The 72,089-nt window shown below is 49.5% G+C and overlaps 1 long non-coding RNA gene across 1 annotated transcript; it reads right to left on the bottom strand.

Annotated features, from left to right (window-relative positions):
• Positions 1-32,007: 32,007 nt before the first annotated feature.
• Positions 32,008-60,434, bottom strand: LOC100657403 (uncharacterized). The gene is made up of 7 exons (XR_010321161.1): positions 60,154-60,434; positions 52,037-52,132; positions 51,028-51,153; positions 49,580-49,759; positions 45,823-49,245; positions 39,594-39,844; positions 32,008-39,289 (listed from the first exon to the last, which is right to left on the bottom strand). It is a non-coding gene; the product is annotated as an uncharacterized LOC100657403 (long non-coding RNA).
• Positions 60,435-72,089: the final 11,655 nt, after the last annotated feature.

The following is a 72,089-nucleotide window of genomic DNA, read 5'->3' as shown; positions in this document are numbered from 1 at the left end:
ACGGGGAGGGAACAACCAGAGCTGGAAGGAGATTATGGCGGGGGCGGAGAGTGGGTCTCCCTAGGGCCCACACTGCGCCCCTTGCCTCCCCTCTGCTTTCCAGTGCACCCGAGCTCCACCCCCAGCTCTGTGGGACTGCTTTGCTCCTACAGGTGATGCCACTGAACTCATTCCTCCATAGGGATCAAGATGTGTGGGACCCAGGGCATGCCCAGCCCCACTCCTGACACAGGCCTGCTAAAACCCCCAGTCTTCCCTGGAGACACAAGACCCTCTTTCTCCATGCAATGTCCACTTACTCTTTCTGCTAGTCCTGGGGTGCACCATCCCTGGCTGAATGGGGGCAATTGTATCCACACCTAGAGGAGGCACGAGGGCATCACATCTAATGCACTGTGAATACTACCTGCCTCCCTTGTCGAGTGTTCCTCTCTGCCTCCTGACTAGGACGGAGGCCCAGGAGGGCACGGCTCCCTGTCTGCTTTGTTCACTGAATGATGCTGAGTGTCTAGAACAGTGTCTGCAACAGTAGGGCTTCATAGATAATTGTCGAGTGAATAAACCTAAGCAGCACCTTCCCCAATATCTGATTGTCCTGGAGCCCCTCTGTCAGCCACCAGGGTTTCTTGTTCAGGCTACACCAAAAACAAAGCACCACTAGTTGGAACCTCAATTCCCCCTTTTCAAATGGGGAACAGGTTTGCTGAAGGGCCTGCACTCAGTGAGGGGTGAGGCAGACAGCTTCTTCTTGAAGGAGACGAAAACAATAAATGTGAACATCCCAGCCCCTCTAGCAGCCTTTTCCCTAGAGCTGGTCTCCTGGTGTTGGGCTGTAGTGGCACACTTATTAAAGAGCACGGCTGCTAACCAAAAGCTCAACAGTTCGAATCCAGCTGCTCCTTGGAAACTCTATGGGGCAGATATACTTTGTTTTCTAAGGTCGGTATGAGTCAGAATTGACTCCATGGCAATAAGGTTGGTTTTGGTGGGGCTCTGGGTACATAGTTGCCATGGCTTGTCCCATGTGGTTCTGACAGTAAGATCAAGCAGGCTGATCCTCTACCAGCCCACTTTTCAGAGGAGCACTCTGAGGCACAGAGATGTTAGTGACTTTCCCCAGACTCATAGCTAATAGGGGTTGAGTTCCTGTGGGGCTGTGGAGGGTGGGGTGCTAACCTTTGGAACAACAGATCCAGGACCTGCTGGGTGGTGGCGAAGGTTCTACAATTTCCCAGAAAGAAGTCAATGTAGGACAAGTCACCCTCCATGAAGGCGGCTACCAGGTGCTCCCCCAGCTTCTCCAGCAAGCCAGCCTTGACGATTCTCACCACGAGGGTCTCAATCAGGTCCTGCTCCGACCAAAAGGTACGCTAGGGTGAGACAGACGAGGGGTATAATGTCAGAGGAACCCCGTGAACCACCAGTTGGTTTGGAGTTCCAGACGTCTGTGGCCTGTGGCAGGAGGTGGGACACGAGTGTCCCCAACAGGAAACAGGAGGTAGGGATTATTACACATATTAGAAACCTCAAGTCATTTTCTTCATAACATTACCTCCCTCTGGTAAGACTGGAGCCCTGGTGGCACATTGGCTCTTAATAGCTTGGCTGCTAACCAAACGATTAGCACTTTGACTCCACCAGCCACTCCTTGGAACCGCATGGGGCCGTTTTAGTATGTCCTATAGGGTCTCTGTGAGTCAGCATGGACTCGATGGCAACAAGTTTGGTTTGGTTTGGTGTCAAGAGCAGTATGCTTGTGAGTCCTCACTAAACACCCTGTTGTAGAGGTGAGAAAACACAGCTTAGCCATGTCCAGTATCTGTTCAAAGTTACGGATAAGAGCCCAGAACCTTCCGACACTAAGGCTCCGTGATGTTCCCCGTGTGCAGCATGGGGCCAGCTTTGCTTCTGACTCAGAGGGGAAGGTCTAGTGCAAGCTCACTCCCTCCCCAGCTAGAGACAGTGCCCAGACCAGGCACATCCATGAGACCCCCACTGAATGCAAAGCAAGACAGGGATTTTCCTTTCTGTACATTAAAGGGGGTTTTGAGGAGCTAAAGCTATGGTGGTCCCAGATCCAGCCAAAGGTGAATGCCTGGATATCTCTGGGGTGGGATTAAGGCCCCCACAGGACCAAGGATCTGAACAGATGCCTCAAGGAGGGCAAATGAGAATGACCAGGAAAGGGCAGCAGAGGGCATCAGTCCAGGGCCACCAGCCGTGAGAGGCTCAGTCACTGTGGGGACCAGCCTCCCTTCTGGAACATTCTGCAACTGAGTCAGGACACAGCTCCTGACCTGGCATGGTGATATATTCCCTGAGGTTGCAGGTTGCACAAAAATGTGCATCACAGCCTGAGCCCCATGCTTTTGGGTAAAAGAAGCCTGCTAACCATGAGGATGTGTGAGTTTGAGCGAAGGTGTGGAAGGACAATCCAGCTGACTACTGCCCGGCCCTGGGGCTGAGAGTGAAACCCTGAAACAGGAAAAACATGCAAAAAGATGCCTGGGCTGATGTGCAGTGAAAACAGTAGAAAAGCCTCGTTTCTGACATTCCTACAAATAGGAAAAGAGTGACTGTACCTGGCCAGACAGTGCAGGGCAGTTGGGGGCGGGGGGGTTGGATAAGGGGAGGATTTTGGCAGATTCCTTTGGGAGGGAACGGTGGCCCTTGAGAGAGACAGCCCTGAGAGGGAGCTAGGGATCTCGAAGTAGTATCTGGTCCCTGAGTCCTCTCTGGCCATCTTAGGCCACTGGGTGGGGACCCCGCCCCCACACACACTCATCCAGAGCCTGCGCCAGCCCTCCCTGCTCCCTTTCTTTAGGTAGACAGAGTAGACTAGGCCGTTCTCCTCGTCCTCCTGGATCTCCTGTGGGGGCTTCTGCAGAGACAGTGCCCAGCAGCGGTCCAGTATGAATTCATGGCTGCTCCAAGCCTCTTCCTTCTCTCTCTGTTCCTTCAGGCCCTTCTATCCCCGGGCCTTCAAAGAGCCCCTAGTTCCCTGTCCACACCACATACAAGAAGATCCAGCCGGAGGTTACACCATGCAGCCCCAGCCACTTCCACTGACCAGGGCCGCCCCTTGCTCTGCAGCTCATCTCTAACTCCCACCTTCCAGGGAGGAGGAGAGATTGCAGGGGCAGGAGGGGGCTCAGAGCAGGGGTACAGATAGGGACCTCTGAGTAGTTCACCAGGATCTGGGAAGAGATGAGCCAGCATAAGGTCAGCAATGGGCTGTCAGTGCCTGCAGGTAGCGCTGTGAGGTGACTGCCCCACACTGGGTGAGCTGGAGCTCAAAAAAGGCCCAGGCCTTGTCCACTCTGTGTTTCCTTGAGGATGGGTGGCCCTGGCAGACCCCTGGGAACCTTGGGGTCCCTCTCCCTTTATCCGGCAACTGCCCCCGCCCATCTTCTGGGCCTTGGGCATGTGGCTAGGAGACTGGAGGACCCTGTCCCAAGGCAGAGCTGCCTCCACCCTCTCTCTTCCTTCCAGTGTGTCACTTACTTTGTGTCCTCTTCTCTTCTGTCCCTACCCAGATGGCCCCTCACATGAAGTCAGTGTGTGCCGCTGTGTGTGTGTGTGTGTATGCTCGTGCCTATGTGCACAATGGGAGGGTGTATGCAGAGTTCCCCACATCTTGGCAGCTCTCATTCTCAAATCCAACCCCATGAGAGGGGCTGAGCCCTGCCTAGGGGGACGGAATCTTCCTCATCCCTTGGACTGTGCCCACTTGTGCATCCTGGGCTATCACTGGCTTTGTCTTCGACTCAGTTTCCCAATTGTGCACTGAGGTTTTGGATGGGGAAGTGCTTCAGTGCTCACTCAGGAAGGACGCTGGCAAGGACCCCACATTGGGGTGGATGTGGGCGGCAGCTTGGGGTGAGCACAGCACGCAGCCTCCTTAGTGTGAAGGATGCAGGTGGACACTGCCCAGGGCAGCCACGCTGATGTGCAAAGGCCCAGTGCTAATGGGGCCTGTGAGTCCAGGGATCCTTCTACCCAGAAGGGACCACAGGACACTGGGCCAGGTGAACATGGAGAGCCCGTGGACTTGGGAGACTCCGAGGATCCTCACCACCCAGATCTGCTCTCTGGAGCAGCATCAGGAGCCCTGCCCCAGATATTCCCCACCTCCTGCCCAGGCCTCACCTCTCAGTCCCCCTGAGCCTCTCCCTGGACCAGATCTAGGCCCCAAAGTGCTCCTGGGGCCACACTCTCATTGTCACAGTCTGACTGGAGCCACTGAAACTCAGGATCATGTCTAGTCCTGGGCCACAGGGAGGGAAGGGTGCTGAGAGCCAGAGTGGGGTGCTGGGTGAGTCAGGGTCCAGGAGTTGGGTCTGGGCTCCTGTGGGGAGCCCTCACCCCCACTCCCTTGTAGGCTCTGCCTGTCCTCAGAGCTGGGGGCAAACAGTCCCTCCTCAAGGATCGTCTCCTGGATTCCGGTCTCATCACTCCCTCCAGTGTGGCAGTTCTCCCCCTCTCTGTGCATCAACCTTCCCCAGGGATCCAAGAGGAAGGGTCCTTCCCTGGGAGGGGGTCCCTTTCCCTCCCACTCCCTCAAACAGCACCAAAGCTGGACTTCTTTATTCCCTCCTGGAAGTTGATCATTCTTTCTGGGGAGCCCATACCATGTTCCTCAGAGAAGGTCCCCTGGGCCACAACAGCCCCCGCCACTCTCATGCTGCACTACCCTGGGGTCACACCAGGGGGCAGAGCACATGTGGAAACCTGGACTAGAACAGAGGTGGGGGTCTGGGTACTAGGACAGGGGGACCTGCTTCTTCACACGCTGCCGACAGCTCTGAATTTAATAACATCCTATGGGATTGGACACAAAATCGCTGTCCTCCTCCAAATTGTAGGCAGCCTCCCAGGACCAGCTCCAGCTCCTCCTTCTGCAGTGCCTCTCTTTGTTAAAGTCCTGAGTCACTGGTCTTTGGGGAAGACTAATTTCACCTCTCATCCTGACACTAGTTTCTTTCTTTCTTTCTTTTAAATTACAAGGGTAGGAAATCTGGACCCAAGAATCTCTAAGGATGCTTCCAGCTATAAAGTCCCGTATCGCAGTAAATAGGCATCTTTCAGACTGTCCTGCCCTGATTTCTGTAGAATTAGCATAGCGGCTCTGAGGAGCCCTGGTGGTGCAGTGGTTAAAGCTCTCAGCTGCTAACCAAAAGGTCAGAGGTTCAAACCCACCAGCCACTCCATGGGAGAAAGATGTGGCAGCCTGCTTCTTGGAAACCCACTGAGGCAGTTCTAATCTATCCTATAGGGTCACGTTGAGTCAGAATTGACACAGCAGCAATGGGCTATGGGTAGCATAGGTAACGGCTTCACTTGCAAAGGAAATGTTGAGCTTGTGGCCTCTCACTGCTTTTGGACGAGAACTCCCTCACCCTACACTGCCCCTGGTCCTTGGGTGGCACAATCTGCACTGATTACTAACCCAAAGGTTCGCAGTTTGAACCCATCCAGCAGCATCTCAGAGGAAGGCCTGGTGATCTACTTCCGTCCAGATGACAACCAAGAGAACCCTGTGGAGCACAGTTCTTCTCTGTACACATGCACTTGCCATGAGTCAGAATCGACTCCATGGCAACAGGTTTGGGTTTTTTGTTTTTATTTCTATGCACCAGTGCCTGAGCCTTGTGAAGTAACACCCAATATGGGGTTGTTGTTGTTTGCTGTTCGCTGCTGCTGAATCAGCCCCTGGCTCATGATGACCCCACGCACACTGGAACGAAACGCTGCCTGATTCTGGGCCACTCCCATGAACAGTTTCAGATTGGATTCTTTGATCCATAGGTTTTCATTGGCCGATTTTCAGAAGTAGGTCGCCAGGCCTTTCTTCCTGGTCTGGCTTAGTCCGGAAGCTCTGCTGAAAGCTGTACAGCATCACAGCAACGTGAGTCGTGGCTCCATGTGAGGTGGATTGGCTGAAAATTGAACCCGAGTCTCCTCATGGAAGACGAGAAGTCTACCACTGAACAACCTCAACCCCCAAGATGGGGTAGTTAAAATAAAATGCAAATACAGAGCCTTAATTAAAAACAAAAAAATGCTCAAAGCTTCCCAAAGCCAAATGGTGCCTACTTTTTATCTTGAAATTCAGGAAACTCTGAGAAAGCAACCAAGATTGCTGGTCACCATATGACCCAGAAATTCCACCCCTGGCTATAGACCCAGAGGACATGAAATCAGGGACTCAAACAGATATCTGTACATGAATGTTCACTACAATATTATTCACAAGAGTCAAATGGTGGCAACAACCTGCCTTTGGAAACCAACAAATGAATGGATAGACAAAATATAGTCTATCTAGACAATGGAATATTACTTATCTATAAAGAGAAATGAATTCCTGATACATCCCACAATATGATGAACCTTGAAAACATGCTAAGTGAAATAAGTCAGATTCAAAAGGACAAATACTATATCATCCCACTTATATGGCATGTCTGAACGAGGGAAATGCATTGTTGTTGTCACTAGATGCCTTCAGGTTGATTCCAATTCATTCTGACCCCATGTGACACAGTAGACCTGCCCCCAGGTTTTCCAGGGAGTAATCTTTATGGGAACACATCCCCAGGCCATTTCTCCAGCAGAACATCTGGTGGGTTTGAAATGACAACCCTTCGGTGATCAGCCGAGCACTTAACCACTGTGCCACCAGGGCTTCTTAGGCAAATTCAAAGAGATCAGAATGTATGAGTAGTGGCCAGGGGCTGAGGGGAGGGAGAAATGAGGAGTGGTGCCTGAAGGGGCACTGGGTTCCATTTGCGGTGATAAAAATTTTCTGGAGATGGAGAGTGGTCATGGTCACACAGCATAGTGAATGTCATTAATGTCTCTGGATTGTACTAAAAATGTTAAATAAAGATAAGAACTAAAGAGGCAGGGCCAAGTGGGCAAGCTAGTCACAATGTTCCGCTGAACCCTCTTGCAACAGAGACCCAGAAAAACGAGTGAACGAATTATACACGTGACAATCTACAAACTCTGAGCATCAAACGCAGATTAAGGAATGGGTATGAGCAATGTTTACCATTGCAGAATGTAAAAGTAATAAGAACCAAATCATATGATCTTAATATACTCCTTAGCTTAAAAAAAAAAAAAAAAAGTGGAGGTGACCTGAGCTTAGGGTTGGGGAAGTTAGAAAAGCAACCTCTGGCATTTGGATGTCCAGTCCATGGCTCTGAAAAGGGGGCCTTGGCTCACTGGGTTGGGAAGCCCACCTTGGTTGGGCTCCCATTCAGACACCCCCTGGGGGTTATCCAGCCTCCACAAAGTCCCCTGGGGCTTCAGGAAAGGCTTCTTGGTTCATTGGCAGACTGTTTTGGGTTCTCTATTTTCCTTCATTTTCCTCTGAGTGTTTTAAGTCATTTTAAGATTTGGACCATATATTGATGGAATTGTCACAGGTTGAGTTAGCTGGTTCTGACTTTAAATGTTCACCATGTTAGGTGAAGTATTTGCTGGGTGTATTTTTACAGCCAGACCTTGGGATGTAGTATTTGGAAATGACCATGCTGAAGTTGGTCTGATTGGCTCCCGGCCTGGTATCCCAGAGCTCACCAGCCCCTGTGCACTTGGAGAGCGTGAGTGTGTCTCAGCCAGCACTGCTTCCCTCCGAGTCCTAGCCCAGTGCTGAGAGATAGGAGGGACTGGATAGGCATCGGTGTCATTAACGTGCAGTGGTTCCATGTTAGAAGAGTCCCTGCTGGTGCAAATGGTTAAACCAAGACTACTAACAGAGAGATTGGTGGTTCAAACCCACCCAGAGGCACCTCAGAAGACAGGCCTGGCGATCTGCTTCTGAAAGATCACAGCCTTGAAAACCCTAAGGATCGCGGTTCTGCTCTGCACCTGGGGACCCCAGGACATGGAATTGACTTGATGGCAACTGGTAAGTAGATCCACCTGAAAATCATTGCAGAAGAATCCTCAGCCTAATTAACCCTACTTCTATCTGCACTTTCCCAAGACACCGGTTATGCAGAGAAATCACGAGCTCATGTTCTACTTATGGGGCAGAGTTCTAAGTCGATGCCAAAACCTAGTCTCACCATTGCGTTTTATCTTTGTCTTCTCCCCCAGTAAATGAACATGGTGACCACCTAAGCACATAGTGTGGGAGAGAAGTGTCTCCACTCCAGAAACCCCGCAGGAACTTGGCCCAGCGCACCACCCACAGGGTCCTACTCCGCTGGAGTGACAAGTCTGTGAGACGTCAGGGGATCCATGGCCCAGGGAACGGTCAGCAGATGGGACATGTAAAGACCACACAGCTTGCTGTTGCCTGCTGACTGTGCATGGACCGTACCTAAACTGCTTTCTATACCATTGCCAAGTACGTGTTTTTTGACTTGGGAGTAGTGTTTTCTTATTGATTCTTACACGATGTCATTTTGCACATAGCCGGTGATTGTACATAAGCACAATAGGTAATCCGCTTATTTTTGGAAAAAATCCATCCACGCAAAATGGTGAATAAGGTGTAGATTCTGTGCATTTTCTACAGATTACAGTCATCACCCATGCCATGGCAAGTTTACATTGGTTTCCTATGAAGATCAGTGTCATAGCTCTGCATATATTTTGTAGGAAGCTAGCTTCTATAAAGATATTTTCAGTGTTTTCTAGTGAAATGAGCAAAGCAAGCTTGTTTACAAAGGCCTTATGTAGTCTACATATATTGTCTTTAAAATATTTGTGATTTAGTTTATTGCCTGGAAAAGAGAAATTCTATAATTTACTCAGTAAATACTACTGTAAACGATAGTTTTACTGAGAAACATAAAATATTTTGTTCTCAATTGTGGTATCAGATTGATTCCAACAGTTTCTGGCCTTTTTTTTTAAGTTTTTTTTGGGGGGGAGGTTTTGGTGAAAGTCCAGCCTCACTTGAGACCACAGCCCCAGGCTCCTGAGAGAACTCGAGGCAGAGTCACCAGCTAAGCCGTGCCACCTTCCTGCCCCACAGACACTGTGAGCTTATGTGTCCGTCCTGTTGTGAGTTGTCAGTTTTGGGGCGATGTTGTCACAGAGGAGGAGACAGCTCCTCCAGCCCACCAGGTCCTGAGACCTGGACGTGCCCCCCTCCTCTCTCCCTCCTCTCCTTCCCAGCTCCCTCCAGCCACACTGGTAGCTTTCCGACCTCTCTCTGGGCAAACTCACACCTGCCTCCCAGTCTCTGCACCAGCTGTGCCTTCTCCCTCGGACACTGCACCCAGACTCGTGCAGGGCTGGCCTCACCTGTCATTTTGGCCACGAATAAATGTCTCCTCCTTGAGGCTTCTGGACCCCCACCCAGTGGCCCCAGGCCTCTCTCACTGGCTGCACCCTACTTTAGTTTCTCTATGGAATATGCTCTTTTCTTTCCCATGTATTTGTCTTCAAGCCCTTGTCCCTCTCCTCTCTACTGTGAGATCCTGGGGCAGGGGCCACATGGGTCATTTTCAGCTCCCACCCAGGACCTAACACAGACCAGGCCCAGGATGAGAGCTTGAGGCACCATTGCTGAATGAATAAATGAGAGGATCTGATTCACTTCCTGCCTCTGATCAGCTCTGATTGTGGGCATGGATGGTAATATTAGGAGGTGCAACTCCTAGACAGGGTGACACCCTGTGTGGACAGTGGTGGTCCCTGGGCTTTGCTGGAGCAGCTGGACTAGGAGACAGCCACCCCCTAGACAGGGTGACACCCTGAATGACCTGGGGGTGGCTGTCTCCTAGTCCAGCTGCTCCAGCAAAGCCCAGGGACCACCACTGACGGGGGAGTCTGCTGCCCTCTGGTGGCCAGCGCTAGCACTGCACCTGCAGGCAAGAAACCTCATATCCCACACCTGTGTTCAGGTGTCCTCACGTCAGCAGCTCCCCTGGGCCCCGGTGTCGAAGGAGCAGAACCTGCAGGTCGGCGCGCGGTGTTGGGGACCTCAGGAGGCTCCCGTGCCCCCTCTTTGCCTCCGCAGGCCCTGGGTGCCCAGCTCACTGACCAGGCATCCTCCCCACATTCGGCAAAGCCCTCACTTCTTCAGGGGGACCCCCAGACTCCACCAACTACTGGTCCTGACCCTGGACCGGGCCTCATGAGCCATGGCTCTGACTTGCCCTTCCCGACCCCAAGTTCCCAGTCCCCACACTCCAATGCTCTTCCTGTTGGAATATTATATTCCAAGAAGGAGAAATCATTTTTCCAGGACCTCAGAGCACAGTGGGTCATCGACACAGAACCAAGGCCAGCGATGCTTCTCTGAGACTTGGAACACTGGAGGTCACCCGCTCCAAACACGCCAATGTGCACAAGAGGAAACTGAGGCTGGGTGGGGCAGGGCCAAGAGCTGGGTCTGGGCTCCTGCGGGACGCCTTCCCCCCACTCCCATAGGCTCTTGCCTGCTCTCCGAGCTTGGGGCCAACAGCCCCTCCTCCAGGGAGTGGTCTTGGATTCCACTCCCATCCCCACCTCCAGTGAGTCATGTCGCTCCTTCTCTGGGCATCAACTTTCCCTAGGATTCTAAGAGGAGGGGTCCTGCCCAGGGGAGGTTCCGATTCCTCTCCACCCCGTCGAACAGCACCAAAGCTGGGCACCTTCCTTCTCTCGTAGACGTTGATCATTCTCCTTGGGGTTCTGAACCCATGTCCTTCAAAGAAGGTCGCCAGGGCCATGACCAGGCCCCACCCTCCCATGCTGCACTACTGCGGGGTCCCACCAGGTGGCAGAGCACATGTGCACAACTGGACTTGAATAGAGGTCGGGATCTGGGTGCCAGGGCAGGGGGATCTGGGGCAGAGACTCAGGAAGCTTGTAGACCAACCCTCCCTGCCGTCCCAGGGAGGGACTGAGGCCTCAGGAAGGAAGGTCCTGAAGGCCACTCACGTGGTCCCTGACATTTACTCCTCACTAGACAAACATTAAAAAAACAAAAAATTTTTTTTTCTTTTTTAGACAAACATGTCCAATCAGTACACATGGTGTTCTCCCTCTCTCTGTTTCTCTGTCTCCCTGTCTCATTCTCTCTCTGTCCCTCTGCTTCTCTGTTTCTCTCCTTCTCTTTCATCTGACTAAACACAAATGCAAACACACACACTTTTCTCCATCCATCCTCCACCTTCCAAGCCCAAACCACAGCATCACCCTTAACGTCTCCTTTTCCCTCATCCCTAACGCTCACAGCACTACCCTTCTTGGCTTTGCCTCTACAGTGGATCCCAGACCGATCCCTTCTCCCCATCTCCACTCTCCACACTTCTCCTGGTCACCAACTACCGCCTGGACCACGGAGCACAGCAGTCTCTGGGCTGTTCCTCGTAATTGTTCTCTACCAAAAAAAAAAAAAAAAAACCTATTGCTGTGGAGTCGATTCCGACCCATAGCGACCGTATAGGAACGAGGAGAACTGCCCCATAGAGTTTCCAATGAATGCCTAGCGGGCTCGAACTGCCGAACTTTTGGTTAGCACCCGTAGCTCTTAATCACTACTAGGGCTCTGTTGCTGGGCTCTGGACTATTCCACCTTTAACCCTCTGTAATCCATTCTTCAAACAGTAGCTAGAATCAGCTTTTTAAACTGAAATCAAATCAACACACGCTTCCATCTAAAAGAGTCCAGGGGCTTCAGTTGCCCTCTGACTACAGTCAGCAGAGAGAAGTTCCTCTCTAACCTACAGCTGGGTCTCTGTGTGTCCCAGGAAAGTCCTTCTGTTCTCTGGGTCTTGTTTTACCTTCTGTGAAATGAACCAGGCTGCAGGGCGGTTGTGTGGGGGTGGGATGAGGTCAAGTATCTTCCACCCACGTCACCTGCTTTTCCTGGATGCATAGATCGAAGCCACATCCAAGAATCTGAGACTTGTGTTGCCGTGTCTTGCCTGTGAAGAAGGCAGTGAATACATTTCTGGACATGGTTCCCTCTGCAGCTTCACCCTGGAATCATTTTTCTTTTATGACTCCAGCCCAAGGGGCCACTCCATCGGTGGTGATTAGTTAGTGTCCTGAAACCAGCTGTGTGTGTGTGTGTGTGCGCAAGAACCATTGAATCCTTAAGAGAGGCTTCTAAAATCATATTTAAAGGTAGAAAAACTGTTAAAATCCTGGATGCAGAGACCGTGAACATAAACACGTCTTTGAAAACAGAGAGATTTGTGAACACGTTCTGGTCACTAACGGTGATGGTTCCGTCTCCCTGGCTAACATCCAAGGTGAAACAACTCTTTCCACAATGTGGATGAAGAATAACACTGGATACAAATCCATATTTCAAAAGTCTTCTGTTTAACAGGCTTCTCGTACATTTCAGCCAGGATTCCTCAGGGGTGTGCTCTTTTACTTTGTCACCTGTGGGACAAAAGCCCATAGAAGGACCAGGAGCAGCCTAGCGCTGCCATTTTCTTTGTGTTCACTGGAGCCGGGATGGTCTGGAGTGTCTGCCCTGTGTGGTTTCCTGCAAGAATGTTTCACCCTTCTTTCTAGGTGAACTAGAGAGAGGGATCTGTCTGTCTGCAGAGCTAGGCCCCCAGGAACCACCCAGCAAGCAGTGCCCACGGCGGACTCCACAGGCTTGGGGAGGAGTCCCTGCTGACCCTTTTGAGAGCAGGGACCCCCTTGCTCTCTGGGCTCCTCAGTAGCACCACACGAGACACGTGATCATCAAATATGACTGAGGGAGGAATCACATTGACACATTTTACAGATGTTCTAATACTTTCTTCCTTCACCTCAGTGGACTGTCTTGACGTCCAGGCACAGACCCCACTATGGAGACCCCTCATCCACCTCCAACCAGGGTATGGCTGCTTTTCCTTCCTCCTGCCCATGGGAAGCTCCTCTCCTAAGTTTGCCTCCCTCCCTGCCCAAGCCACACAGGGCCTCTCCTTGCCCTTCTCCAGGGAACTATCATCTACCTCCCTGAGTGGGAGATGGGATGGACTGACTAGGAAAAGACACATCCCTTAGTCTGCAGAGGGCCTTAAGGTATGTGTGTTAATGGTCTTGTCCCTCTCACCCAAGGCCCCCTATCTTGGTTGGATTACCAGTTTCCAAGCCAGTCAGTCGACAACCTCTTACTGTGGACACTATGGTCCACTCATTCTCCAGGCCCCACAAAGACCTAGAATAGCTTTTCCCCTTTCACATGGGAGAGCAGAATGGGCTTTAAAGAAAAAGACCACATAAAGTCACCTGGGGCCTCATCATACCCATGTGCCTGGTAGCAACACTCTCCTGGTTCTACCTAGGAGCCCTACAAGCCCAAGTCCCAGAACCAGCTCCTCACCCATCAGCTGTCTGACCTGGGCACCTCACTGAAGCTCCCCTTCTCAGCCTCTTTATCTGCAAAATGGGAATGAAAACCTATACTGGGGTTGTCTGGACTGTTGTGAAGGGTTTTTCAGAAGCACCTGGTAAAGGGTTACTTGTCAAATTGAAGAGGGTCCCACATTTTTATTCACAAGGCTGTTCAGGTAAAATGAGAGAGGTGTTGTTAAATGGCATCCAGTGGGTCCGACTCACACAGAACCCACATAGAGCAGAACAGAACTCTACTCCATCCTCAGTGTCCTCACAAGCCCTGTTATGCTTCAGCCCATTGTTGCACCCACTGTGACAATCCATCTCACTGAGAGTTTTCTTCTTTTTTGCTGACCCTCTATCAAGCATGATGTTCTTCTCCAGGGACTGGTCCCTCTAAATAACATGTCCAAAGTATGTTAGACAAAGTTTTGACACCCTCAACTTCTTTACCAGATCATCTACAGTGAAAACAAATTTTTTTTTTTTTTTTTACCGTATCGAAGACTCAGCTTCTAGGTATGGCTCACATCTGTCTATCAACTCCACAGCACCGTCCTACAGAATCAAAGCCTCTTTTCAAATATACAATCCCTGAAAGAAGAAGATGACCTTGTAATTAGCTAAGAACAGGCTCACTTGTGCTTACTTACTAATCTATAATGAACAGTCCCACAAGGGAACTTGTTCACTACAGATGACCTGGTAAGCAAGGTAAGCATCTTGGTTACCTAGCCTACAGGATAATCCACCCCTCGTTAAAGCTCTTGGCCTCGTATTACAGCTCTTTTAGGAGGTTCCCCCCCTCCCCAGGATCCCAAGGTCCAAACTGCTGCAGTGCAGGCTCTTCTTGGTCCTAAGGTTCCCTCCTCCCCTCCTAAGCTTCTGTGAGGTTGTCCACTGATATAAGCAATCTCTGTCATTTTCAAGACATGGCCCTCCGAGCAGTAAAGTCAATCACCCAGTTTTGTCGGTGAGCTGCAAGTGGGTCCATCATGTTGGATGGTTTACTCGCCACCTTTCCAATTACTGAGCTGACCAAAACCCAAAAGGTAAGTAAAGTGCACTCATCCTACAGAAGGCTTCAGCCCAACCCATCCCTTCTGGGCAGAATTACAAACCCAGGGTCAGAAAGGCCATATATAAGAGGAAACCCACTGGGCTGCCCCAGTCATTAGTAGATGAGCGTTTGGGTGTTTGCACTACTTGGCTGTCATGAGTAATGCTACCCTGAACAAGACAAGCCCACGTTTTGGCATGAAAGACGTCACGTATTTTATCGTGTTACTCCAATGTGTATCTAGGGAAATTGAGCATGAAATCAATATTTATGAGCCTTAAACCCCCCCCCAAAATTAAAATCAGTTTAAAATAAGCTTACAGACTAAATTTATTAATGCATTCAACATGTGCTCATTGACACTGACCCTGTGGTCATTGTCCTGGGGACTACATGGACAAGACACAAACAGGCTCTGCCCTCTCCAGGCTGCATGGGGAGGGAGGGAGAGTGAGCAGCTGTGCCCACAGTGGCCCCAGTCACAGGGCACCTGAGCTCCCAAAAAGGGCAGGCCTGAGCCAGAGACCTGATACCCCAGTCCAGTTCCTGGGCCACCAAGGACCCTCCACATGACACCTGCCCAAAGGAACGATTCTGCGGAAGCCCTGATTAATCCCAGAGCTCTTGTTCACAAAGCAGCTGACTCCAAAGCTCCTGACCTCACACCTAGCTGTCAAAGGGTCAGCCTACCTGCAGCCCTGCCATCTACATGGACTGAGAGGAGAGCCAGACAGGCTGTCTAGAACCCAGGCAGTCTCCCCAACGTGCACCGGTGAGGACAGGGCCCCCAGTGCTGTGTAAGGGAGACCCTAACGCTGTCAGGTCCCTGCACCCACTAGCCCTCACTCCTTGCTCCTATTTCCCTCCTGTCCCCTCAGGCCTCCAGCCTGCTATAGATGAATGCTGGGCTTTGATCCCTGCCCCTGCTCATTCTGTGCTTTCTGTGCCTCTTTTTTCTACTTTCTGAAGCCCAGTTCCTGGACCTCAGTCTTCCTTTTCTGTAGGATATGGATGCCCCCCACCCTGCCCAACTCAGAAAATGGTGCAGGAAGATGAGACAGGGTTTACAGACCAGCTTCTGGGGCCCTGGGGCCATTCCTGACTGTCTGGGCTAGTGGCTGGGAGGGTGGTCAGCTCACCAAGGAGAAACAAAAGTGGTGATGATGTTTGTAGTTCGTCTTTATGGCACACACAGCGCGCGCACCTAGATGAGTGTGTGCCTGCCCAGTGTGCGTGTGTGTGTGTGTACCAAGTCACTGATATTTTCTCTTCACTGTGGGGCTCAGGACACAGGCTCAGGGGCCTTGAGGAACGTGGCCCTGAATCTGTGCTTGTTCTTGATTCATTCCCTCTCCCGGTGTCCAGAGTACATCAGGGCTGGCTCCCACTGCCACCAAGGGATCCAGGACATGTTCTGGTTCTGGAATTCTGAGCTCACAGGCCCCAACGAGTGTGATGTCTCAGGCTCGGCAGTCCTGCCTTCTCGAGAGACGTGACTTCTGTCTTAGCATGAGACCCCTCACCCCCTCATTACATTGCCCCAGAGAAAAGCTCACCCTCTTGACCCTTCGGTGATGCTTCCTCTAAGCCTGGTGCCCACTCCAAGTCCATCTCGGAGAGGGCACAGGTGGGTGGGCAGCGGCCACTGTGGGGCAGTGGGGAAATGTGGTCTCCAGGGGTGCCAGGCAGGTCGGCGAACAAAGGGCCTCCCGCATCCTCGGGCACGTGTTCAGGGCCTGAGGACCTCAGGCCAGGGCTGGGGTGTGCTGCAGGGGTTCATCCCCCACCATGGCCCCCTGACTCCTCCCATGGCCCTCGGTCACCTCCAGACTCTAAGGTCACCTCCTCCACCCTGTCCCTGTCTTGGCCTTGCAGAGCCCTAGTCTCAACGGTCACCTGGGTGAGTGGTGGAGGGCAGGGACCAGGGGTCCCACCTACCTCCTCACTCACCACACCTGGCCATCTCCTGGTTGCTTCCACCTTTTACTCCACCCCTGAGCTTCCTTGGGTTCCAGCATCTCCTGCCAGGCTGACTCTTGACCAGGTCTTCAGATCCCTTTATTCCACTTAAACCCCTGCTGAGAAGTTTCAGTTCCACCCCAGATATACTGAATCAGAATCTACCAATAAACAAGACCCCCAGGTGATTCTCATATAGAATAAATTTTGAGACCCACTGCCCTACTACTGCTTTTCAGAATTGGTCCCTAACCAGCAACATTAGGTTCTCCTGGGAACTTGTTAGCAATGCAAATTCTCAGAGGGGGTTCCAACCAGAAAAAACCAGGCAGAAGCTCTGCTCCTAACCCCTCTAATGTCCTAATCACTTATATCTGGGGGTTCTTCTGCTGGTCCCCCTCCTCTCTTCCCACAAAGGGCTGTTTCCACCGTTTTACCTGCCGTGTACCCACATCTGGGCTGCTTCCTGACGCCTTGGACCTCCTCATTCTCCATACCTGGGCTACCTCCTGGGCCTTCCCATGTGTTCTTGGCCTCACCTGGGCCTTCTCCTGAGCCCTCCTACGTCATTCACAGAGGCTCTGCCTTCACCTGACCCATCTCACCTCCTCTCTCTAACACAGGTGAGGACCCTCATGACCCTGCCACACTCCTCAGCACCCACACCTGGGCTCTCCTGGCCACTACCTTCTCACCCCGCCCACCTCCTCATTCCTGAGCCCTGGGCATCCTCCAGGCCACTCCCATGTCCTCCCCATAAACCTGGGCTGAAACCTGGCCGCTCCCACATGCTCAGTTCCCCTTCTTGAGCAGCATCTGGACCCTTCAGACTTTCTCTCTTCACGTGCTTGGGCTTCTGACCCCACACACATCCTCACTGACCCAAACTGGGCTGCTCCCTAAGCCTTCCCACCCCTCATTACCCACACTTTGTGATATCCTGGCCCCGCCCTCAGGCTTACTCTTCTCTACTGTGCCTTCTCCTCACCCAGCCCAACTCCTTTCCTGACCCTCCTTCTTCCTCAGTTCCTAACATTGGCCCCTGAATGCTCAAAATTGCCCAATTCTAGGCCTTCTCCAACACTCCCCACCATCTCACAGCCCGCACAGGAAAAACCTTCCCACGTCCTCACTTCCCAAGTGCCATCGCCTTCTCATGCCTCCCACCTTCTCACTCCCAACACCTTGACCACCTCTTGACCCCTCCAACCTCTTCATTACCCTTACCTGGGCAAACACATGCACCCTCCCACCTCATTAGGCCCTGCACCTGTGCCTCTTGAGCCCGTCTTCCTACACACTACCCACACCTGAGCCTCCTCCTGGGCTCTCCCACTTAACTCACACATCCTCCTCACTTCCCAGGACTGAGTACCTCCTGACCCACCCACCTTACTACTCAAAGCTGGGTGTGTTTCTCCTCCATCTCACTCTTCACAACTGTGCGTCCACTTAACACCTGTGCCTCCCTCCTCCTCATTTCTCACCCCTGAGGTTTATCATGGCATCTCCCTATTTCCATACCTGGGCTGCCTCCTAGTCCTACCCACCTCCTCACTGGCCACACCTGGGCTGCCTCCTGGCACCTCACACCTTCTCAGTCCTCACACCTGGCCTGCCTTCAGACCCCTCACACCTCCTCAGTCTCACACCTGGGATGCCTCCTGTCCCCTCATACGTCCCTGCTCCCCAAACCTGTGCTTCCTCCTAGCCCCTCACACCTCTTCTTTCCTCATACATGTTCTGGCTCCTGGCCTTCATGCCTCTCACTCCCCACACCTGGGCTGCCTCATGGGCCTTCCCAATTCCTACCTGACCACACCTGTGACTTCTACTGACACTTTCTGCCTCCTTCCTCTGCAGACATTTGCTGCCTCCTCAATGCTTCCACCTCAGCAACCACACCTGGACTTGAACTCACCCTTCCCACCTCCTCACTCCCTACGCCTATGCCTCCTACTGACCCACTTCCAACCTCAGTCCTGACACCACAGCTCCTTCCACATTGACACACCTGTGCACTCACTGACCCCTCACACCTCCTCATTACCACACCTGTGTCTTTTGTGGGCAAGCCCTCCTCCTCCTACACCCTCCTCACCCACCATTACTTTACCACCTCCTGACCCCGCCCACCTCATTAGCACACCTGCTGCTCATCTACTGGCCCCTCCCATCCTCTCACATCCCATACTGGGCTGATCTCTTCCACCTCCTCACTCACCACACCAGTGCTCACCTGGACCCCTCCTAACTCCTTGGTAGCCACATCTGGGAGTTCTCCAGACCTCTTCCAGCTCCTCAGCCCCCACAGCTTGTCTACCTCTTCATCCCTCCCACCTCTCACCCCCCACAACTGGACTGTGTCCTAATTGTTCCCATCTCCTCTTTTCCCACCCCAGAGGTTTCTCCTGTAGACGGGCACTCATACAAATGCCTGTCCACGAAAGGCCCACAGCAGCTCTACTGCTCCCATCAGTCCATAGTGGAACCAACCCATATGTCCATCAACAGAGGACTGGTGAACAAAGTGTGGTCCATCCACACAATGGAATACCACTGAGCCTTAGAAAGAGTGAGAAACTGACGTGTGCTGCAATGGGAATGGACCTGAAACACATGAAGCTAAGAAGCAAGGTACAAAAGGCCACGTGTTTCCATTTAGATAAAAAATTCAAGGCAGGGAAATCCATAGGCACTGAGAGCCAATCACTGACTGCCATGGGCACAGGGCAGGGTACAAGGAGGACTGCCTAACAGGTCCAGGGTTTCTGTTTGTGGTGATGACAGTGCTCTGAAGTAGGTACTGCTGGTGGTTGAATAGGATTGTGGGGTACATAAAGCCACTATATCACACCCGCTAAAACTAGAAAAACAAAACTTTATTTCATGAGAAATCTACCAGTTAAAATAGTAAAAACTATAATGTATAATGTGAGCTGTAACACTACAACAAATAAACCACACAAACACCCACGCAGCTGAAGGTAAGAAAGGATCTCCTTGTGAAGCTGAAGCTCCCTGGCTGGGGCTGAGGAGCTGTTGTGGAGTAGGTGTGGCGACTTGCTTGCACTCTGGTACCGGGGCCAGAGCAGTAGAAGGAGGACCCAGGGCTACAGTGAGCCCCAGTGTGGCTGCCGGAACAGGATCAATACGTGTAGGAGGTTCTACACTTGGTTCTGGGGGAGGCCCACGATAAGGATTCCACTTTCCAGCAGACTCTTCCTCAGGAGCCTCAGCTAGAACTAGACATGGATGATCTAGAGCTGTATCAACGTCTGCTGTTTCTGAAGGAATAGAATCGACATCCACCGGTGGTCCGGGATTCAGTTCCGGAGGTGGCTCAGCAGAAGAATTCAGCTTTCCAATAGGCTCTTCCTCTGGTGCATGGGACAGAGCTGTATGCGGAGGACCTGGGGCTACACGAGGCCCAGGTGCTGATGTAGGAGTAGGACCCACAACACCTGGTGGTCCGGGATCCAGGTCTACACGTGGTTCAGGGTTAAAATCTGCTTTTGCAATAGGACCTTCATCCAGGGCCTGGACCGGAGCTGGAGAAGAAGGACCTGTGGGTACACTGAGCTCCAATACTGCTGCAGGCTTAATATCACAATCAGCTTGTGGTCCACGGCTGAGTTCAGGAGGTGGTCCAGGATAAGAATCCGAGTTTCCCACAGGCTCTGTGTCTGGAGCCTGGGCCACAGCTGGAGTCAGGGGACATGGGATGACATCTAGGTCTGCTGTTGCTGTCGGAATAGAACTGACAACACTTGGTGGTCTGGAAGATTGTTCTGGAGGGGACCCAGGATAACAATCGAGCTTTCCAGCAGGCCCTTCATCTGGTGCCTGGGCCAGAGCTGTAGATGGAGGACCTGGGGCTACATGGAGCCCAGGTGTGGCTGCGTGAACAGGCTCCATATCAGCGGGTAGCCCTGGCACCCATTCTGGAGATGGCACGGGATAAGAGTCTGACATCCCAGCAGATTCTTCCTCTGGAGCCTGGGCCAGAGCTGAAGATGGAGAACTTGGGGCTTCATCGAAGTTTGCTCTTTCTGAAGGAATGGGATGGACATCGGCCGGTGTTCCGGGATCGAGTTCTGTAGGTGGGCTAGAATAAGGATCGAGCTTTCTCATAGGCCCTTCCTCTGGTTCCTGGGACAGAGTTGTATATGGAGCACCTGGGACTACATGAGGACCCGGTGGTGATGAAGGAGTAGGACCCACAACACTTAGTGGTCGAGACTCAAGTTCTGGAGGAGGTTCCGGAATAGCATCTGGCTTCCCGGTAGGTTCTTCATCTGGTGCCTGGGCCAGAACTGGAGATGGAGGACATGGGGCTTCATCGAAGTTTGCTCTTTCTGAAGGAATGAGATGGACATCGGCCAGTGTTCTGGGATCGAGTTCTGTAGGTGGACTAGAATAAGGATCGAGCTTTCTCATAGGCCCTTCCTCTGGTGCCTGAGACAGAGTTGTACATGGAGGACCTGCGGCTGCATGAGGACCCGGTGGTGATGAGGGAGTAGGCCCCACAACACCTAGTGGTCGAGACTCAAGTTCCAGAGGCAGTTCCGGATTAGTACCTGCCTTCCCCATAGGCTCTTCATCTGGTGCCTGGGCCAGAACTGGAGATGGAGGACATGGCACTACATGGAGCCCTGGTGCTGGTACAGAAGTAGGACCCACAACACTTGGTGTCCCAGGATCCGCTTCTGGAGGTGGTTCAGGAACAGAACCTGACGTTCCAACGGGCTCTTCATCTAGCATCTGGAACAGAGCTGGCGATGGAAGACCTGTACATACGCAGAGCTTTGGTATTCTTGCAGGTACAGTACCACCATCAGCCTGTGGTCCACGACCAAATTCTGGAGGTGGCTCAGGAGAAGCAGCCAACTTCTCAGCAGGCTCTTCATCTGGACCCAGGGCCAGAATCGGATCTGGAGGCCCTTGTTCTACTTTGAACCTCGGTGTTGGTGCACAATCAGGTGATCCTTGAGCCAATTTTCTAGATGGCCCAGGATAAGCACCCGACTTTCCAACAAGCTCTTCACCTGGTGGCTGAGCCAGAGTTGGAGATGGTGGACCTGTGACTACACTGAGCCCCAGTGTTGGTGCACAAGCTGCTTCTGGAGTTGTCCCAGGAAGACGACTCAGGCGTCCAGCAGACTCTCCGTCTGGTGTGGGAGGTGGTGGTGGACGATCTGGTCTTCTGTGCACCTCCTGTGATGGTTCAGGAGTAGAATCTATCTCAGAAGATGGTTCTTGATTCTCTCCTAGAGGTGACCCAGGAAAACAACCCAGCCCTCCAACATGTTCTCTGTCTGCTGACAGATCTGGTGATGGAAGACCTGATGTTCTATCGAGCTCCAGTGTTGGTGTTGGAGCAGAAGGTCGTCCTAGAGTAGATTCTGGATGAGGCCCTAGGTCCTGGGCTTCTTTTAGACCCAGTGCCGGCCCTGACGGGAGAGGTACAAGAGGAGAAACATTCAACAACATGGCTGCCTTTCCTCCTGCCTTTCCTATGATAGAAAGCATCCCACAACCTTGAAGAGAAGACCAGGGTCCAGATTTCCACCCCAGAAACTCTTCCAAGACTGAGGTCCACCAGAGGAGGGTCTGAGATCACTCTGAACATAGGCCCAACCCTACCTCTGTGAGGCCACCCTGTGGGGCCAGCCCCATGTCCTCTCACAAGCTCACATGCAGGCATACCCAGCTTTCCTCACCCTCTGGCTCTGCATCACTGGGCTCCAGAGGATCCAGGTGGGCACAGAGAAGATGGGCATGGCGCTCCAGGTCTGAGCCCGGCATGTTCACCTGCACATACTCCACCAGGAGCTTCAGGCAGGAGAAGTGTGGGGGCTGGTCAAAGTCTTCTGGGTATTCATCCATCCAGGTTTTCAGGATGAAAGAGATGGCGCTGGGGATGGATGGTGAAGAACAGGATCAGAGGCCTGGCCTTTCCCACTACACTGCCATCCCATGGCACCCATGTAAGAGTCTGGCTTCTTCTGTCTGTCCCTGTCCTTCCAAACCCCAGCCCCAGTCTGCACCACGCCCTCTGGCTATCCTGGCAGTGTCAGGCCTGGTCACTGAGCAGGGGGATAGCATAGAGCCTTGGTCACAGAGACATCCCTATGAATGGTGTGACCAACTCTCTCGCCTCTCGAAGCCTGAATTATGTCCTGTGCATTCCCTGGCTCCCTCCCCAATGGACAGTAAACCCCTGAGGGCAGGAAGCAGTGTGTCCGTGTGTTCTCCTCACAGCCTGGCACACTGTAGTGCTCCAGGAATCTCGGAGACTGAGGATACAGAGTCTGTCCCCTGTCCCAGCCTGCCCAGGTCCTGAGGCCCTCTCCTCCTGGACAGTGGACACCAGCCCTTTGTCTGGTCCTCTGCATGCACATGAGGGTCTCCTCGCCCACAGTCACTGTTCTCCCAGGGACAGGGATCCCACAGGCACCTGAGCCCCGCTGACAGGCATACAGCATTGTGGGGCCGGTTTCTCCCCTACCTCCTGATCGGGCTCCAAACGGGGAGGGAACAACCAGAGCTGGAAGTGGATTATGGCAGGGGGAGGGGGAAGGGAGAGAGTCTCCCTAGGGCCCACACTGGGCCCCTTGCCTCCCCTCTGCTTTCCAGTGTGCCCAGGCTCCACCCCCAGCTCTGTGGGACTGCTTTGCTCCTACACGTGGTGCCACTCAACTCATTTCTCCATAGGGATCAAGATGTGTGAGAACCAGGGCATTCCCAGCCCCAGTCTTGACACAGGTCTCTTAAAATCCCAGTCTTCCCTGGAGACACAAGACCCTCTTTCTCCATGCGATGTCCACTTACTCTTTCTGCTGGTCCTGGGGTCCACCATCCCTGGCTGAATGGGGGCAATTGTATCCATACCTAGAGGAGGCACAAGGGTATCACATCTAATGCACTGTGAATACAACCTGCTTCCCATGTCTAGTGTTTCTGTCTGCCTCCTGACTAGGACAGAGGCCTAAGAGGGCACAGTCCCTCTTTGCTTTGTTCACTGAATGATGCTGAGTGTCTAGAACACTGTCTGCAAAAGTCGGGCTTCATAGATAATTGTTGAGTGAATGAACCTAAGCAGCACCTTCCCCAATATCTGATTGTCCTGGGGCCCCTCTGTCAGACACCAGGGATTCTTGTTCAGGCTACACCAAAAAGAAACACCACTAGATGGAATCTCAATTCCCCCTTTTCAAATAGAAACAGGTTTGCTGAAGGGCCTGCACTCAGAGAGGGGTGAGGCAGACAGCTTCTTCTTAAAAGAGAAAAACAATAAATGTGAACATCCCAGCCCCTCCAGCAGCCTTTTCCCTAGAGCTGGGCTCCAGGGGATGGTCTCTAGTGGCACACTGCTTAAAGAGCTTGGCTGCTAACCAAAAGCTCAACAGTTTGAATCCAGCTGCTCCTTGGAAACCCTATGGGGCAGGTCTACTCTGTTTTCTAAGTTCGGTAAGAGTCAGAATTGACTCCATGGCAATAAGTTTGGCTTTGGTGGGGCTCTGGGTACATAGTTGCCATGGCTTCTACCATGTGGTTCTGACAGTAAGGTCAAGCAGGCTGATCTTCTACCAGCCCACTTTTCAGAGAAGCACTCTGAGGCACAGAGACGTAAGTGACTTTCCCTAGACTCATAGCTGGTAGGGGTTGACTTCCCACGGGTCTGTGGAGGGAGGGGTGCTCACCCATGGAACAACAGATCCAGGACCTGCTGGGTGGTGGCGAAGGTTCTGTAATGTCCCAGAAAGAAGTTGATGTAGGACAAGTCACCCTCCATGAAGGCGGGCACCAGGTGCTCCCCCAGCTTCTCCAGCGAGCCAGCCTTGACGATTCTCACCACGCGGGTCTCATCCAGGTCCTGGTCCGACCCACAGGTACACTGGGGTGAGACAGACGAGGGGTATAATGTGAGAGGCACCCCATGAACCACCAGTTGGTTTGGAGTCCCACATCTCTGTGACTTGTGGCAGGAGGTGGGACACAAGTGTCCCCAACAGGAAACAGGAAGTAGGGATTATTACACATATTAGAAGCCTCAAGTCATTTTCTTCATAACATTACCTCCCTCTAGTAAGAGTGGAGCCTTGGTGGCACATCAGCTCTTAAGAGCTTGGCTGCTAAGCAAAAGATCAGCAGTTTGACTCCACCAGCCACTCCTTGGAAACCCCATGGGGTGCTTCTACTATTTCGTATAGGGTCCCTATGACTCAGCATGGACTTGATGGCAACAAGTTTGGTTGGGTCTGGTATCGAGAGCAGTATCCTTGTGAGTCCTCACTAAACACCCTGTTGTAGAGGTCAGAAAAAACAGCTTAGCGATGTCCAGTGTGTTCAAAGGCACAGGTAGGAGCCCAGAATCTTCTGACGCTAAGGCTCCGTGATGTTCCCCGTGTGCAGCATGAGGTCTGCTCTGCTCCTGACTCGGAGGGGAAGGTCTGGTACAAGCTCACTCCCTCCCCAGCTGGAGACAGTGCCCAGAGCAGACACACCCATGAGACCCCCACTGAATGCAAAGCAAGACAGGGATTTTCCTTTCTGTACATTAAAGGGGGCTTTGAGGAGCTAAAGCTATGGTGGTCCCAGATCCAGCGAAAGGTGGATGCCTGGATATCTGTGGGGTGGCATTAAGGCCCCCACAGGACCGAGGATCTCAACAGACGCCTCAGGGAGGGCAAATGTGAATTAGCACGAAAGGGCTAAAAGCTGGCTCACCTTCTCAGGGCCAACAGCCCCTCAAAGCCACCCCGCAGTTGCAGTGGCCAATGTGACAGCAGTTTGGCAAAAATGGAACAGGCTGGATGCAGGGACACAGGCAGGGTCATAGACTGCTGGACCACCTGACTGTCACAGCGTTTATGGGGAGCCTGGCTCTAGGGATCTCCAGTTGGAACGGGTACATCCTTGGCCCTAGCATGCCGCCCCTGGGAGTCTGTCCTGGGCAGGTCAGTGTATGAGGACACACGTGAGGTTCCTGCAGCCCTGCTGTGGGTCAGTGTATACCGACACACGTGAGGTTCCTGCAGCCCTGCTGTGGGTCAGCGTGTGAGGACACACGTGAGGTTCCTGCAGCCCTGCTGTGGGTCAGTGTATGATGACACACATGAGGTTCCTGCAGCCCTGCTAAAATGGCAGCAGAGGGGATCAGTCCAGGGCCAGCAGCCATGAAAGTCTCAGTCACTGTGGAAACCGGCCTCCCTTCTGGAACATTCTGCAGCTGAGTCAGGACACAGCTGCTGACCTGGAGGGGTCATGGTGATGTGTTCCCTGAAATTGCAGGTTGCAGAAAAATGTGCATCACAGCCTGAGCCCCGTGCTTTTCGGTAAATGCAGCCTGCTAACCACGAGGATGTGTGAGGCTGGGAGAAGTTGTGGAACGACAGTCCAGGCAACTACTGCTGGGCCCTGGGGCTGACAGTGAAACCCTGAAACAGGAACAACATGCAAAAAGATGCCTGGCCTCATGTGCAGTGAAAACAGTAGAAAAGCCTCGCTTCTGACATTCCTACAAATAGGGAAAAAGTGACTGTACCTCGCCAGACAGAGAAGTCGGTGGCCGGAGGCGGAGGGATAAGGGAAGGAATTTGGCGGGTTCATTTGGGAGGGAACCCTGGCCCTTGAGAGACAGCCCCAGGAGGGAGCTAGGGATCTGGAAGTAGTGTCTGGTCCCTGTGTCCTCTCTGGCCATCTCAGGCCACTGGGTGGGGACCCCGCCCCCAAACACACTCACCCAAAACCTGCGCCAGCCCTTCCTGCTCCCTTTCTTGAGGTCGATGGAGTAGACGAGGCCATCCTCCTTCTCCTCCTGGATCTCCTGTGGGGGCTCCTGCAGAGACAGTGCCCAGCAGTGGTCCAGCATGCATTCATGGCCTCTCCAAGCCTCCTCCTTCTCTCTCTGCTCCTTCAGGCCCTTCTACCCCCTGGACCTTCAAAGAGCCCCTAGTTCCCTGTCCACACCACATACAGAAAGATCCAGCCAGAGGAAGGCCCAGGGAAGTGTGCCGACTCAGCCTGTGGAACCGCAACCAACCCTCCCCAAAGTCCTTCTGGGAACTATGACCCCTGTAGAGACATAGATCCCAGCATCCAATGTGATCAGGCTGTTTGGGACAGGGACATGAAGCAGGTCTCCACCTGTGCCACCCCCAGCCCCCCGTCTCCAAGGCACCCAACCTGATGGACTAGTCCCACCCACCACCCTATTCCTGGTCAGTGCAGGGCTCCCCAGGTGGGATCACAGTGGTGGCCTGGCCTGGATTGGCACTCTGGGCCACCCTGTGTTACCTTTGGCTTCTTTCTGGTAAACAGCCAGAGCCTTCGGGGATGGGGGATGAGACCATGTCTCAGCCTTCGTGAAAGGGTCGAACTCCTGGATTTCTCAAGGTTCGATACAAGGCAACATGAGCAACAACGAGAAAACATGTTCCTCATTCGAGTGTCTCCACTCAAGTGAGCTAGGGAGGGGCGGTCCCTAGAATGTGGGTGCCTGGTTACCAGGGTTCCAAATTCTGTGTAGTCCATTACCAAGGAAGTGAGGTCATATCCTGGGTCTCCTGACCAGGGCCCATACTCAGATAAAAAAAAAAGACCTTCCCAAAATTCCTTCTGGGATGCTGAATGCTCACCTCTCCCCATGCCATCTTCGTAACTGTACACAGTGACACCAACACAGCCCCCCACAGAACCTAGGGTAGGCCTGGGTGCACCCAGGACCCCAGCTGTGAGCAGATAGAGCAGGGTTCAGACACAGCTTGTCCCTCTTAACAAGTTTGTGACCCTGAACAAATCTTTGTGCTTCTCAGAGCCTCCTCAGTCTCCCCATCCCACAATGGGGATCATTCTAGCATCTTCTTCCTAGGGAAGTCAGCAGGTGGAAATGAGATGACACCTATAAACCCGTGAGCTGGTGTCACGTGTAGCTAAGGCACAAACTCAGAGACAGGAGAATTCCAAGCAGGGCTGGGAAGCAGCATGGCGTACACCTCAAGACAGAGCTGGGTTCTGGTGGTGTGAGCCTGGGAAAGTCACTTCACCCCTTGGCCTGGTTTCCCTGTCTGTCCCAGCAGGGGTTGGAAATAAGCAAACATCAGATATTGCTACCCTGTGCATAAAAGCCTCCAATAACCTCCCTTATTTAGAATCTGACCTAGGATCTCATCACGGACTAGGAGGTGGGGAGCCTGCATAATGGCCCCCAACAATCTCTGTTCCAGGTCTCAACATCTTGTGCCACCTTCCTCCCTAGTGTGGGCTGGACTCAGGGACTCACGTCTCAACAATATAGTTGTGGTTGTAAGGTGCCTTGGAGTCAACTTCAACTCATATTGACCCCATTAGGGGCAACGCCTCCTGGATCTCTCTTCTGCTTGCTGACTGTCTGCCATCTATCTCTTCTCTCTCTTTCTCACTCTCGGTCATAGCCCACTCTTTCCCCTGGAAAGCAGCTGTGATGTATGGACTGCCCTATAATGCCCCTGGGAAAATGACCCAAAGTGCCGTCATCAACAGAGAGGAACTGGGACCCCTGTCCTGCAGCTCACAAGAAAGACTCCTGTGCACAACACAGAGCGAGCAGGAAGCGGATCCTCCCCAGTCCAGCCTCAGCTGAGACCACAGCCCCAGCCTCCTGAGAGAATGTGGGGCAGAGTCACCAGCTAAGCCACGCTGCATTCCTGGTCCACGAAACCCATTAGATCATCAGATGGTTTTTGTGAGCTGCCATGTTTTGTGGTGATGTTGTCACAGAGGAGGAGACAGCTCCTCCAGCCCACCATGTCCTGGGACCTGGACCTGCCCTCTTCCTTCTTTCCTCTCCTCCCCAGCTCCCTCCAGCCACTATGGCAGCTTTCCAACCCCCTCTCTGGGCAAACTCAATCTGCCTCCCAGTCTCTGCACCAGCCGTGCCTTCTCCTTGGCACACTTTCCCGTGACTCTGGCAGGGCTGCCCCTCCTGTCATTTTGCTCACACATAAATGTCACCTCAGTGAGGCCTCCAGATCCCCACCCAGTGGCCCAGCCCTCTCTCTCTGGTTGTACCCTGCTTTATTTCCTCTATAGAATATGCTCTTTTCTCTCCATGTATCTGTCTTCATGCTCTTGTCCCTCTTCCCACCACTGTGCGCTAGCACTGCAGCCCCAGGCAAGAAACCTCACATCCCCCACCTGTGTTCAGGTGTCCTGGAGGCAGTAGCTCTCCTGGGCCCCAGGAGGCACCACTGGCAGACCCTGGTGGCTGACATCAGCACTGTAGGCCCAAGCTGGTAACCTCATCACAGAACACCTTTGTTCAAGTGTCCTGAAGGCAGCAGCTCTCCTGTGTCCCAGGGGTGCAGGATCAAGACCTGCAGGTCCACGGGGAGTGTAGGGTAGCTCAGGAGACTCCCTACCCCCTCTTGGCCTCCACAGGCCCTGGGGTATCCAGCTCACTCAGGAGGCACCTTCCCCACATTCATGGCAAAGACCCCACTTCCTCAGGAGGACCCTGAAGTTCCACCAAGGACTGGACCTGGCCATATGGTCCATGGCTCTGCCCTGCCCTGCCCTGCCCTGCCCTGCCCTGCCCTGCCCTGCCCTGTCCTGCCCTCCCCTGCCCTGCCCTGCCCCACTCCAGATTCCCAGTCCCTACACCCCAGTGCTCTTGCTGGGGGAATACTCAATTCCAGGAAGTAGAAAGCATTTTCCTACGACCTCAGAGCACAGTGGGTCCAGCAGACACTTCTCTGAGCCTTGGAATACTGGGGCTCACCCACTCTAAGCACCCAAATGTGCACAGAAGGAAACTGAGGCCTTCTGTCCTGCAGCCCCCACCACTCAGGAAGGAGCTCCTCCTAGGTAAGGTCCAGGGACCCAGAGCAGTGACTGCAGGACTAGGCCTTGTCCACTCTGTGTTGCCGTGGGGATGGGTGGCCCTGGCAGACCCCGGGGAACCGGGGCATCCCTCCCCTTCATCCGGCAACTTCCAAGCCCATCTTGTAGGCCGTGGGCATGTTGCTAGGAAACTGGTGGCCCCTGTCCCAAGACACACCTGTCTCCACCCTCTCTCTTCTTTCCAGGGGGTCACCTCCTTGATGTCCTCTTCTCTTCTGACCCCACCTGCATGGCCCCACCTGTAAAGTCAGTGTGTGCCGCTGTGTGCGTGTATACACTCGCGCCTATGTGCACAATGGGAGGGCGTACCTGGGTTTCCCACATTTGGCAGGTCTCCTTCTCAAAGCCAACCCCATGAGAGGGGCTGAGTCCTGCCTAGGGGGACGGAACCTTCCTTATCCTGTGGACTCTGCCCACTTGTGTGCCCTGGGCCCTCCCTGCCTTTCTCTTGGACTCAGTTTCCCAATTGTGCACTGAGGGAGTGGACGGAGAAGTGCTTCAGTGATCACTCAGGGAGGACGTCGGCCAGGACTCCATGCTCGGGTGGACGTGGGTGGCAGCTCGGGGTGAGCACAGCACGCAGCCTCCTTAGTGTGAGGGATGCGGGTGGACACTGCCCGGGGCAGCCAGGCCGATGTGCAAGGTCCAGGGCTAATAGGGCCTGGGTGGTCTGTGGCAGCATGTATAAGTGACCCTCCTCCCCTTCCTGCAGGCACGAGATGCTCTGTTCATTGGTTGGGGGCGGGGTGGGCTGCCACACAGTCCCACCCTCACCTCTACCAGCTTTCTGTCCCTCCCTCCCCTCCACCACATGGGAGCCTAGTGTCCTGGGATCACTGTACCCAGGAGTGTCACAGGACACTGGGCCAGGTGGATGTGGAGAGCATGCGGACTTGGGAGACACCGAGTATCCCCACCGCCCAGGTCTGTTCTCTGGAGCAGCATCAGGAGCCCCGGCCCTGATATTACCCACCTCCTGCCTGGGCCTCACCTCTTAGTCCCCCTGAGCCCCTCCCTGGACCAGAAATAGGCACGGAAGTGCTCCTGGGGCCACGCTGTCATTGTCAAAGGCTGACTGGAGCAACTCAATCTCAGGATTACCTCTAGTCCTGGGCCACAGGGAGGACAGGGTGCTGAGAGCCTGGGTGGGGTGCTGGGTGGGTCAGGGTCCAGGAGCTGGGTCTGGGCTCCTATGGGAGGATCCCCAGCACTCCCATATAGGGCCTGCCTGCTCTCAGAGCTGGGGGCAAACAGCTCCTCCTCCAGGAAGTTCTCCTGGATTCCACTCTCATCCCCACCTCCAGTGAGGCAGGTCTCCCCTTCTCCGTGCATCAACCCTCCCCAGGATTCGAAGAGGAAAGGTCCGTCCCTGGGATGGGGTCCTTTTCCCACCACACTCCCTCAAACAGCAGCAAAGCTGGGCACCTTCCTTCTCTTCTACAAGTTGATCATTCTCCTTGGAGGGCTGGCCCCATGTCCCTCAGAGAAGGTCCCCTGGGCCATAACAGCCCCCACCCCTCTCATGCTGCACTACCACGGGGTCCCACGAGGGGGCAGCGCACATACACACCTGGACTTAAACACAGGTGGCTGGTTGGGTGTCAGGACAAAGGGACCTGCTTCTTCACACGCTGCCGACATCTCTGAATTTAATAAAATGGTATCGGGCACAAAATGACTGTCCTACAAATTGTAGGCAGCCTCCCAGGACCAGCTCCAGCTCCTCCTTCCACAGTGGCTTTCTCTGCTAAAGTCCTGTGTCACTGGTCCTTGGAGAAGAGTAACTTCACCTCTCATCCTGAAACAACTTCGTTTGTTTCTTTCTTTGTTTTAAATTACAAGGGCAGGAAACCTGCACCCGAGAATCTCTAAGGTTGCTTGCAGCTGTAAAATCCTGTATCTGTGGGATGAGGCACCTTTCAGAATGTCCTACCCTGATTTCTGCAGAACTAGCATAGAGGCTATAAGGAGCCCTGGTGGTGTAGTGGTTCAAGCGCTCAGCTGCTAACCAAAAGGTCAAAGGTTCAAACCCCCAGCCGCTCCGGGGCAGAAAGATGTGGAGGTCTGCTTCTTGGAAACCCTCTGGGGCACTTCTACTCTGTCCTATACGGTCACGTTGAGTCAGAACTGACACAGCAGCAATGGGCTATGGGTACCACTGGCAAAGGCTTCACTTCCAAAGGAAATGTTGAGCTTGTGGCCTCTCACTGCTTTTGGAAGAGAACTCCCTCACCCCACGCTGTTCCCTGGTCCTTGGGTGGCACAATCTGCACTGACTTCTAACCAAAAGGTTGGCAGTTTGAACCCAACCAGTAGCACCTCAGAAGAAAGGGCTGGCGATCTCCTTCCGTCCAGATGGCAACCAAGAAAACCCCGTGGAGCACAGTTCTAATGTCCCCAAGTGTGAAGGAACAACCAGTATGGGGCTGTTGTTTGCTGTTTGCTGCTGCTGCTGACTCAGCCCCCGGCTCATGATGACCCCATGCACACTGGAACGAAACGGTGCCTGATCCTGGGCCACTCCCATGGACAGTTTCAGATTGGTTTCTTTGATCCATAGGTTTTCATTGGCCGATTTTCCGAAGTAGGTCGCCAGGCCTTTCTTCCTAGTCTGGCTTAGTCTGGAAGCTCTGCTGAAAGCTGTTCAGCATCACAGTAACGTGAGTCGTGGCTCCACGTGAGGTGGATTGGCTGAAAATTGAACCCGAGTCTCCTCATGGAAGACGAGAAGTCTACCACTGAACAGCCTCAACCCCCAAGATGGGGTAGTTATAAGTATAAGAAAATGCAAATATGGAGCCTTAATTAAAATAAAAAAAATGCTCAAAGCTTCCCAGAGCCAAATGGTGCCCACTTTTTGCTTGAAATTCAGGAATCTCTTAGAAAGCAACCAAGATTACTGGTCACCATATGACCCAGAAATTCCACTCCTGGCTATAGAACCAGAGGACATGAAATCAGGGACTCAGATACCTCTACATGAATGTTCATTGCAGTATTATTCACACGAGTCAAACGGAGGCAACAACCCAAGTGTCCACCAACAAATGAATGGATAGACAAAATATAGTCTATCCAGACAATGGAATATTACATATCTATAAAGAGAAATGAATTCCTGATACATGCCACAATATGATGAACCTTGAAACATGCTAAGTGAAATAAGTCAGATTCAAAAGGACAAATACTATATCATCCCACTTATATGGCATGTCTGAACGAGGGAAATGCATTGTTGTTGTCACTAGATGCCTTCAGTTGAGTCCAGCTCATTCTGACCCCATGGGACACAGTAGACCTGCCCCCAGGTTTTCTAGGGTGTAAGCTTTATGGGAGCACATCCCCAGGTCGTTTCTCCAGCAGACCAGCTGGTGGGTTTGAAATGACAACCTTTGGGTGAGCAGCCGAGCACTTAACCACTGTGCCACCAGGGCTCCTTAGGCAAATGCATAGAGATCAGAATGTATGAGTGGTGGCCAGGGGCTGAGGGGCGGGAGAAATGAGGAGTGGTGCCTGAAGGGGCACTGGGTTCCATTTGTGGTGACAACACACCTCTGGAGATGGAGAGTGGTCATGGTCACAGAACATAGTGAATGTCATTAATGTCTCTGGATTGTACTATAAATGTTAAACAAAAATAAGAACCAAAGCATATGAACTTAATATTCTGCTTAGTAAAAAAAAAAATGTGAAGGTGAGCTGAGCTTACGGTTGGAGAAGTTAGAAAAACCACCTCTGGCATTTGGATGTCCGGTCCACGGCTCTGGAAAGGGGGCCTCGGCTATCTGGGTTGGGAAGCCCACCTTGGTTGGGCCTCCCTTAAGACTCTGCCTGGGGCTTATCCAGCCTCCCCATGGTGCCCCGGGACCTCAGGAAGGGCTTCTTGGTTAATAAATAGACTGCTTTGGGTTGGCTATTTTCCTTGACTTTTCACTGTGTCTTTTAAGTCATTTAAGATTTTGACCACGTGTGGGTTGTACACTGCTTCCTCACATATACTGATGGAACTTGCACAGGTTGAGTTAGCTGGATTCAGCGTTAAATGTTCACCATTTTAGGTTAAGTATTTGCTGGACTAAGCTTCCAGACTAAGACAGACTAGGAAGAAGGATCTGGCAGTCTAGTTCTGAAAAGCATTAGCCAGTGAAAACCTCATGAATAGCAGCGGAACATTGTCTGATATAGTGCTGGAAGATGAGCCCACCACGTTGGAAGGCACTCAAAAGATGACTGGGAAAGAGCTGCCTCCTCAAAGTAGAGTCGACCTTAATGACATGGAGGGAGTAAAGTTTTCAGGAACTTCATTTGCTGATGTGGCATGACTCAAAATGAGAAGAAACAGCTGCAAACAACCGTTAATAATTGGAAAGTTGAATGTATGAAGCATGAATCTAGGAAAATTGAGAATCGTCAAAAATGAAATGGAACCCATAAACATTGATATCCTGGGCATTAGTGAGCTGAAATGGACTGGTATTGGCCATTTTAAATCAGACAATCATATAGTCTACTATGCCGGGAATAACAACTTGAAGAGCAATGGTGTTGCATTCATCGTCAAAAAGAACATTTCAAGATCGATCCTGAAGTACAACCCTGTCAGTGATAGGATAATATCCATACGCCTACAAGGAAGACCAGCTAATACAGCTATTATTCAAATTTATGCACCAACCACTAGGGCCAAAGATGAAGAAATAGAAGATTTTTATCAGCTGCTGCAGTCTGAAATTGATTGAACATGCAATCAAGATGCATTAATAATTAATGGTGATTGGAATGAGAAAGTTGGAAACAAAGAAGGATCAGTAGTTGGAAAATATGACATTGGTGATAGAAACAATGCTGGAGATCAAATGTCAGATTTGCAACACCAACAACTTCTTCATTGCAAATACCTTCTTTCGCCAACATAAACGGCGACTATACACATGGACCTTGCCAGATGGAACACACAGGAATCAAATGGACTACATCTGTGGAAAGAGACGATAGAAAAGCTCAATGTCATCAGTAAGAAAAAGGCCAGGGGCCGACTGTGGAAGAGACCATCAATTGCTCATATGCAAGTTCAAGCTGAAACTGAAGAAAATCAGAGCCAGTCCACGAGAGCCAAAATACGACTCTGAGTATATCCCACCTGAATTTAGAGACCATATCAAGAATAGATTTGACCCACTGAACACTGGTGACTGAAGACCAGATGAGTTCTGGAATGACATCAAGGACAACAACCATGAAGAAAGCAAGAGGTCACTGAAAAGACAGGAAAGAAAGAAAAGACCAAGATGGATGTCAGAGGAGACTCTGAAACTTGCTCACAAAAGGTCGAGCAGTTAAAGCAAAAGGAAGAAATGATGAAGTAAAAGAACCGAACAGAAGATTTCAAAGGGAGGCTCCAGAAGACAAAGTAAAGTATTATAACGACGTGCAAAGAGCTGGAGATAGAAACCAAAAGGTAAGAACACGCTTGGCATTTCTCAAGCTGAAAGAACTGAAGAAAAAATTCAAGCCTCCAGTTGCAATAGTCAAGGATTCTATGGGGAAAATATTAAATGATGGAGGAAGCATCAAAAGAAGATGGAAGAAATACACAGAGTCATTATACCAAAAAGAAGTAGTCGATGTTCAAGCATTTCAAGAGGTGGCATATGATCAGGAACCAATGATACTGAAGGAAGAAGTCCAAGCTGCTCTGAAGGCATTGGTGAAAAACAAGGCTCCAGGAATTGGTGGAATATCAATTGAGATGTTTCAACAAACAGATGCAGCGCTGGAGGTGCTTATTCATCTATGCCAAGAAATATGGAAGACAGCTTCCTGGCCAACTGACTGGAAGAGATCCATATTTATGCCTATTCCCAAGAAAGGTAATTCAACCGAATGCGGAAATTATAGAACAATATCATTAATATCACACGCAAGCAAAATTTTGCTGAAGATCATTCAAAAACGGCTGCAGCAGTAGATCGACAGGGAACTGCCAGAAATTCAGGCCGGTTTCAGAACAGGACGTGGAACCAGGGATATTATTGCTGATGTCAGATGGATCCTGGCTGAAAGCAGAGAATACCAGAAGGATGTTTACCTGTGTTTTATTGACTATGCAAAGGTATTCAACTGTGTGGATCCTAACAAATTATGGATAACATTGGGAAGAGTGGGTATTCCAGAACACTTAATTATGCACATGAGGAGCCTTTACATAGATCAAGAGGCAGCTATTCAGACAGAACAAGGGGATACTTATTGGTTTAAAGTCAGGAAAGGTGTGCGTCAGGGTTGTATCCTTTCACCATACCTATTCAATCTGTTTGCTGAGCAAATAACCTGAGAACCTGGACGATACGAACAAGAACAGAGCATCAAGATTGGAGGAAGACTCATTAACAACCTGCGTTACGAAGATAACACAACCTTGATTGCTGAAAGTGAAGAGGACTTGAAGCACTTACTAAGGAAGACCAAAGGCCACACCCTTCAGTATGGATTGCACCTCAACATAAAGAAAATAAAAATCCTCACAACTGGACCAGTGAGCAACATCATGATAAATGGAGAAAAGATTGAAGTTGTCAAGGACTTCTTTTCACTTGGATCCACAATCAACAGCCATGGAAGCAGCAGTCAAGAAATCAAACGATGCATCGCATTGGGTAAATCTACTACAAAGGACTTTTTTAAACTGCTGAAAAATAAAGATGTCACCATGAAGACTAAGGTACGTTTGACCCAAGCCGTGGTATTTTCAGTCGTATCATATGTGTGTGAAAGCTGGGCAATGAATAAGGAAGACTGAAGAATTGATGCTTTTGAATTGTGGTGTTGGTGAAGAATATTGAATATACCATGGACTGCCAAAAGAACGAACAAATCTGTCTTAGAAGAAGTACACAGAATGCCCCTTAGAAGCAAGGATGGCGAGACTGCATCTTACATACTTTGGACGTGTTGCCAGGAGGGATCAGTCCCAGGAGAAGGACATCATGCTTGGCAGAGTACAGGGTCAGTGGAAAAGAGGAAGGCCCTCAACGAGGTGGATTGACACAGTGGCTGCAACAATGAGCTCAAGCATAACAATGATTGTAAGGATGGCTCTGGACCAGGCAGTGTTTTGTTCTGTTGTGCATAGGGTCGCTATGAGTCGGAACCAACTCAACAGCACCTAACAACAATAGGGAGACACTTTCAGTCTATGAAAATACCCTGTTGCTCACCAGTAATTGTAGCAAACATTGGTGATTTTTGCCTACAACGGTGATTACTGTGGGATTTGCCTAATGAGTACTTTATCATTCCTTCTACATTTATTAACTGTAATTCTACTATGGAGAACAGCTGTTCCTTTTTCCCTACCATGAGGAATGGGATGTTGCTTACAGAAGGCCATAAATTTTTAGTTAAATGACTGTATGGAAACATGTGTAAGTCAAGATAAGCAGAAAATAGGGGTTATCGGGTTAAGCCAAGACATAGGACTGAGGGAGGGAGGGAAGGACATAGATAGGCAGCTAGGTAGGTACGCAGAGATCTCTTCCTCTATTTCTATGTCACTCTACCTCTCTGTATCTATCTATATCGCTCCCCTATATGCATGGCAAAGCTGGACAATGAGTAAGGAAGACCAAGAAAAATTGATGCCTTTGAATCACGGTGTTGGTGAAGAATATTGAATATACCACGGACCGCCGGAAGAACAAACAAATCTGTCTTGGAAGAAGTACAGCCAGAATGCTCCTTAGAAGCAAAGATGGCAAGATTTTGTCTCACATACTTTGGACATGTTATCAGGAGAGATCAGTCCCTGGAGAAGGACATCATATTTGGTAAAGTAGAAGTTCAGCAAAAAAGAGAAAGACTCTCAATGAGATGGACTGACACAGTGGCTGCAACAATGGGCTCAAACACAATGATTGTAAGGATGGCACAGGACCGGTAGTCATTCCTCTGTTGTACATGGCGTTGCTCTGAGTCAGAACCAATTCGACGTTACCTAACAAAAATATCCATCTCTCTGTCTATCATGTTTATCAATCTTTATCTATCATCATTAACTATTATCTATCATCTTTATACATTTCTGTCAGTTTGTCATACTGTGATGGAAGCTTTGCCACCTGTATTTCAAATACCAGCAGGGTAAGCTTTGGTGGGCATGTTTCAGTGAAGGTTCCAGACTAAGACCAGGAAAAAGGACCCGGCAGTCTACTTGTGAAAAATATTGGCCAGTAAAAGCCTTATGAATACCAACGGAAATTGTTTGATATAGTGCTGGAAGATGATCCCTTCAGATTGGAAGTCATTCAAAATATGACTGGGGAAGGGCTGCCTCCTCAAAGTAAAGTCAACTTTAAAGACCCATGCAAAGAAAAATAAAAAACACTACTGCAAGAAACCAAAAGAGATCTACATAAATTGAAAAATATACCAAGCTCATGGATAGGGAGACTCAACATTGTAAAAATAACAATTATACCAAAAACGATTTACAAATACAATGAAATACTGATCCAAATACCAACAACATTCTTTAAAGAGATGGAAAAACTTATCATTAACTTTATATGGAAAGGGAAGAAGCCCCAGATAAATAAAGCACTATTGAAGAAGAAAAATAAAGTAGGAGGACTCCCATTACTTGACCTCAGGGCCTACTATACAGCTGCTGTACTCAAAACAGCCTGATACTGGTACAACGGCAGATACATTGACCAATGGAACAAAATTGAGAACCCAGATGTAAATCCATCCACCTATGGTCACCTGATCTTCGACAAGGACCCAAAGTCCATCAAATGGGGAAAAGACAGTCTTTTTAACAAATGGTGCTGGCAAAACTGGATATCCACTGGCAAAAAAATGAAACAGGACCCATACCTCACGTGATATACAAAAACTAACTCAAAACGAATCAAAGACCTAAATATAAAGCCAAAAACTATGAAGTTCATAGGAGAAAAAATAGGATCAACACTAGAGGCCCTAATACACGGCATTAACGGGATAGAAACTACAACCAACAACACACAAGCTCCAGAGGATAAGCTAGATAACTGGGATCTTCTAAAAATTAAACACTTATGCTCATCAAAAGACTTCATCAAAACAGAACCTACAGACTGGGGGAAAAAATTGGCTATTACAAATCAGACAAAGGTCTAATCTCTGAAATCTACAAGAGAATCCAACACCTCTACAACTAAAAGACAAATAATCCAATTAAAAAACGGGCAAAGGAAATGAACAGAGACTTCACCAAAGATATTCAAGCAGCCAACACATGCGGGAGGAAATGCTCACCATCTCTGACTGCTCTGACAGGAATCACAATAGAGGGTCCCCGACAGAGCTGGAGGAAAATGTAGAACAAAATTCTAACTCAAGGAGAAAGACCCGATTTGCTGGCCTGACAAAGACTGGAGAAACCCTGAGAGTATGGCCCCCGGACACCCTTTCAGCTCAGTAATGAGGTCACTCCTGAGGTTCACCATTCAGCCTAGGATTGAACAAACCCATGGAACAAAACAAGACTAAAGAGGCACACCAGCCCGGGACAGGGACTAGAAGGCAGGAGGGAACAGCAAAGCCAGTAATAGGGAACCCAGGGTTGAGAAGGCAGAGTGCTGACATGTCATGGGGTTGTTAACCAATGTCATAGAACAATGTGTGTATTCACTGTTTAATAAGAAACTAGTCTGTCCTATAAACCTTCATCTAAAAAATAAAAAAAAAAGTTTTTGTTTTTTTTTTTAAAGTACAATAACAACAACAACAAAAAAGTAGTGGGTAGTTGTAGTTCTCCATTAACTTTAATTACAGGGCATGATATTACTAAGAGACACCCTAGGGGATCTCCTACATTCCAGACATACTCTTCTTTACCTCCTTTATGTAATATCAATCAGATTTCCTCTTGGTAATCAGGATCAATCACTCAGCCCATATTGTAACTCCCTTCTTTTCTTGTTGATCCAGAGGTATAAGGAGTCCAAAGTGGCCAGGAGGCATTCTTAACTTCCAGTTCAATGGAGTCAGTGATGTATCTTCAGGTGAGAGTATTCCTCCCTTTGGAATAAATGACCTCTAGACCCACAGAGCATAAGGTCACAGGAACAAGAAGCAAAAAAAAAAAAAAAAAAATTTATTGTGTTTTAAGTGAAAGTTTACAAATCAAGTCAGTCTCTCACACAAAAAAACTTACATACACCTTGCTATGTACTTCTAGCTGCTCTCCCCCAATGAGGCAGCACACTCCTTCTCTTCACCCTGTATTCCCCAAGTCCATTCAACCTGTTCCTGTCCCCCTCTGCCTTCTATTCTTGCCTCCTGACAGGAGCTGCCCACATAGTCTCATGTGCCTACTTGAGCCAAGAAGTTCACTCCTCACCAGTATCATTTTCTGTCTTATAGTCCAGTCCAATCCCTGTCTGAAGTGTTGGTTTTTGGAATGGTTCCAGTCTTGGACTAACAGAAGGCCCAGGGACCATGACCTCCGGGGTTCCTTTAGTCTCAGTCAGACCATTAAGTCTGGTCTTTTTACAAGAATTTGAGGTCTGCGTCCCACTGTTCTCCTGCTCCATCAGGGATTCTCTGTTGTTTTCCCTGTCAGGGCAGTCATCAATTGTAGCCAGGCACCATCTAGTTCGAGAAGCAAAAATTTTGTGAGTGGGTCAGTAGGTGTAATAATGAGTGAAGCCACTCCCATTTCCACCCCTTGATTCCTAAACACGTGAATCCTACCTATGGGAGAACTAGCACCATATATTGGATGCTCGTTTCGAGCATATACAGCCTCCTGGAGAACAGTGCCCCAACCCTGCAAGGTATTGCCACCAAGCTGGTACCGTAATTGTGTCTTTAGAAGGCCATTCCATCATTTTATCAAGACAGTTGCTTCAGGATGATGGGGAACATGATAACCAATGAATTTCATGAGCATGGGCCCATTGCTGCGCTTCATTTGCTGTGAAGTGAGTCCCTTGATCTGAAGCAATGCTGTGTGGGATGCCAGGACTGTGGATAAGGCATTCCGTAAGTCCACGGATTGTAGTTTTGGTAAAAGCATGGCGTGTAGGGAAGGCAAATCCAAATCCAGAGTAACTGTCTATTACAGTAAGAACAAAACGCTGCCCTTTCCATGATGGAAGCAGTCCAATGTAATCAACTTGACACCAGGTTGCTGGCTGATCACCTCGAGAAATAGTGCAGTATCAGGGACTCAGTGCTGGTCTCTGCTGCTGGCAGATTGGGCACTAAACACTGGCTGTAGTCAAGTCAGCCTTGGTGAGTGGAAATCCATGTTGCTGAGCTCATGCCTAACCTCCACCCCTGCCACCATAGCCACTTTGTTCATGAGCCCACTAAGCAATGACAGGAGTAGCTGGGGAATTAGGATAACTGGTTTCCACAGAATGCGACATCCTATCCACTCAATTGTTAAAATCCTCCTCTGCTGAGACACATGAGACACAAATATATTCACTTCTTTAGCCCTTTCAGAGAAGCCTATCCACATACTTCTTCCCAATGTCTGCTTGTCTCCAGTTTTCCAATGACATTCCTTCCAAGTCCTGGGCCATCCAGCCAAATCATTGCCCACCGCCCATGAATCAGTATACAATCACATATCTGGCCATTTTTCCATCCAAGCAAAGTGAAAAGCCAGGTGACTGCTGGAAGTTCTGTCCATTGGGAGGATTTCCCTTCACCACTGTCCTTCAGGGAGCTCCCAGAAAAGGGCTGTAGTGCTGCTGCTGTCTACTTTCAAATGATGCCTGCATATCACACAGAATCATCTGTAAACCAGGCACAAGTTTTTATTCCTCAGTGAACTGATGATAAGGATCTCCCCATGAAGCCACAGGTGCAGACTGGGAGATAGAAGGTAATGAGACAGGAGTGGAGACCATGGGCATTTGGACCAGTTCTTTAAGCAACTTACTTCTGCCTTCAGGTCCTACTCAGGCCCAATCTTGTCTATACCACTTTCATTCAGTGATGAACTGCTGGTGTGCATATCTAACTTTATGACTCTGTGAGTCAGACAATACCCATTCATGATGGGCAGTTCAGGCCACATGGTGATTTGGAGTCCATGGTTAAATGTTCAGTCTTTACTAAGGCCCAGTAACAAGCCAAAAGCTATTTCTTAAAAGGAGAGCAGTTATCTGCAGAGGATGGCAGGGCTTTGTTCCAAAATCCTAAGGGTCTGTGCTGTGATTCACCAATAGGGGCCTGCCAAAGACTCCACACAGCATCTCAACCTGCCACTGACACTTCAAGCTCCGTTGGATCAGCTGGATCATACATCCCAAGGGGCAGAGTGGCTTGCAAGGCAGCCTGAACCTGTTGCAGAGCCTTTTCTGTTCTGGGCCCCACTCAAAACTAGCAGATTTTTGAGTCACTTGATAAACACACCAGAGTACCACACCAAAATGAGGAATATGTTGCCTCCAAAATGCAAAGAGGCCCAGTAGGCATTGTGCCTCTTTTTTAGCTGTGGGAAGAGCCAGATGCAATAACTCATCCTTCACTTTAGAAGGAATATCTCAACATGCTCCAAATCACTGGACCTGTAGAAATTTCACTGAGGTGGAAGGCACCTGAATTTTTATGGGATTAATTTCCCACCTTCTAGAATGCAAATCTGGAAACCCTGGTGGCATAGTGGTTAAGAACTATGCCTGCTAACCAAAAGGTTGGCAGTTCCAATCCACCAGATGTTCCTTGGAAACTATATGGGCAGTTCTACTCTGTCCTATCGGGTCACTGAGTTGGAATCGATTTGACGGTAATGGATTTGTTTTTGTTTTTGTTTGTTTCAGCATGCAAATAATGAATTCACTGGTCATCGATGTAGGCCTATGGATATTGTCTTATCACTGACAGTGTTGTACTTCAGAATAGGTCTTGAAACTCTTTTTCTAACAATGAACATGATGCTATTCCTCTTCAGGTTGTCATTCTCAGCATAGTAGGCATCTCAGGCTGGGTGCTCCAGAGAAGCAAAACCAGTAAAGTTTATATGGAGATATACATAGAGAGAGAGAGTCATACCAAGGGAACACAGGTCACACGATTGTAGAGGCTGGAATGTCCCGAGTCTGTGGATCAGAATAGAGGACTCTCCTGATTCAGGCAGCCACATGGGGCTGGCAAACCAAAGATCAGCAAGTCGGAGAGCAGAGCTGCTGTTCACAGGCTGTGAAGGTTGACAAATCCCAAGACTGGCAGGCAAAACCACAAGCCTTCTCCTGATCCATGTAGCTGCATGGGCTGGTGAACCCAAGATTGGCAGGTCGGAAAGCAGGACTCTTGCTCACAGCTGTGAAGATTGACAAATCCCAATATCGACAGGTAAGCAGCTAGTTCAAGTCCCAAGAACCGGAGGTCAGACAAAGAAGCTGCAGCTGCAGGATCCAGAACAAGCCAAAAGCCTTGGCAAGGCGAGCAGGAAGTCAGTGCAGAGGGCAGAGATATGAAGGCTCATGGGGTGGTGAGCCACAACAGGCCCCACCCCCACCAGTACCACTCAGCAGATTCCATATGGGGGTGATCACATATCAAATTGCATCAGGGAAGTGATCACAACATTATACAACTGCCAAAACATTGAGAATCATGGCCCAGTCAAGTTGACACACAATCTTAACCATCACAGTGGACCATATGATTGTCCAGTTCAAAATGGCCAATACCAGTCCATTTCAGGCCACTAATGGCTAGGGTATTGATATTTATGCATTCCATTTCATTTTTGACAATGTCCAACTTTCCTAGATTCATACTTTGTACACTCCATGTCTGATTAATAACGGATGTTTGCAGCTGGTTCTTCTCATTTTGTGTCATGTCACATCAGTAAATGAAGGTCCTCAAAGCTTGACTCCATCCATTCAAGTCATTAAGGTCAACTCTGCTTTGAGGGGGCAATTCTTTCTCAGTCTTTTTGAATGCTTTCCAACCTGAGGGGTTCATCTTCTGGCACTATATCAGACAATGTTCTGCTGCTATTAATAAGATTTTGACTGGCTAATTCTTTTCAAAAGTAGGATACTGGGTCCTTCTTCCTAGTCTCTCTTTAGTCTGGAAACTCAGCTGAAACCTGTCCACCATGGTTCACCCTGCTGGTATTTGAATACCAATGGCATAGCTTAAAGCACCACAGCAACACGGAAGCCTCCACAGTATGACAAACTGACAGACATGTGGGAGTTGTGTGGGTAGGATGACACTGCTCCTTTCTGAGACCTCCCTGAAAGACAATGGTGAAGACAAATCCTCCCAACGAGCAGAGCTTCGAGAGGTGCACCTGGTTGTCCATTTTGATTGGAAGGAGAAATGGCCAGATGTGTGACTGTATACTGATTCACGGACTGTGGCCAGTGGTTTGGCTGAATGATCAGGGACTTGGAACATGACTGGGAAATTGGAGACAAGGACTCATGGGGAAGAGGTATTTTTATAGACTTCTCTAAATGGGCCAAAGAAGTGAAGATATTTGTGTCTCCTGTGAATCCTCACCAATGGGTGACCTCAGCAGAGGATTTTAACAATCGAGCGGATAGGACGAAACATTCTGTGGGAACCAGTCATCCTCATTCCCCAGCTACTCCTGTCATTTCTTAATGGGCTCATGAAAAAAGTGGCCATGGTGGCAGGGATGGAGGTTAGGCATGGGCTCAGCAACATGGATTTCCACTCACCAAGGCTGACTTGACTACAGCCAGTGTTTAGTGCCCAATCTGCCAGCAGCAGAGACCAGCACTGAGTCCTGGATATGGCACTATTTCTCAAAGTCATCAGCCAGCAACCTGGTGTCAAGTTGATTACATTGGACTGCTTCCATCATGGAAACGCAGCATTTTGTTCTTACTGGAATAGACACTCTGGATATGGATTTGCCTTCCCTACACGCCATGCTTTTGCCAAAACTACCACCCGTGGACTTACAGAATGCCTTATCCATCATCATGGTATCCCACACAGCATTGCCCCAGATCAAGGGACTCACTTCACAGCAAATGAAGTACGGCAACGGGCCCATGCTCATGGAATTCACTGGTCTTACCATGTTCCTCAACTTCCTGATGCAGCTGTCTTGATAAAACGACGGAATGGCCTTCTAAAGACACAATTATGGCACCGGCCAGGTGGCAATACCTTGCAGTGTTGAGGCAATGTTCTCCAGGTGGCTGTGTATGCCCTAAACCAGCATCCAATATATGGTGCTGTTTCTCCCATAGGCAGGATTCATGGGTCCAGGAATCGACAGGTGGAAATGGGAGTGGCATCACTCATTATTTTCCCTAATGACCCACTCATAAAATTTTTGCTTCCTGTCCCAGTGACTATGCCCTGTAGGTTTAGAGGTCTTAGTTCTAAAGGGAGAAATCCTCCACTTGGAGTCACATCACTGATTCCATTGAACTGGAAGCTAAGAACCCCACCTGGCCACTTTGGGCTCCTTATGCCTCTGGATCAACAGGCAAAGAAGGGTGCTACCACATTGGCTGGTGTGACTTATTATGATTACCAAAAGGAAATCAGACTGATATTACATGATGGAGGTAAAGAGGAGTATATCTAAGTTGCAGCAGATCCCTTAGGGCATCACTTATACTACCATGCTGTTGTTAAAGACAATGAAAACTGCAGTTACCCAATTCCGACATGACTATTCATGACCCAGGCCCTTCAGGAATGAAGGTCTGGGTCACCCCACCAGGCAAAGAACCACGACCAGCTGAGGTTCTTGCTGAGAGCAAAGGGAATATGGAACGGGTGGTGGAAGAAGGTAGTTCTAAACACCAGTTACGTCCACATGACCAGTTGCAAAAACGAGGACTGTAATTGTTGAGTATTTATGCTTTGTATGTATGCATCAAATATTTTTGTCTTCTTCGCTTTCAAAACATAAGATGTAAACAGGGCATTTGCATATTTGGTTGTATGTGTGTTAGTTGTATTATGTTAGGTGCAATTACGACCTTAGAGATTATGTACGGTTTGAGATGTGTACAGGTGTCAAGTTGACAAGGTGCAGACTGTGATGGTTAAGATTGTGTGTCAACTTGGCTGGGGGACAATTTTCAGTGTTTTGGCAGTCATATAATGTTGTAATCACTTCCCTGTTGAGATTTGATACGTGATCACTCCCACGATGTGATCTGCTGGGAGAGGCCAATCAGTTGAAAGGGAGTTTCCTTGGACATGTGACCTGCATCAAATATAAGCAGATATTCTGGCAATGCTCGGGGGCTTTTTGCTCACACTGGATCCTGCAGCTGGATCCTGTTGGCCTGGCCTTTGGTTCTAAGGACGTTAGCTAGCAGCTTACCTGCCGATCTTGGAATTCATCAGTCTTCACGAGCTGTGAGCAAGAGCCCTGCTGTCTGACCTACCGATATTGGGTTCACCAGCCCCTGTGGCTGGTTGAATCAGATGCCTCTATCCTGACTCAGGTTTGGGACATTCTAGCCTCTACAACCACATGAGCCATTTCCTTGATAGAAATATATATTTACATGCTTTACTGGTTTTGCTTCTCTATAGAACCCAGCCTAAGACACTGGGTCATATGAATATAATGATCCTATGTTCAACTTTTTGAGTACCTGAAAAAATGTTTTCCACAGTGGCTGGGCCATTTTCCATTCGCACCAGCAATGGTGTGCATCTGTTTCTCCATCAGTGTCGCATGAAGCTTACCAGCTGCCATCAAGGTGGCTCCAACTCATGATGTCCCTATGTCATAGCAGAACTATTCTCCATAGGGCTTTCAATGGCTGATTCTTCAGAGGTAGACTGCCAGGCCTTTCTTCCAAGGTGCCTCTGGGTGTACTCAAACATCCAACTTTTTGGGTAGCAGGTGATCATGCACACCGTTTTCAACACCCAGAGACACCCCGCCGAAATATGAAATTTAAGATGGGATGTTAAGTGAAAGAAGCCAGACAACATACACAGAAAGCCCATAAAATAGTTCCAAACAGGGAAATCTAAGCAGGTATAAGAAGGCAATCGTAGGTGGTGCAATTATACAGAAAAACAAAGAAGTTGTTGCCACAAAGGTGGGGAGGAGGGCGTTATCATGGAGTGGGCTACACAGGGGCTGGCGAGGTTCATTTCTCGACCTGGGCGATTGGTACCCAGGTGTTGATTAATAGCTGGTTCTCGAGCCTGGGCAACTTTGCTCCCAGGATGCATCTGTGGTTGTCATGATTAGCGGGAGGAGGTGCTAGTGGCAACGAGTGGATAGAGGCCAGGGATGCTGTTCAACACCCAACGCACAGGATGGCACCACCCCAGAGAAGGAGCCGGCCCCCATGTCAGCAGTGTTTGAGGGGAGGAGACCCTGATTTATGATTCATCCGAACTGCACATATGTTTTATTTCTTTTTCTGTTTATTTCACAATTAACAAAGGAAATGAAGGGAGAGAAAGATGAACAGCAAGGGGTGGGGTGAGTATGAGGGTGGGAGAGGAGAGGCTGGGCCCCAGAGATCACTGCTGGGGCAGATGGGGGCTCAGAGCAGATTAAGGGGTGCTCTGACCACTCTCTCCCTGTGCCCCTTCTGTCTCTCTCTCCTGATGGCCCAGCAGAATAGAGAGGAATGGCTTCATCACTTCTGCCTTCCAACATTCACTCATATACCTTCCTCTTCTTGTGAACTTTAACCCGTAACCATAAACAAAAGAGACTCTGGGAGATGCAGCTCCCAATCTTACCCATGATGACAGCTGTGGTGAAACGAGTTCCTTTATGTAGCCTTTTGCCTTGGAATAATGGCTTGAGAGATTTTTCCGCTAAACACCAAAGAGTTACCTTTTCCCTAGTTTTCTACCCCAGAGGGTTTGTTACTTTTGCCAAGTTGATTGACACTTCCTGGGTAAGCTGTCAATAACTTGGTTTTGTTACTTTTTATCTAGTACAGGGCCACAGCCTGCCCTGTGATTGGTATGCACCTTGCAGGGACTGGTCAATAAACTAGGCAAATGAAGTGTTTGTATCCTACTGAGATGGAATTGGTCAGTTTGGGGCCCCCAGTGGGAAAGACCGTACCTTGAAGTTGACAAAGAGTTGTGTATATATATGCAGCCAGCCCCACAGAGGTTAAGCAGACACAAAGGGCAGAAAGAAGCAAGAAGAGACGCAGTAGGAGGCAGAAAGCTGCAGCAGACAGAGGAGGCAAGGAACCTCCTAAAAGAGCTGTAAAACCGGTCAAGAGCTGTAACACTGAAGACAGCGAGAGGCCCAGAAGGGGCCTGGCAGCAGATTCAGAGGCAACAGGCCCGGAAGGGGCCCAGCAGCAGAGCCTGTCTTGAGGGGGCCAAGAGGATCCTGTTCTCAGGGGCCTGAGAGGAAGCCTACATGATCAAGAGGAGCTTAGAAGGGAGACATGCTTCCTATTTCTGATCCTGAGTTGTTAACACGTTGATTCTGATCCCAAGTTGTTCCCTGTTCCTTAATAAACCACTTAAATATGGTCTATGAATTCTGTGTGGCTACTGCCATGGGTTATTGAACTGATCAGAGAAGTATAGAGTGCCGTGGCAGGGATGGCTGGTGTCAGAATTGGTAGAAAGGTTGGAGAGTGGATATATGTCTGACCTCCACCTTATGGGAGTCAGCTTTGTGCTGACGCTGATTGTCCTTTTCCCCCGTGAAGTCAGACAGGCACTGACTGACGCTACCACTAGTCCCATTCTACAGACAGCTTTCCAACATGCCTTATATTCTTAAGGTTTCTCCTCAGTGTGTTTTCTCAGACATCCCTGAAGGGATACGAGACACCTGTACGCTTTCCCACACTCCTTACATTCATAAGGTTTCTTGCCAGAGTGCATATTCAAATGTTTTGGAAGACATGAGTAAGATCTATAGACTTTCCTGTACACCTCACATACACACTGTGTCTCTCCACTCTGCATTTAAATATGCAGGTCAAAGTATGTGAAACAATTACAGGCTTTCCCACACTGGTTACATTTATATGGTTTCTCTCCAGTGTGTTTTCTCAGATGCTGTTGAAGGGATATAAGAAGACACTTGTAGGCTTTCTCACATTGCTTACAATAATAGGGTTTCTTGCTAGAGTGCGTTCTCATATGTAAATCATAAGAAGGAAGGCCATCTGAAGGTTTTCCCACATTGTTTACATTCATGGTCTCTCACCACTGTACGTTTTCATATGGTGTTGAAGGTTTGCAGGCATACTGTAGATTTTTCCGCATTCCTTTCATTCCCACATTCCATACATTTTCTCCACTGTGCATGTTCCTGTGTTGTCAAAAGTATTTGGGACACCTGAAACCTTTTCCCTACTGATTACATTCATAAAGTTTCTGTTCGCTGTGTGTTTTCTCATCTCTATGAAGGGCAGAGTAACAAGTGAAGGCTTTTCCACACTGCTTCCATTCATAGGGTTTCTCTCCCATGTGCATTCTCACATGTTCTCAGAAATATGTGGGACAACTGAAGGTTTTCTCACATTCCTTACATTCATAGGGTTTCTCTCCAGTGTGCCGTCTTAAATGTCATTTAAGGGAGGGGGAATGCAGAAAGGTTTTCCCACACTGTTTATGTTCATAGAGTTTCTCATCAGAGTGCATTTTCATATGTGCCTGGAAGGAGCTGGGCCAAATGAAAGCTTTCCCACATTGTTTACATTCAAACAGTTTCTCACTAGTGTGTTCTTACATGGCTTTCAAGGTATGAGAGAACCATGAAGCCTTTCCCACATTGGTTACATTCATAGGGTTTCCCTCCACTGTACATACATTTTCAAATTTTTTAAAGTATTTGGGACAACTGAAGACTTTGGAACAATGCTTACATTCATAAGTTTTCTGTTCACTGTGTGTTTTCTCATGTCCATGAAGGCAGGAGTAACAACTGAAGGATTTTCCACATTCATAAGGTTTCTTGCCACTGTGATATCTTAAATGTAGTTGAAAGGAAGAGTAATACATAAAGATTTTCCCACATAATTCACATGCAGGGATTTTTCTGTCCTTTGAGGCTGCTCACATATTCCCTAAAGATGAGAGGCATGTGACCAATTAGTATGAATACATGTTTCCCGTTCTCAGTGAAGAGGGATGTTTTCTGTACCATCTGCGTTGTTTCAAAGTGAACAACCTGAATACTTGGTTGAGGGCTTGGATGAAGCCATTACTTTCACATTGTTTACTATGGGGTTTCCTCACCACTGTTTCCAACTGACTCAGTATCTGCATCACATTTATGAAAATACTGTCTTGTAAAAATCCTGAATACGTTAACTGTTTAGCTATGTTCATACTTTTTCTTTAATTTCAAGATAGTCTACCTGCCGGGATACTCCTTCTTCTTGTGTAAATGTCACTCACCTCAGCTGTTCCTTCTGGATTTGGGGCTGTACTTCAATGTTATGAAGCTTCCCTTTTTCTTCCAAATTGGACAAGGAATCATTTCTTATCAAACTTTTAATTTCTCATCATTGGACACTTCATTCCCAAAAATATTCTGCTGAGGATTTGATCCAGTGGTTTTAACTTGAATACACCTGTCTGCAAAAATTGATAACATAATATAATTTCATGTGGAAAAAGGAAATCAAAAAGACCACTTATGGATTTCTTTTCATATACTGATGCAGATGGTAAACAAATTTTATAAAGAATTATGGACATGTGAGCAAAGGAAGACTGAGGACTTTGATAAAAATAGGGAAAACGGGTCAAAATGGCAGCCTATTCACTAAGAAACCAGTTACCACAGAGTCAACCCCACGGTGCCACAGCAGAACTGTGAGCCATAGAGTTTTTCAACGGCTGATGTTTTAGAAGTAGGTCACCAGGACATTTTTCCGAGGCACCTTAGATAGACTCAAACCTTCTATCTTTTAGTTAGCAGCCAAGTGTGTTAACAGTTTGTGCTACCCAAGGACTCGATGTACAAAGAAATAGTTCCAAAAAGACGGAGACTGGTGTTGATATAAATAGGATATTATCGGAAAAGCAAAGTAGGTAGGAAGTGAGCAAAATGCACACGCCCAAATACTGCCTACTTTAAAAGAGTAGGAAGTGGGAAAGTCTTTCCCCTGAGAACAAAGAAAGCATGAGGATGGATGAAAAGTGAAAAAAGACAGATATACTACAAAGCACTTTCTACAAGATATCTTTAGGAATACTTATCCCCAAATTTAACTTTATCCTTCTCAAAGACCAATTTATTTTTCTAATTTATATCTCCAAATATAATTCCATTATTAAAAATCCTCTTCCTCCCAAAGATTCTTGCCTTCCTGGTGCTCAGAAGCACAAGAATCTTCCACTGTCCACAGGTCCCACTGGGAAATCACATGAGAGTGTGTGGCTGACACCTGGTTAAGGGAACAAAGCTCATGATCAGGGAGGACTATGAAGGGCAACAAATATTTCCATGGGATGGATCAATACTCTGGACTTCATGGTGGCTGAAGATGGATTAGAGCAAGTTCAACTGCAGCAAAACTGCAGGGTTAAATGTGTATTCATCAGAGTACAGCTCTCACAGGGGTGAAAACCACAAAGCTTCTCTCTGTGTGCCATAGGATACTATGCCCAAACTCATAAACTTACGGATCCTTGAGATTTTAACCAAGAGAAAAAAACTCAGTTTAATACATAAAACTGTTTTCACATTAAGCTCTCTGACCTCAAATTCCAAGAGGTCTGGGGACTGCGTCTGTCTTTTCTCAAACACATTCCCATTCCTCAGCCCAAATAAAAAAGGACAATGTGGAAGATATATTTGTTTCACAAAAGGCTAAGTGAAGGAATGATGCCATCCTTACCTACTGATGCCAAGTTCCAGAAGGTTTCCAGCAACACATCCTTGTAGAGCTTCCTCTGAGAAGCACTCAGTAAAGCCCACTCTTCCCGCGTGAAGTTCACAGGCACATGTCAAAGACCACTGAGTCCTAAAAGAGCCCACATATTCTTTCAGCAAAGCACTATCTTCCCAGTGTGTACAGGAGCATGGGGGAGGCTGCCAGCCTGGGGTACTGGACTTAATCACAGGATTCTGAACCACAGGGACCCGGCATTCTTGTGGGAGATGATAATCATTAAAGCAATAATATTCAATATACCTGGGGATGGTAAGTGCTTTAAAAGCATGACGTGAGTCAACGACAACTGATACATACTTACGCTCACATCATTAAAATTCATTATTTTTAGTGATATTGGGCAGATTCTGGGGCAGGGTAAAGACTGACAAAATCATCATTCAGAAAACACTGGAAACAGACAATGAGTTCGCTAAGATACTGTTTTCTTATCAGATTCAAAGAACTGGAACCAGAACACCTGGGTGTTGCAAATATTTAGGGGAAATTTTTGATGCTGCTCAATTTTAACAGTCCTACGTGGACGCAGCAGAGTCATGGGGCCTGGTCTGATCCCCCTTCAGGCTCGGCAAAGGCCCAGGATAATGCAGACACCATGGGTAGACAGGGAGGCCAGGACCTTGGGACCTGGCAACACCTATTAGTTAAGAGGAACATTTGGTTCCTGCAGAATTCGCCAGGCCAGCAGGGGCTCTCAAATCAATAACCAAGCATCAGAATTAGGGGAAAGTGGCACCACAAAGAGAGTCACCGAAATGTCTGACCCTAACAGAGCCAAAAGTGATTATTCAATAGAGAAAAAAATATATATGTGTTTCTAATCAGTATCTTTACAGCAGTGGGGGAGGAGGACGCCACACCCAGGCAATAAAGTGCAAATAATTATGATAAAAATTACAGATTGTAAAAACAAAAACTATGATTCAAGAAATTTAATTTAAAAAAAACCCACCTATATCAGCCACCAAGAAGGAGCTGCTACTTCGACTGGAGTTAGGCAGCGGAGAAACAGAGTCAACTCCATAAGGCAAAAAGGTAACAGCATGACCTTAAAGAAATTAAAAAGAAGGGATTAAAAAATATAAAAGCAGAAGATAAGGAAAATGAACCTGGAAAACCCATGATGGTTAAACAGATAACCTATGGTACTATATTACCTGTAAGATGTGTATGTTTTCACCTTTAACCTTTCTGGAAATTGGAACTCACCTTACACTCAGTGAGACCACAGCATTGTGTCACAGCTTGCTGTGAGTTTTTCAAATTTTCACTTGTATATGAGATAAATGGCACACTTCATATTCAGTGACACATGGTGTCAAGGGAGTTCACTCAGTGATATGATTGTTACCACACAATATTTTATAGTTCTACGGAAGCTGAAAAACGTAAAGAAAATCGAGGGAAACCGACATGACAACTGCGAAACTTGTGAATATATCAGTTTTTCTTAAATTTATCTTTCTTTACAATTCAATCATATTAGAAATCAAAAAAAACAGAATTGCCTACCTGGTTCTAAGGTCCCTGGCTGGCGTAAACAGTCTGCACTCATCTAACCTGAAGGCTGGCAGTTCAAACTCACACAGTAACGCTGCAAAAGTCCAGGCAATCTGCTTCTGAAAAGATTACAGCCGAGAAAACCCCATGGACTAGTTGTGCTCTGCAATATATGGGGTCACCATGAGTTGGAAATGGCTTAACAGCAATGGGTTTGCACCTGGTTCTAAATCACGTATCACTGAACCTTTTCAAAAATGGCATTGTTCAAGCAGGGATGTGTATTAGCCTCTCTAGGATAATCAACTAAATAAGTGGCAGTGAAGATCATATTTAGAGTAAGGTTAGAAAAAAAAAGCAGGGATATAGTACCTCAATTATTCCTAAAGACAGCAAGAGAACACAGATTCAAAAAGAAATCACAAATACAAGACTCAAAGGCAAAATGTTGGAAAACTCAACCTGTATCAATAACAATCATGCAAAAGGACCACACATTCCAGTCTAAAAGCAAAGATGAGCAGGCTGGGTTCAAAATGACATACAGCAATGTGTGTTCCCAAAAACGTACCACAGGAAGGCTGAGGGCCAAGAAGGCATTCCATATAAAAGGCAAATGTGAATCCATCTAAATTATATCAGACACTTGAGTTTTACAAACCAAAAGCATTACTAGAGATAAAGACAGTTACGGTATTAACAACAGTACTTTCGTAAGTACAGGAAAATATGACGATTCCAAAATTACACCCATCTAAGTAACAACAACAACCTAAGATAACCACAGCGAGCAATAAAAAATCTGCCTTCACATTAGGAGATTTCAGAAAAATCCCCGATAATTAGCAGATCATGAGACTAAATAAAAACTCTGGCACATAATATATTTGAATAGGACAATTAACAGGTTTGAACTAACAAGTATACAGAGTCACTTGACAAGATCAAAATCGTCATTTATTTCAATCACACCTTGAAAATTACTAGTATAGGCTCTGTACTGTGCCATAAAGTTATCATCATTGTTGTTAAGGTGCCATCAAGTCAGTTCTGACTCATAGTGACCCTATGTATAACAGAACAAAACACTGCCTGGTCCTGCACCATCCGCACAATCGTAGTTACCCTTGAGCCCACTGTTGCAGCCACTGTGACAATCCATCTCACTGAGGGTCTTCCTCTTTTTCTCTGATCCTCTACTTTGCCAAGCATGACGTTCCTCCTGATAACATGTCCAAAACACACAAGACAAAGTCTCACCATTCTCACTTCTAAGGAGTATTCCAACTGTACTTCTCTTAACAGAGATTTGTTCTTTCTTTAGACAGCCCGTGGTATACGTAATATTCTTCACCAACACCATAATTCAAAGGCACCGATTTTTCTTTGGAATTCCTTACTCACTGCCCAGCTTTCACATGCACATGAGACGACTGAAAACACCATGGCTTGGGTGAGGAACACCTTAGTCTTCAAGATGATATCTTTGCTTTTTAACACTTTAAAGAGGTCTTTTGCAGCAGATTTGCCTAATGCAATGCAACCTTTGATTTCTCAACTGGCTGCTTCCATGGGTGCTGATTGTGAATTCAAGTAAAATGAATATTATAGTAGCAATTAATGAAATTTAAAATAGAAAAATCAAGAAAACTGTAAGTTGATCCTTTAAAAAGATCAAAAACAATTACAAACTTTTAGCTAGATTGACCAAGAAAGAAAAAAAAAAGAAGATGCAATTTTCTAAAGTCAAGAATGAAATGGGAACATCACTGTCAACTTTATAGAAATAAACCGATCATAAGAGAATATTATGAATAAACGTATGCCAACAAATCAGGTATGCAGATTAAATGGACAAATCCTTAGTGAAACACAATGACTGAAATGACTCAAGAAGAAATGGAATACCCATATAAATGTAAAACAGACACAACTACTGAGCTGGTAATTATGGAGCTTCCCACAAGAATCCCAGGGGTAGATAACTTCACTGGTGAATTCTACCAACCTTTTTAAAAAGCTAACACCAATCTTTCACAAAATCTTTCAGAAAATGGAAGGGTAAGGAACCCTACCAAACTTAGTCTATGAGGCAAGTATTGATACCAAAACCAAACAAAGAGAACACAAGAAAAGCCAACTAGAGGCTACTATCCCTCATGAATAAAACCATAACCAAACCCATTGCCGTCAAGTCAATTCCAAATCACAGCGACCCTACAGGACAGAGTAGAACTTCTCCATAGAGTTTCCAAGGAGCGCCGGGTGGACTCAAACTGCCGACCTTTTGGTTAGCAGCCATAGCACTTAACCACTATGCCACCCTTATGAATACAGATACAAAAATCCTCAATAAGGGATAGCACAGTGAATTTAGAAATATAATCAAAGAGTTATATGCCATTAGCAAGTGAAATTTATCCCAGCACAATATAATGTTGGTTTAACATCTGAAAATGAATTCAGGTAATTCAGGTAATTAATACCATATTAATAGAATGAAGGACAAAACAAAATATCACCTGAGATGCAAAAAAAAAACAAAAAGAATTTAACTCACACAATGGAATACTGTTCAACCAAAAAGAGAAATTAAGCCCTGACGCATGCCACAACCTGGATGGACCTAGAAAACACATTCAGCAAAACTGCTGTTGTTAGGTGCTGTCGAGTCTCTTCCAACTCAGAGGATTCCATCCTAGCAATCACTGCTGCGTTTGGGCCTACTGTTGCAGCCGCTGTATGAATCCATCTCGCTGAAAGTCTTCCTCTTTGTCTCTGACCCTCTACTTTACCAAGCATGACGTCCCTCCTAACAACATGCGCAAACACCTGAGATGAGTCTTGCCATTCTTGCGTCTAAGGAGTGTTCTGCCCATACTTCTTACAAGACAGATTTACTCCTTCTTCTGCCAGACTGTGGTATATTCCACGGCTCCAACCCCACCAACCCTGAGCAAACGCCCCCGGGGAAGAAAGGCCCCTCTCATAGTTCATCAGAAAATGGGGTGACCTCGGCAGAACCTGATCCTGTTCTCCTGCTGGTGACCCTCTCCCCCGCCATATCCACCTGTCCTCACAGTACCCAGTGACCCTCTCCCTGCTGTATCCACCTCCCCTCAGTACCCAGGTGACCCTCTCCCCGCCGTGTCCACCTCCCCTCACAGTCCCCGGTGACCCTCTCCCCGCCGTGTCCATCTTCTCTCACAGTCCCTGGTGACCTGCTCCCCGCCGTGTCCACCTCCCCTCACATTCCCCGATGACCCTTTCCCACCATGTCCACTTCCCCTCACGGTCTCCGGTGACCCTCTCCCCGCCGTGTCCACCTCCCCTCAGTCCCCGGTGACCCTCTCCCAGCCGTGTCCACCTCCCCTCAGTCCCCCGTGACCCTCTCCCCGCCGTGTCCACTTCCCCTCATGGTCCCCGGTGACCCTCTCCCCGCCGTGTCCACTTCCCCTCATGGTCCCCGGTGACCCTCTCCCCGCCGTGTCCACCTCCCCTCAGTCCCCGGTGACCCTCTCCCCGCCGTGTCCACTTCCCCTCATGGTCCCCGGTGACCCTCTCCTCGCCATGTCCACCTCCCCTCAGTCCCCGGTGACCCTCTCCCCGCCGTGTCCACTTCCCCTCATGGTCCCCGGTGACTCTCTCCCCGCCGTGTCCACCTCCCCTCAGTCCCCGGTGACCCTCTCCCCGCCGTGTCCACTTCCCCTCACGGTCCCCAGTGACCCTCTCCCCGCCGTGTCCACTTCCCCTCACGGTCCCCGGTGACCCTCTCCCCGCCGTGTCCACCTCCTCTCAGTCCCCGGTGACCCCCTCCCCACCGTGTCCACCTCCTCTCAGTCCCCGGTGACCCACTCCCCACCGTGTCCACCTCCCCTGAGTCCCCGCTGACCCCCTCCCCGCCGTGTCCACCTCCCCTCAGTCCCCGGTGACCCTCTCCCCGCCGTGTCCACCTCCCCTCAGTCCCCGGTGACCCCCTCCCCGCCGTGTCCACCTCCCCTCAGTCCCCGGTGACCCCCTCCCCGCCGTGTCCACCTCCCCTCAGTCCCCGGTGACCCTCTCCCCGCCGTGTCCACCTCCCCTCACGGTCCCCGGTGACCCTCTCCCCGCCGTGTCCACCTCCCCTCACGGTCCCCGGTGACCCCCTCCCCGCCGTGTCCACCTCCCCTCAGTCCCCGGTGACCCCCTCCCCGCCGTGTCCACCTCCCCTCAGTCCCCGCTGACCCCCTCCCCGCCGTGTCCACCTCCCCTCAGTCCCCGGTGACCCCCTCCCCGCCGTGTCCACCTCCCCTCAGTCCCCGGTGACCCCCTCCCCGCCGTGTCCACCTCCCCTCAGTCCCCGGTGACCCCCTCCCCGCCGTGTCCACCTCCCCTCAGTCCCCGGTGACCCCCTCCCCGCCGTGTCCACCTCCCCTCAGTCCCCGGTGACCCCCTCCCCGCCGTGTCCACCTCCCCTCAGTCCCCGGTGACCCCCTCCCCGCCGTGTCCACCTCCCCTCAGTCCCCGGTGACCCCCTCCCCGCCGTGTCCACCTCCCCTCAGTCCCCGGTGACCGCCTCCCCGCCGTGTCCACCTCCCCTCAGTCCCCGGTGACCCCCTCCCCGCCGTGTCCACCTCCCCTCAGTCCCCGGTGACCCCCTCCTCTCCGTGTCCACCTCCCCTCAGTCCCCGGTGACCCCCTCCCCGCCGTGTCCACCTCCCCTCAGTCCCCGGTGACCCCCTCCCCGCCGTGTCCACCTCCCCTCAGTCCCCGCTGACCCCCTCCCCGCCGTGTCCACCTCCCCTCAGTCCCCGCTGACCCCCTCCCCGCCGTGTCCACCTCCCCTCAGTCCCCGCTGACCCCCTCCCCGCCGTGTCCACCTCCCCTCAGTCCCCGCTGACCCCCTCCCCGCCGTGTCCACCTCCCCTCAGTCCCCGCTGACCCCCTCCCAGCCGTGTCCACCTCCCCTCAGTCCCCGGTGACCCCCTCCCCGCCGTGTCCACCTCCCCTCAGTCCCCGGTGACCCTCTCCCCGCCGTGTCCACCTCCCCTCAGTCCCCGGTGACCCCCTCCCCGCCGTGTCCACCTCCCCTCAGTCCCCGGTGACCCCCTCCCCGCCGTGTCCACCTCCCCTCAGCCCCCGGTGACCCCCTCCCCGCCGTGTCCACATCCCCTCAGCCCCCGGTGACCCCCTCCCCGCCGTGTCCACCTCCCCTCAGTCCCCGCTGACCCCCTCCCCGCCGTGTCCACCTCCCCTCAGTCCCCGGTGACCCCCTCCCCGCCGTGTCCACCTCCCCTCAGTCCCCGGTGACCCCCTCCCCGCCGTGTCCACCTCCCCTCAGTCCCCGGTGACCCCCTCCCCGCCGTGTCCACCTCCCCTCAGTCCCCGGTGACCCCCTCCCCGCCGTGTCCACCTCCCCTCAGTCCCCGGTGACCCCCTCCCCGCCGTGTCCACCTCCCCTCAGTCCCCGCTGACCCCCTCCCCGCCGTGTCCACCTCCCCTCAGTCCCCGGTGACCCCCTCCCCGCCGTGTCCACCTCCCCTCAGTCCCCGGTGACCCTCTCCCCGCCGTGTCCACCTCCCCTCAGTCCCCGGTGACCCTCTCCCCGCCGTGTCCACCTCCCCTCAGTCCCCGGTGACCCCCTCCCCGCCGTGTCCACCTCCCCTCAGTCCCCGCTGACCCCCTCCCCGCCGTGTCCACCTCCCCTCAGTCCCCGGTGACCCTCTCCCCGCCGTGTCCACATCCCCTCAGCCCCCGGTGACCCTCTCCCCTCCGTGTCCACCTCCCCTCAGTCCCCGCTGACCCCCTCCCCGCCGTGTCCACCTCCCCTCAGTCCCCGGTGACCCCCTCCCCGCCGTGTCCACCTCCCCTCAGTCCCCGCTGACCCCCTCCCCGCCGTGTCCACCTCCCCTCAGTCCCCGGTGACCCCCTCCCCGCCGTGTCCACCTCCCCTCAGTCCCCGGTGACCCCCTCCCCGCCGTGTCCACCTCCCCTCAGTCCCCGGTGACCCCCTCCCCGCCGTGTCCACCTCCCCTCAGTCCCCGGTGACCCCCTCCCCGCCGTGTCCACCTCCCCTCAGTCCCCGGTGACCCCCTCCCCGCCGTGTCCACCTCCCCTCACTCCCCGGTGACCCCCTCCCCGCCGTGTCCACCTCCCCTCAGTCCCCGGTGACCCCCTCCCCGCCGTGTCCACCTCCCCTCAGTCCCCGGTGACCGCCTCCCCGCCGTGTCCACCTCCCCTCAGTCCCCGGTGACCCCCTCCCCGCCGTGTCCACCTCCCCTCAGTCCCCGCTGACCCCCTCCCCGCCGTGTCCACCTCCCCTCAGTCCCCGCTGACCCCCTCCCCGCCGTGTCCACCTCCCCTCAGTCCCCGGTGACCCTCTCCCCGCCGTGTCCACCTCCCCTCAGCCCCCGGTGACCCTCTCCCCTCCGTGTCCACCTCCCCTCAGTCCCCGCTGACCCCCTCCCCGCCGTGTCCACCTCCCCTCAGTCCCCGGTGACCCCCTCCCCGCCGTGTCCACCTCCCCTCAGTCCCCGGTGACCCCCTCCCCGCCGTGTCCACCTCCCCTCAGTCCCCGGTGACCCCCTCCCCGCCGTGTCCACCTCCCCTCACTCCCCGGTGACCCCCTCCCCGCCGTGTCCACCTCCCCTCAGTCCCCGGTGACCCCCTCCCCGCCGTGTCCACCTCCCCTCAGTCCCCGGTGACCCCCTCCCCGCCGTGTCCACCTCCCCTCAGTCCCCGCTGACCCCCTCCCCGCCGTGTCCACCTCCCCTCAGTCCCCGGTGACCCCCTCCCCGCCGTGTCCACCTCCCCTCAGTCCCCGGTGACCCCCTCCCCGCCGTGTCCACCTCCCCTCAGTCCCCGGTGACCCCCTCCCCGCCGTGTCCACCTCCCCTCAGTCCCCGCTGACCCCCTCCCCGCCGTGTCCACCTCCCCTCAGTCCCCGGTGACCCCCTCCCCGCCGTGTCCACCTCCCCTCAGTCCCCGGTGACCCCCTCCCCGCCGTGTCCACCTCCCCTCAGTCCCCGGTGACCCCCTCCCCGCCGTGTCCACCTCCCCTCAGTCCCCGGTGACCCCCTCCCCGCCGTGTCCACCTCCCCTCAGTCCCCGGTGACCCTCTCCCCTTCGTTTCCACCTCCCCTCAGTCCCCGGTGACCCTCTCCCCTCCGTGTCCTCCTCCCCTCAGTCCCCGGTGACCCTCTCCCCGCCGTGTCCACCTCCCCTCAGTCCCCGGTGACCCTCTCCCCTCCGTGTCCTCCTCCCCTCAGTCCCCGGTGACCCTCTCCCCTCCGTGTCCACCTCCCCTCAGTCCCCGGTGACCCTCTCCCCACCGTGACCCCTTCCCCGCCGTGTCCACCTCCCCTCAGTCCCCGGTGACTCGCGTGTCCCCCTATGAGGAGACGCTCTGGAGTCCCCTCCGCGCCGTCCGGCGCCCTGACTGCCCAGCCCGTGGCGAGATAGCTGTTCCCCTCTTCCTGTCCTCGGTTCCCAGGGTTGGGCCTTCACCTGGGGCTGCCTGCACGGCCGCTTCCAGCTCGTTCGAACCGGCCTTTCCCTCACCCAGTCTAGGACACCCGGCACGGTGCTCACCAGGGCCGGTTTCTGCAGACCTTCCAGGGTCCTCTCCGTGAAGACAAGCAACACGAGGAGCAGGTAAGACACATCTCCCAGCTGCGGCGCAGAAATATTACGCACGAAGAGGATTGCAAAGCGTCGCACCACCTACACACCACTGAAGCTTCTCATTGGACAGTGTCCGCGGCTCCACCCCCCAAACCTCTAATTGGACAATTTTCCAGACAGCCCCACCCCTCGAGCGCTAAGTAACAGTCGGGGCGGGAGCACAAGCGCTGAGTGGGCGTGGCCCCCTCCAGGCCCCGCCCTGGGGCGTTCCTCTAGGACCCTCTCCCCGCGGCCGCCAGCGCTCCCCGCGGCCGCCAGCGCTCCCCGCGGCCGCCAGCGCTCCCCGCGGCCGCCAGCGCTCCCCCCGGCCCCCAGCGCTCCCCCCGGCCCCCAGCGCTCCCCCCGGCCCCCAGCGCACACTGCTGTCTCCCGCAGCTCCAGGGTGTCCTGCATCTGCTCTTGGACACGGGAACACAAGTGCCCGCAAGAAACTCCAGACTCAGTTTCCAAGGGACCAACCTTCATCCAGAGCAGGAGGGGTGCCCAGGCGGGGACAGGAGGGCTTGGGGTCCCCGGGGTCAGGGACTCAGCCGGGCTGAGGGGGCACAAAGCGATCTAAATTAAAAAATATTATCCTGGATGAATTTTCAGGAAAAACTCCTGGTTTTCTCTTGGAATCTATCATTGTTGTTGATTTTCTATTGTTGGTGTTGTTGTTAGGTGCCGTGGTGTCGAGAAGGCTCCGACTCATAGCAACCCTCTGCACAACAGAAGGAGATACTGCCTCCTCCTGAGCCATCCTTACAATTGTTGTTATGCTTGAGCTCATTGTTGCAGCCACGGTGTCAATCCACCTCATTGAGGGTCTTCCTCTTTTCCGCTGACCCTGTACTCTCCCAAGCACGATGTCCTCCTCCAGGGACTGATCCCTCCTGACAACACGTCCAAAGTGTGTAAGAGCAGTCTCGCCATCCGTGCCTCTAAGGAGCATTCTGGTTGTACTTCTTCCAAGACAGATTTGTTCGTTCTTTTGGCAGTCCATGGTATATTCAATATTCTTCGCCAGCACCACAATTCAAAGGCGTCAACTCTTCTCCAGTCTTCCTTATTCATTGTCCAGCTTTCACATGCATATGATGTGATTGAAAATACCATGGCTTGGGTCAGGCGCACCTTTGTCTTCAGGGTGACATCTTTGCTCTTCAATGCTTTGAAGAGGTCCTTTGCAGCAGATTTGCCCAATGCAACGTGTCTTTTGATTTCCTGACTGCTGCTTCCATGGCTGTTGATTGTGGATACAAGTAAAATGAAATCCTTGACAACTTCAATCTTTTCTCCGTTGATCATGTTGTTGCTCATTGGTCCAGTTGTGAGGATTTTTGTTTTCTTTATTTTGAGGTGTAATCCACACTGAAGGCTGTGGTCTTTGATGTACATTAGTAAAGTGCTTCAAGTCCTCTTCACTTTCGGCAAGCAAGGTTGTGTCATCTGCATATTGCAGGTTGTTAATGAGTCTTCCTCCAATCCTGATGCCTCGTTCTTCTGCATATAGTCCAGCTTCTCGTATTATTTGTTCAGCATACAGATTAAATAGGTATGGTGAAAGAATACAACCCTGATGCACACCTTTCCTGACTTTAAACCAATCAGTATCCCCTTGTTCTGTCTGAACAACGGCCTCTTGATCCATGTAAAGGTTCCTCATGAGCACAATTAAGTGTTCTGGAATTCCCATTCTTCGCAGTGTGATCCATAGTTTGTTATGATCCACACAGTCAAATGCCTTTGCATAATCAATAAAACACAGGTAAACATCCTTCTGGTATTCTCTGCTTTCAGCCAGGATCCATCTGACATCAGCAATGATATCCCTGGTTCCATGTCCTCTTCTGAAACCAGCCTGAATTTCTGGCAGTTCCCTGTCGATATACTGCTGCAGCTGTTTTTAAATGATCTTCAGCAATATTTTGCTTCCAGTCACCGAGTGCTTGCGTGTGGTATTAATGATATTGTTCTATAATTTCCACATTCGGTTGGATCACCTTTCTTGGGAATAGGCATAAATATGGATCTCTTCCAATCAGTTGGCCAGGAAGCTGTCTTCCATATTTCTTGGCATAGAGGAGTGAGCACCTCCAGCGCTGCATCTGTTTGGTGAAACATCTCAATTGATATTCCATCAATTCCTGGAGCCTTGTTTTCCGCCAATGCCTTCAGAGCAGCTTGGACTTCTTCCTTCAGTACCATTGGTTCCTGATCATATGCCACCTCGTGAAATGGTTGAATACCGACTAATTCTTTTTGGTATAATGACTCTGTGTATTCCTTCCATCTTCTTTTGATGCTTCCTGCATCATTTAATATCTTCCCCACGGAATCCTTCACTATTGCAACTCGAGGCTTGAATTTTTTCTTCAGTTCTTTCAGCTTGAGAAACGCCGAGCGTGTTCTTCCGTTTTGGTTTTCCGTCTGCAGCTCTTTGCACATGTCATTATAATACTTTACTTTGTCTTCTTGAGAGACCCTTTGAAATCTTCTGTTCAGTTCTTTTACTTCATCAATTCTTCCTTTTGCTTTAGCTGCTCAATGCTCAAGAGCAAGTTTCAGAGTCTCCTATGTTCATTAAAACAGATTAGATACTGTTTGCTTCTGTAAAATTCCACTGAACCTGTATTATTTTACGATTAGAAATTTTCAGGTCAGTATTCCAATTCAGATTGTGTTCTGCCTTCCCACAGTACTCTGTTTACAATCACTGTACAGGAAGTCCCATTTCCCACACTCCTCACTCCGAGATTTGGATGAGTCCACACCACCACCCTCTCTCATCCTCAGACCCAATCAACTGGTTAGAAAATAAACCCCCGCTGGGCGCCCTGTGACAACTCCATTTCTGTTTCTGCCCGCCCTCTCCACACAAGGCTGACTCTGTTCCTGGATGGTCTCAGTTTGAACGTCTCACATTGTCGAAGAACAAAACCTCATACGCTGTCATGAGTAAAAGAAAATGAGCTCTACTGAGGAAAAGCAACTCGAGTTGTGGCAGCACAACAAAGTGCTCCACGGAGCAGAAGAGGTGGAGTTTTAGATATAAAGTTCAGCATGATCAAAACCATAAAACATCTGAAAAAAAAATTCTTCATATCAGTGAACTATTTTCATATATTTCCTGAGAACAGTCTGTGCGAGCAATTTTCGAGAACATTTCTGCCACATGCTTCCTGGAAGGTTTTGTCATAAGCTTCTCGGAACATTATGAATGCAGTCTTAAGCACATACCTTCCAAGGACAGCCAGTTTGCTGCCTCCTCTGAGCCCCTCCAGAGCCAGTGCAGATTAACTCACTACTGTGAACCCAGCCTGACCGCCTCTATTTCTGAGGGTCTGCTGACATCATCTTCTGAGTGCTATTCCCCTTGTGAGCCTTAGCTTTCCTTTTGTTAATGGATCTATAGAAATCTCTCCTTGACATCCACACCCCTATTTTCTTTTCCTTTATTTAGGTGCTTGTTGTACATCTCCCTGACCTAATTTAAACTCCATTGGAACAAAGGTGGGGGCCACTGGTTTCCTCTCCAACGTTGAGTCCACACAGCACCAGGGTGGCCCTCGATCACGCTCCTGATCCCTCCTACCCAGAGTGCCCCCTTGGACCCAGTCCACAGCAAAGCTAGAATCTGTATTTTATTAAGACCCCAGGGAGGTTCTTGAGCAAGTGAATTTGAGTGCTCGCAGCTCCATGGCAGGTAGAACTCAAGGAATGAACACACCAACAGATACTACCTTTTCTATCATTCGAGGAATTATTTACCCCTGTAGAGGGCTTACTCATCGTTTTTCAGACTCTAAAATACATGATTTCTCATAACCTTATGTCTCTGGAATTAGGATGTATCATGGTATTGATGGCTTCAATAACTTTGTCAACAGCTTCGTTTTCATATTTTAAAATCTCTGATACGAGAATTTCTTTTAAAATCTAAAATAAATTAAATAGATGAATAAGGAATTACCCTCAGGATGAAATTAAACTGAGGCACCGGGATGAGAAGAGTGTTGGCTAAGGACACTGAGATCATTTGCAGTCCTGCTAGGATTCAGACAAGCGTGTCTGACCTCAAAGCCTGGGCAACAGGGCCACCACCAGCAACAAGGCTCCCTCCTAGATCAAGATGCCACATTTCAAGGGGGCAAGTCTCCTTGCTTCCATTTCAAAGATATCTCCATGCTACCTTCTATTTAGGGGTCCTTTTCCCTGCTTTACTCTTCCCAAAACCTAAGAGCCTCCTAAGTATAGAAATCATGACTATTATTATACAGTTACATCTAGAACTGGTCTGGGCCCACTAAGTATTTCTTAAATCAATGTTTGTGGGAGGGGATGTCCTTAGGGACACAGGTGGGTCATTGGAACAGGTTGGTATTGAAGCCCATCAGAATGCAGGGTCCAGGTCTCACCCTTTAGGTTGCTTCCTCTCAGCCACAGGGATCAGTGACACCCACCCTACCTCTGCCTTCTCAGCCTGGAGCACAGGGAGCGCAGAGTCTAGGCATCTTCTAGGCAGTCGGTAAAGGGTAGGTGATATCGCGGAGTTATTGCTCCCAGGAGGAGCTCCCAGACTCTAGACCAAAACTCAGTAGAGTTCAATGATACACTGAATCTTACATGAAGTGACTAAAATTTAAAAGGAATCCTCACCCCAAAATATCTCCACAGAAAGCAAGAGTCTGCAAAAAAGAAACACATTTTTCTCCAGTGAGATTACTCGAAGGTATTTAACAATCATCCTCCTTTTTAGCATTTGTGAGTTTATCTCCCATAAATGTGCAATGTTCTTGTGGTAAAAAGAAATCAACTGAGAGGCATTTGTTGTGAATACTCATGATGACGGTGATGATATCTAACGTAAAATTGCTGGTTGACCAAGTACAGCAAGAAGCCGAGATCCCCAGTCTCTGACAGGTTGTGGATGGAGACCTAAGTTGGAAGCTCATGAGGAAGGGAACAGCACATCAACACCTGTCCTTGATGTTAGCTGGGTGACAGGGTCTGCCAGGAAGCCCAATGCCTTTGATTAAAGTTTACCGGCCAAGGGGGAATTCATGCTCTAGCAAGCATATTTTCCTGCACCTACAGAAACATTGCAGGTAAAGTAGAATAGTCCATGAGTAGGCTAAAGGATTAAAAACACCTGCATCTCTAGAAAGTGCCCGATGGACTTTGGAACATGTCTGCCTTGTCTGTGCTTGGGAAGCAAGATCCCCATGTTCAATGAACATAGCTAGGACTAAGAAGCATCTTTCTGTCCAGTATTTGCCTGGTTCTAGTTGGCATTGTTTCCCTACCCCAAGGACAGAATGCTACTGCAAAGCACGGTTACACTGTTGTTCTTGTTGTTAGGGGCCATCGAGTCAACTGCGACTCATATCGACCCCATGTGACAGAGTAGAACTGCCCCATAGGCTTTTCTAGGCTGCAATCTTTATGGCAACAGATCACCAGATCTTTCTCCCGTGAGCCACTGGGTGTGTTCAAACCACAACTCTTTCAGTCAGTAGCCGAGTGCTTAACCATTGCACCACCAGTCCTCCTTATGGTCACATCAGAGCATTCAATAACTCATCCGGAAACAAACAGGACAAGGAGAGACTAATTTTAATCCAGTTACAGACACCGCACTGTGGACAGCCTCCTGATCAACTCAACGTGGTAATGAAGATGAACATGTCACAGGTTAACATCCTGCTGGATGACATTATCTGTCCTCCTCTATGACAGGAGACTGTGAAACAGGAAAATGGCCATGACACTAGAAAATCAATATAACTCACCACATAAATAAAACAACCACATGATCATCTCAACCAATATAGAAAATGCATCTTATAAAACTCAACACCCTATGCTGATAACAACTCTCAGCAAAATAAGAACAGAAGGGGAATTCCTCAACATAATTAAGGGCATATACGCAAAAGTAACAGCCAACATCATTCCCAACTGAAAGACTGAGAGCCTTCCCCTTGAGAAAAGGCACTTTTATTCAATATTATACTGGAAGTGCTAGCTGGAGCAATAAGGCAAGAAATGGAAATAAAGGGTATCCAAAGTAGAAAGGAAGAAGTAAAACTATCTCTATTTTCAGATGACATGATCCTACACATACGAAATCCCAGAGATTCCACAAGAATCTACTGGATCTAATAGAAGAACTCAGCAAAGTTGCAGGGTACAAGATCAACACACAAAAATCAGCTGGTTTCTGTGATGGTTAAGGTTGCGTGTCAGCGTGGCTGGGCCGTGGTTCTAAGTGGTTTGGCAGTTACGTTGATGTGGTTTGGCAGTTACATAATGATGTATTTTGTCAATTTTGTAACGATGTAGTTATCCTCCATTTTGTGATATAATTCAATCACCTCCATGATGTGATCAGCCAATCGTTTGTAAGGGTAGTTTCCTCAGGGGTATGACCTGCATTCAATATATATGGAGTTCTAGCAAAGCTTGCTGGCTTTTCCTTACTCTGGATCCTGCATCCAACTTGTCATCATCTGAACTCCGGTCTTGGGACTTGAGCCAGAGGCCTGCCGTATTGCCTACCAATCTTCAGATTCATCAGCCTCTGTAGCCTGTGAGCCAGCAGCCTGCCATTTTACCTTCCAATCTTGGATTCATCAGTCACCGCAGCCTGTAAACCAGTAATAGGCCACCTAACCTGCCAACCTTGGGTTCATCAGCCCCTGCAGTTACCTAAGTCAGGAGAAGCCTCCAGCCTGACATCTGACCCACAGACTTGGGACTTGCCAACCTCTACAGTGGCATGAGCCATTTCTTTGAGATAAATCTCTCTCTCTCTCTCTCTCTATATGTATGTATGTATGTACATTTGTCTTAGGCTGGGTTCTATAGAGAAGCAAAACCAGTAAAGCGTATAAACATATATAAAGATTTATCTCAAGGAAATGACTCACAGCTGTAGAGGCTGCACAGTCTCAAGTCCATAGGTCAGGCTGGAGACTGCTCCTGATTCACGGAGCAGCAAGGGCTGGTCAGAAAGCTGGGCTCTTGCTCACAGGCTGTGAAGATCGACAAATCCCAAGATTGGCAGATCAACCAGCAAGACCACAGGTGAGCTGCTAGCTCAAGTCCCAAGAACCAGAGGTCAGACGAACAGGAGCTAGCTGCAGGATCCAGAGTGAACAAAAGCCCCTGAGGCTTGCCAGAATGTCCACTTATATTCGATGCAGGCCACGTGCCCAAGAAAACTCCCTTTCAACTGACTGGCTACCCACAGCAGATCCCATCATGGAGGTGATCACATATAAACATCTTACCAAATCTCATCACAGAAATGATCACAACACCAAATGACTGCCAGACTACATCATAACTGCCAAACCACTGAGAATCATGGCCCAACCAAGTTGACCCACAATTTTAACCATCACATATATATACACACATACATACATATATATACACCCTTCACTGGTTTTGCTTCTCCAGAGAACCCAGCCTAAGACAGGTTTCTTTATGGTGACAAGAAGAACTCTAAAAAGGAAATTAAAAAAAAAAAACCATTTACAATAGCCCCCACGATGTCCTTGGAGAAGGACATCATGCTTGGTAAAGTAGAGGGTTAGCGAAAAAGAGGAAGACCCTCAACGAGATGGACTGACAGTGGCTACAATAATGGGCTCAAGCATAACAATGATTATTAGGATAGCACAGGACTGGGCAGTGTTTCATTCTGTTGTACATGGGGTCAGTATGAGTCAGAACCGACTCAACAGCATTTAACAACAAACCTAATCAGACCTACATAAATGGAAGGACGTTCTGTGCTCATAGACTGGAAGACTTAATATTGTGAAAGCAATCTATAGATACAATGCAATCCTGATTCAAATTCCAACAAAATTCCATACTGAAACGGAAAAACTAATCACCAACTTTACATGGAAAGAGGCCAAGAACAGCAAAAGCAATACTGAAGAACAACAACAAAGTAGGAGGCCTCACACTCCTTGATCTCAAAGCATACTATACAGCTATAGTAATTAAAACGGCCTGGTTCTACGATAGACACATAGACCAGTGAATTAGAATTGAGAGCCCAGAAATGAATCCATCCATCTACGGACAATTGATTTTTGAAAAGAGGTCAAAGTCCATTCAGTGGGGAAGAAACAAATGGTGCTGGCAATATTGGATATCCACTTGCAAAAAAAAAAAAAAAAACAGGACCCATACCTCACACCTTACACAAAAACTAACTCAAAATGGATCAAACACTTAAATATTAAAGCTAAAACTATGAAGTTCTTGGAAGAAAACATAGGGATAAAACTATAGGACCAAATTAAAAAAGATTACCAAACACAACTACAAATGCATTAACAGCAGAAAACAAATTAGATAACTGAGACCTCACAAAAATTAAATACTTAGGCTCATCAAAAGACTATCAAAAGAGAAAAAAGACAACCTACAGCCTGGGAAAAGTCTTCAGGAATGACAACCAAAAAAATGTATGTGTAAGTATATATATACGTGTATGCTTGTATGTGTCTAGGCATGTATACAAGTGTGCACGTATATGCACATGTGTATGTGTGTACATGCATATAGATTCATATATATAATAAAGCACATAGGGGGCACAGATACGGATACTTCTTAGACATAACAAAACACCTCGTGGGATTGGTTTTCTTGGTGTGAAGGCTTAGGACCATAATCTCATGGAACACCTTAGTCAACTGGCATGACACAGTTCATAAAGTTATGTTCTGCATCCAAATTACCAGGGTCACTTACTCTGGTGAGTACTGTCTGGGGTCTTAAAAGCTTGTGATCAGCTATCTAAGATACAGCCATTGGTTTCTACTTGTCCAGGGCAAGAGAAAGAAGGAAACTCAAGACCCAGAGAAGAAACTAGTCTACAGAACTGTCCACACAAACCACAGCCTCATCTACCCTAAGACCAGAAGAACTAGATGGTACCCAGCTAGCACTACCAATCCTTTTGATCACTGCCACACAGAAGGATCCTGATAGAATCAGAGAAAAACGTGGAACAGAGCCACAAATTCTTGAAAAATCCAGACTTATTAGGCTGATTGAGAGTAGACGACTCCCCGAGACTACTACCCTGAGACACCCTTTAAACCTTGATCCAAAACTATCCTGAGGTCACCTTTTAGCTAAGTAACAGATTGGATCACAAAATAAAGAATATTAATCAAGAGGACTGCACTCCTTTAAAAAAAATCACCTATATGAGAACAAATGGTCAACAATTACTCTCAAACAAAGATAAGAAGGTGAGAGTGTGGGGAAACTAGATTACTGGAAATGAAACAATCAAAATGAGAATGTTCACACGTCATGAAGGATGTAACCAAGATCACTAAACAATTGGTGTAGAAATTGCTGAACGAGAACCTACTCTGTTGTGTAAATTTGCATATAAAGCACAGTAAAATATTATTTAAAAAAGGAGAAAATGGCCTTGGACAGGCGAGACCTGGCATGATCCCAACAGCTTGGCCTCGCCTTGCTAGGAGCTGGCCATGCATTCACAGAGAGACAAGGCATCGTCCTGTTGAACACAAACGGATTCATGAAACACTAGTATAAGACGGGGCTACTCTGTGACCATTATGGGTCAGGACAAAAGCAAGCCCACTCCATCATGATGTCTGAGCAGAGAGAGAAACAAGGGCATCGTCCAAAGCACAACTTCTATCCTGGCCAACAGGGGTGACTGCTGCATCTTTCTAGTAACAGCTACCTATAATGCTGGACGAGGAGGTGGGGCCAAGACGGCAGAGAGTCAGATGCTTCCTGTGATCCCTCTTACAACAAAGACCCGAAAAAACAAGTGAACCAATTATATGTGACAATCTAGGAGCCCTAAACATCAAAGACGATGTTGGGGAATCAGACTGAGTAGCAGGGGAGGGAGAGATGGTTCAGAAGCAGCGAAGAGTTGCCAGACCTGACCTGGCTGGTACCAGCACCTTGCAGGCTAGATTGGCTGGCACGAGCAGTGAGGAAAATGACTGAGCGGCAGAAAGTCGGCTCAAACCTCCAGAACCAATGAGAAATAGCACTCCATCAGCGAGAGGTAAATACAAGCATCTAACCTACCTCACAGATCAAAAAAAACAAAACAAAACCCTACCTTTGGGAAATACCTCTCTCCCATTTACCTCCTCCCTCCCCACTCTGCTCCAGGTCCTAGTCCAGGTTCAGAGATTGCTGCACTCCCTGGGCCGGAAGTAGGATCCGTCGCACACCCTGAGCCATTCTCCAAGCTTTGGAGAGGGAAAAAATAAACAAACAGGAAAATAATCTGCACTGCCCCTTCGCCTAGGCATAGACATAAGGGGTCCACAGACTCTGAATGCCTTTCACCCCTGCGTAGACCTGTGCGGGCCCATTTCAACAGTGTAGGCCCTCAGTAGCGCCAGGGTATATACCTGAAGCCTATTTTCACCTGTATCTGCTATAAGGGGGAGTGGCAGATTTGTTACATTTGACACCATCCTGCCCATTAAGCAAGGTCCTCACCTACCTACATCAGGAGTCTGAGGACTGGTGGCTCCACCCACTCTGTCGAGCCACCTGTGACAGAGGTCCAAGAATAAGTGGTGCCTCCCAGTTACAGCCAACAGCATTGGGTGCCCAAAGTCCGGCTGCAAAATCCACCTACCTATGCACTCTAGGGAACAGGGACACGCTTTCCATCCAGACACGCAGGGGCAGCAGTCAGGCCCCTGCCTTGATCAGTGTATGACCCCTACCGCAGCCAGATGCCTGTGCCTACTCCAAACACCCCTGCCCATCTAGGACTGTAGGTAAGAGCCTGCACCATATAATTGGTGACCAACGACCCGGACACCTAAGCTGAATCCACACAAGAAAAGTAAATGGACTCTTGGGCTCACATACCTAGTAACCAGACACCTGGTGACAGGACATGAGAGCTTCAAAGGTGCCAATAATCAAACTAACTCACACAATCAGCCTATCTGGGCATATCAAAACAAAAGAAGCCAGGATACAGTAAGCAAACATAAAACAAATACAATAACTTATTGATGGCTCAGAGACAACAGTCAATATGAAATCATGCAAAGCGGCAGACCATGACAGCTTCAGCAGGCCACCAAAACAAAGGATCAAAAAACCTTCTGGGGGAAGAGAATTGCTTGGAATTACCAGAGGTAGAATTCAAAAGACTAATACACAGAACTCCTCAAGAAATCAGCAAGGCGATCAAGCAAAACACAGAACAAGCCAGGGAACACACACACAAAGCAATAGAGGAACTTAAAAAGGTTATTCAAGAGCATAATGACAAATTTAACAGGCTGCAAGACTCCACAGAGAGACAGCAAACACAAATCCAAAAGATTAACAATAAAATTTCGGAAGTACACAACTCAATAGAAAGTCACAGGAGCTGAATTGAGGCAATGAAGTCAGGATTAGTGAGATTGAAGATAAAGCACTTGACACCAATGTATTTCAGGAAAAATCAGATAAAAGAATTTTAAAAAATGGAAGAAACACTAAGAATTATGTGGGACTCTATGAAGAGGAATAACCTACCAGTGATTAGATGGAGTACCAGAACAGGGGGGGATATCAGAGACTACAGAGAGAATTGTTGAAGATACACTGGCAGAAAACTTCCCCAATATTGTGAAAGGTGAAAAGATTATCTATCCAAGAATCTCATCGAACCCCACAGAAGGTAGATCCCAAAAGAATGTCACCAAGACATATTATAATCAAACTTGCCAAAACTAAAAATAAAGAGAGAATTTTAAGAGTGGCTAGGGATAAACGAAAAGTCACCTACAAAGGAGAGTCAATAAGACAGCTCCAAC

Source organism: Loxodonta africana, chromosome 3 (assembly GCF_030014295.1).
Source record: "Loxodonta africana isolate mLoxAfr1 chromosome 3, mLoxAfr1.hap2, whole genome shotgun sequence".
Lineage (NCBI taxonomy): Eukaryota > Metazoa > Chordata > Mammalia > Proboscidea > Elephantidae > Loxodonta > Loxodonta africana.
The sequence above is the reverse complement of the archived record's forward strand: the minus strand, read 5'-3'. Positions and strand labels throughout refer to the sequence as shown.